The sequence below is a fragment of the Cyprinus carpio genome, unplaced genomic scaffold (assembly GCF_018340385.1).
Source record: "Cyprinus carpio isolate SPL01 unplaced genomic scaffold, ASM1834038v1 S000006637, whole genome shotgun sequence".
In the NCBI taxonomy this organism is placed as follows: Eukaryota; Metazoa; Chordata; class Actinopteri; order Cypriniformes; family Cyprinidae; genus Cyprinus; species Cyprinus carpio.
In genome coordinates, this window is record NW_024879266.1 from 63,563 (window position 1) to 116,991 (window position 53,429).

The 53,429-nt window shown below is 36.9% G+C and overlaps 2 protein-coding genes across 2 annotated transcripts; both read left to right on the top strand.

The window, feature by feature from the left end:
- Window positions 1-18,323: 18,323 nt before the first annotated feature.
- Window positions 18,324-36,739, top strand: LOC122144302 (transmembrane protein 132D-like). Its single transcript, XM_042755100.1, has 7 exons — window positions 18,324-18,458; window positions 21,663-21,852; window positions 24,258-24,401; window positions 30,522-30,727; window positions 32,049-32,313; window positions 32,431-32,622; window positions 36,380-36,739. The coding sequence occupies exons 1-7, from the start codon at window positions 18,325-18,327 to the stop codon at window positions 36,737-36,739; spliced, it is 1,491 nt and encodes a 496-aa protein (XP_042611034.1). The 5' UTR covers window position 18,324.
- Window positions 36,740-36,912: 173 nt separating this feature from the next.
- Window positions 36,913-37,758, top strand: LOC122144303 (transmembrane protein 132C-like). The gene has a single exon (XM_042755101.1). It carries the CDS (start codon window positions 36,913-36,915, stop codon window positions 37,756-37,758), a length of 846 nt encoding a protein of 281 aa, XP_042611035.1.
- Window positions 37,759-53,429: the final 15,671 nt, after the last annotated feature.

Here is a 53,429-nt window from a genome sequence, read left to right on the forward strand (position 1 = left end):
AAATAATGGGTTTGATTCTCAGGCTATGGATAACTCAATAAAATGTGTGCTTTAAATGGAATTCAACAAAGTTGCTTTGGAAAAAACATTGGTGTCAACAACATTGGTGTCCACGTTTCTAACTTAAATAGCATTTGAAGAGAATTACCTTATTTGTGATAAAGGGGCAGTGTAGAAAAGTTATTATGCTTCTCTGTTTTCAACTAGTTAACTTCGGCTATAACTGACTATAACTTAACTTACCAGTTGATGTTATCATTGATTCTATGGCATTCACAAGAAGAGGCTCCAAAATACACCTCTGACATTGCAGATGACATTCAAACTACAAACTTGAAAATAACAAACAAAAGAAATACTTAAAAATACTGTTTTAAATCTCCACTTCAGCAGTGTTGCCTAATGCACTTTACCTCAGTATTTCACATTAGTTCACTGTTAAGGTTAAGTAACAACTCGCCAGATTAGCTAACTCACATTAAAGGGAGGCGGAACATACAAACGTGTTTCTCGGTTTAACTAAAGTTAATTTCGACTAATATAGCTGACCTTAACTTACTCACCAGTCAATGTTATCACCATTTATGGCGGCATTCTGGCCAACAGTCAGAAAAAAGGCTCCAACTCCCGACATGAAAAATGACACAATGAATAATGTTAGTTTGCTGTTAACAAGTGAAAATCTTAAAATATCTTAAGCTTTGCATAAAATAGAAATCATATACAAACCTTTTTGTCAAGTTAACAGTACATAATTTCTCTTTTGTCTTTTTACCGCCACTTCCATCAAACAGTAAAAAAAAAAAAAAAAAATCTCATATTTTCTCATAATGCTTTGCTGTTTACAGTAAAATAGGGTAAATTGAATTACAGTAGTGACCATATATTTTCCCATAATGCTTTGCCGTTTACAGTAAAATAGGGTACACCCATTTCACAGTATCTTACTGTACATATTACAGTAAAATACTGTTCAAATTACAAAAATCGGTTACAGTGTATGAAATAAACATTTGACAGTTCTTGTCTGCCACTTATTAGTTATTGAAATATTGTGAAAGAAAATGCTCCCTTTGACAATCCTCATCATACCATCTGGTCTGGTGTTGTGTGACTTTGGCATGTTGGGAGAGCCATGATACACACATGCATTTCTAAGTGTCATAATTACTTTGCCATGATACACACATGCATTTCTAAGTGTGATAATGTCTGATCTAAGTGTTATAAAGTGTACAAATTCTTTTCGGGCCAGTTTATGTGATAAAATGGGACGAAAGTCATACAGTTGAAAGTGTTAATTTAATACTGCTATTTTTGTATTTTTTATTATTATAAATATAACCAAATGTGAAAAATCATAGACATCATAGATATCCAAAATGTCCATCCATCCATTCTCCAAACTGCTTGCAGCACCTGTTATTTAAGGCAGCCTCCCATCCAAGTACTTACCAGGCCAAACCTTGCTTAGCTTCCTGCCGCGTTTCCACCGAAATTACCCGGAACATTTGTACCAGAAACTTTTTTCCCCAGGAACTACCACCCCCCACCCCACCCCCCCTCAGACCTGTTGCTTTCTGTGTTTCCACCGCGGTCTAAAGTACTGGGAAGATTAGGCAAATAGTCTGGTGACTCGGGAGTGTGATCGTTTCTCAATACAAAGTACGCTGATTTTGGACTTGTATCCTCGGTAGTTCGGACTTTGCGCATTCGACTCGGGAGTGTGATGACCGCGACGACACAAATCCGGTAATTCTGCAAACAGCAGTGTACTTGATAACATCAGTCAGCTCGCCTTAGCTACTGCAATTTTCATCACTGTATATTTACAATAAAATGAAATAGGATATAAAATACCACTGGCTCCTTTCGTTTTCATTTGAATATAATAATAGCCGCAAAAATGTGCTTAGTTCAGGGAAATGTGTATATAGGCTATACAGCCTTTACAATGAAATGGAATATTATATCAATTTGCCTTTTTTATTTTCATTTTAACATATGGATAAGTTGAATACAGACCATAGATTACCTGTTAGATTTACTCAAAACGAATTATATTTTATGCATAACCACTAAAGAGACATCAGAGCCAGCGGCACATATCAGAAGGACTAGCCGAGGTGAGACTTCTCTCAGCGGATACATGAGCACCGAGCTCCCGCTGATCGCGTGGAACCTACTGTTTCCCATCTTGTGACACACAATGTTTAAATAGGCGCCTGTCCTTTTTTAAAGAAACCGCAACAGATTTGAGTTTTAAAACCCCGATAGTTTCCCCGGAAATACTTTTTAAAATGACATTTAAACTGACACAATACAGTAATATTTTGAATTATCAGAATAAATGGATGTTGAATCACAGTGCCTCTTGGCGTGAACTCAACCAATCATCATGTTTAGCGCCCAAGTCCCCCCCTCCCCCGCAAGTTTCCGGCATTGAAAAAGTAATAACCTCGCCCAGCAGGACTTTCGGAGGGGCTTTTGTTTTCACCCCGCGGAACTTTCTTGGTTCCTGCCCTGTTGAACACACAGTAGTACCAGCGCCAAAGTCCCTAGTTCCTGGGTAAAGTTCCTGCAGTGGAAACGCGACTTTACAGCACCTGTTATTTAAGGCAGCCTCCCATCCAAGTACTTACCAGGCCAAACCTTGCTTAGCTTCCGAGATTGGGGGTTCCTTTATTGCTGTGGAAATAAACAGAGAGACATTTGTGGTGGTTCACAGTACTGTAGAGACCCAGTGCATGCCATGAAAAACAAGATTACACCTAATTCACCTCTTTTTTCATTTTGTAGTTTTGTGTTCTCCTGCAGAGATGGACAGTCAGGATATCTCTGATGCCACCCAAATCACTCAATCACATATCCCGTTGTTTCTCCTGTAACTTACAGGTATGGGATGCTATGCTGAACTACTCTATTAAAGAGGCTGGACAGGAAATCATGCGAAATTCCAGCATGCAGAGCCACACACCCTAGCCATTGTCGTCTCATAGCAGACGTCTCCTGTTATCAATGCCAGTTATGGCCCACTCTCTAACAAACGGGATCACCTTAGACTTAGTGCAGTCTGTGCAGTTATTCCGGGCCTCACAACCGGTTTTCACCATCAGTTGGAAAGTCCAGTCCTTTGTTATGACCCGAGGGTATACTCGGTTCTCCCAAAGTCGCGAGTCTGTTTTACGTTGCTGTCTGGAGAGACTGGGACAGAGGAGAGGCCCCTAAAGCTCCTGTGCCATCAGAAATATGAGAGATGAGCTGCCTTGTGTGACTGTGTACGCCTTCTGGCAGACTCAGGAGGTCCGGGGCTCCTGTGTCATCAGAAATGAGCATGGGACCTGCATGGCAGAGGTTGACCCTCCTGCGGGATGGTTCAGCCCAGTTGAGGGCAGTTCCAGTCGGGAAAGACAAGGGCCGACCCAGGGGAATCCTGTGGAGCTGTATTAATCAGGCCCAACAGCAAATAGGCCCCATGCACCCACCAGCGGGGAGGAGGGCAAGAGGTGGAAAATATGGGTGCTGGAAATGCCTGGGCAAGCCTCAGCTGAGTACATGCTGTGACCCCCATCAGGGATGGGAATGTGTTGACCTTTCTTTTTTTTCCCTTGCCAGCAGGTCAAACAGGGGGACATGCCCAGTGTCTGTCTCGACTGAGGAGAAGGGCCACCTGTGTCATCCAGCTCCTCAAAACCACTTCTTCTTAAGAAGACTGATATGCCTCCTTTTATGTCGATGTGCAGGAGCTCAGCAAACCTGATACTTTCCCTCAGTAAAAGTCTCTGCAGAGGATTTTTGCCTAGCATCCCAGACAGGGTTTTTTTCCTTCCTTTTCAGCCTTCCACTCTCTCGTCTCAGCTTTACATCGCTAAGCAGAAACCACAACTTTAGTGCTCTAAGAGACTAGAGAAAACATAAACAATAAACTGGAAAACATGCATTTTTTCCTGATAAAATATCCAAGTAAATGTTATTTCATCCTGTCTCCTGGAAGCAGGTCCTGCATCGACCTTATCTTGTGTGAGGAGTGGAGGGACAGGGTTAAACTACTGTCATGATACATAGCATTACAAGGATATTTCTGAGCTGTTAGTCTGACCTGGCAGACACTGGTGGGGGGGGGGGGGGTCATCTTATGTCTGGGTAATCAGAGGTCTGTATAAGTGGCTCATGGTTCAGATTTTAGGCAATCTCGCCTTATATGGTCCTGAAAAAAAAAAAAGACATGTCACGTTTTAATCCCTTAGTATTATATGCAAAACTAGATTTTTCTTCTTCTTAATTTTGGCTTCTCTCCACTCTTCTTAGGCTCACATGGCTCTCTCCGGCTGCGCCACTCTCCCCTCATATTCGTCCATTGGTCTGAAGAGTATCACCGACTCCATAAAATTTATATCACCACTCATTACCCCATCACGCTGGGTTTTAATCCTGAGTTATTGCTTAGTTTTATGACTCAGAACCATACTGATAAAATTAAAAATGTAGCCAAAATCGGGTTTTGGGACAGTGTGTGCTAAATTAAGTCATACTAACAGAATTTGCAGTTATATGTTTTGGTATCCAAGTTACATTTGAATAACATGCAAGTTTGTGTCTGATTGACCACTTTTCTTTTCAAATATATCCTCTGGGTGTGTAAATTAACTATGATTTACGATTAAGGTCGTTGGCATGTTGTGACTGGTTACTACTAACCGTGTGTGTTCTTTCAACGACCATGCAATGATGTTATAATGAAATAGAAGCTGCTCAAGATTTTGGACAACCTGAACTATACCTTGGCCCTCTAGTCAAAATTATCTGATATTTTCTAGAAAATCTCTGCTGATCTGATTACCCTAATTTCATGCTTTGGGTGAGAAATATTTTTCAAACATATTAAGAATGTAGAATGAGCCTTTGTAATGAGCCTTTTATTTTAAAAATTGTTTCTTTTTTTTTATTATCTAAGCCGGATTTTAACATAATGATATTCTGACCTTATGTCCCTCATTAAGTTTTCATTTTAATTCAGAAATTCAAAAATGTGTCATATCATCTAACAATAAAATGAATGTCACTCATTAATGGCTAAACATTAACTCCTCTTTTTAAAGAAATTCATTTGAGATGTTTACGAGCTTGTGATGCAGTGGATTTCAGCACTGAGAAATGTGGGAAATCTCCGAAAATTAAATTAAGAAGATTAAGAAGACTGAGGAGATTTAAGATGCCAGTGTAGATTTTAATAGTATTGTTTTCAAAAAATCAAGGTCCACCTGTAATGCTGCTTTATTTCTGTGATTTATTGATCATATATGTGCACTCTTCCCATGTGTGTGACCATTTTATATTCACATGTCAGGGTTGTATCTGTGTGTTTTAAGGTCCTAGAGGACAGCTGGACCTGTTGTTCTTGCCTACACCTCCCCCTAATCTCCTTCATTCTTAACATCCATCTCTGTTGAGTCAGGCTTCCCTGGTGAAGATCAGTCCTCTCTGAAGCACATTTCTTTATCTACCCCTGCATGAGAGTGTTTTTTTTTTTTTTTTTTTGCACTGATATACCATCTCTCTCTTTCTTTAAGCCTTGTTGCTCTTGCCACTCTAATCACTGTCGCCTTTAAATCTCAGTCTGTCCATGGCCAGCTCTCTTCTTTACAGCTCACATCAGTCACTGCAAAGCTCACTGAGGGACAACTGTCCCACTTCTAGACCGATGCCTTCTCTTCTCTCTCTTCTCTTCCCCTCCCCTCCCTTCCCCTCCCTTCTCTTCTCTTCTCTTCTTAACTCTCCTCTCCTCTTCTCGATTGATTTCTTCTGCAATCCCAAAATATCTAAAATGCACACAAACATGATTACATTTCTCCCTGTTATCCATTAATTAATTTTAAAATGGACGTTCCATTGGGTCCAGATGGTCAATAGATACTTTTCATTAACTGACGCTATTATGAAATAATGAACAATTGACTTAGTTGCCTTTGGACGCACTGAGATATTAACAGATGTGAGCTTAGGTGAGCGTTTGACATATTATATTGTGATATAACACTGGTGGGTTTAATGGTGATGAAAATGTAGTAGAAATGAACAATATACCTCATTAGTATTGGGGCCTAAAGGATTTGTTTTAATGTTGTTGTTGTTGTTGCATATCATAGCCTCCCCTAAGGATCTCAGTCTCATGGCGTGTGAATCTAAAGTCACAGCCTGATCACTTAAAAAATGACAGTGCACTCCAGTTCAGTGGTGCAATAGTGTCTACATTCTGTCCTCTTTCTATCCCATGTGACCCCATGTCCCCCATGGTTTGTTAGTAATTACACCTGTCTGCTCCATAGTTAGCCTGTCTCTTTAAAACCCATGTCCTTTCAGTCTGCGTTTAGTGGTCTTCATTATGAGTCCAGTACGTGTGTCTTCCTCATGTTCCATGTTGGATTTACCTAATGCTGGATTAATAAAGACTCTCTCGTTATTCTTGTACTATTCTTGAATTGCCACAATAAGACAAATACCTCGTTAAACTCAGAGATTAAACAAACTCAGAGATACAAACTTAGAGATACACGCTTAAACTTTCCCTTTTCCAGTCATACGGTAGGTTTTTCTTAACATGGCATTTATAGTGTTCTCTTACTGTTGGTTAACATTATTGACAGATAGGTATTTCATTTTGGACTACTGTGTATCTCGATTAGCGGAGAGCATGCATGAAATACTGACTCTCGATACTATTACCATGCACAGACTACTGTATGTGTGTGTGTGTGTGTGAGAGACATAGCTAAGACATTAATACTGTTCGGATTTAACCTCCGTTGTTCCCAATGTCGCTGTATTAATTGATAATAGCATGCACCGATACCTGCTGCTAAACAGAGAGATCTAAAATCCTTTTTCAGGAAGTATTAACATTCAAAAGCTCAGAAACTAGTTGTCAAGCACAATCACGTGAGTTTGATGTCGATACTGAATTGCTACATTATCTTTCTCAACTACCACAACTGTATAATCGCTGTCTTAAGTAACTAAACTCCAGCTGTATTGTTTTGTAGAGTTAGAGAGACCAGACGCACAGACAGGGATTTAATTGGAATACTCTCCTCTTAAGAAGGAAGCATGCCATGAAATACTGACTCTCTCCAGGATAAGACCATACTGAACTCTACTCCATGTGAGGATCTGTGGGAAGGAGACATAGCCTCATGCATTACAACGTGTTTCAGCTTACTTCACACCGGATAATTAAAGCGTGTCTATATGAATGATGTGTAGCAAGAGCACACACACACACCACGTACAAACAAGATCTGAGATCGTGTGCAAAAGTTGACATCAATAGCTCAAAACTGGTTGTTCAGCGCTGTCACGTGAACTTTTATTAATCGATACTGAATTGCACTTACTATGTTAAACTGGTAAGCAACGAGGGGGGGGGTAAAAAGCGCTGTCTTAAGTCAACAGTAAACCTCAGCTGTGGTACTTGTTTGTTAGATTGCGAGAGACCGACGCAACAATTTATAACATCATCTCCTCTCGACACGCTCTTCTCTCTCTCTCTCTCTCTCAGAATGCCATGTGTCACAGGAAAATTTTGCAGCTACTGGATATGCTGTCATAGTCGATTTATGAACATTCTATCGTATAAAAGTATGTTAAAAGCGACTAACTATAAAATATATGATTTGCAACTCATTCTTACCTCGCTCTCTGAAACGTCAAACAACTGAACGCTTCGATCTCTGCTTCTAGTCAACAGTAAGCCCTGCCCCTACTTTGATTTGATTGGCCATCTCATATCATTTTACAGCACCCCAGCTGGCTGTTGGGCCGCTGGCGCTGAGGCTTTGAATTGAGAAGCCTAGTATGTGCAGCGGTCACAACGTGCATCCGTGGAGCTAAGCGCCATGTTAATTCTCACACTTTAATAGTATCTTATAGCTCTAACGGGCTGTGTGACTGATAAATTACTTTACCTTAAAATGTAGTCATATGTAGTTTTTCCAATTGCTCAGGTGCCGTAGCTTATCCCTCTGCGTGCCACTGTTGGCACAGGTGCAGTGGGTTGCTGACCCCTGCTCTACGATAAACATTTGGACTGCTGTATGTGTATTTGAGCGCTGAGACCTGATCGCGCACTGTATATGAGACCTGAGGAAGTGGAGCTTGCGCACGCCAAGAGAGAACACTTCTATCAGCATGATTCCACCTATCCTGCCTTCACTAACTTTAAGTACTTTAAGGGACTTTAAGGGACTCCGGGAAAAACAGGACGTCTGGTTACCTTATCCCTACCCCTTCGGGTGCTGAGGCCATTGTTTCAGATCGCTAGTTCATGTTTTATTAGCCTATCCATCCACTGCGGCTGCTATACTGACTAGATATGCAAACGCCCCTTATCCGATCCTGAGAAATCCAATGACAGGGACGCACATTTTGAAGGACAATAGCCTATAGGATGCATTTTGAATGGCCGGTAGTCCTCAAATAACATTATAGTCCAGACTTCGTCTAGTTAACAACGAAGACGTGGCATAAATTTTAGCTCGTCAATGTCTCATATGTCTCATTGCGTCTCATCTTAGTTACTGGCTCTTGACTCTCGTCTCTGCATCGGGCTCCTCCTCCACCTGCTCCGCCACCGTGGGTCGGCCCCCTGGAGTCGGCGGCCATTCCTCCTCCATGGCTCCTCCCACCGTCGGCTCCACCTTGGGCTGTTATGGCTGTGGCCTGGGTCCTGCTGGGCTTCTCCTGCTCCAGGTCCCTCCTGTCTCCTTCCTCCGTGGTCTCTGTCTGCTGGTCCCCTCCCGGGAGTCCGTCCTCCACCTGAACCTCCTCCCAAGTCCCCACCCACGCCTTCCTCTGTTGGTTCTACGGTGCGAGGTCGCACCTTCCGGGAGGGGGGAGTAATGTCACACCCCTGGAATTATTATGTGTGTTTTTGCCCCGTGACCCAGTTTCTGTCCCCGTGGTTTGTTAATTTAATTCCAGGTGTTTCCTTCTAGTTTCTTTCCTATGTGTTCCATGTCCCCATTAATTTAGTAATTCCATGCACCTGTCTGCTCCTCGTTAACCTGTCTTTAAAACCCATGTCCTTTCAGTCTGTGTTTGTCGGGTCTACAAGTCAGTACGTGTGTCTTCCTCCTGTGTTCCATGTTGGATTAACCCCTGTGTTGGATTAAAAAAGACTCTCTCGATTATTCTTGACTCCGTGTTCCTTCCAGCGGTGTAGCATGAGAAATAGCAGTAGAGCACTGTTATTATAGGGAACTCTTATTGTGAACACACAAAACAAACATCGTCTGCAATTCGATTGTACAATCGTCTCGTATGTGTGGGGGCTATGGTGATGTATTTATTTGCACTTTGTTCTGTGCTTCGTTGATATCTTCTCAATGATGCACATAATGTTTGCTGACAGAGGAAAGAGGTGACACAAAAGGTGCTTACTAGTGGTGTAAACATAAGTCTGCTTAATGTATGAATGTGTACAAGTACCTTTGTAGGTATTTAAGGACTTACAGTAATTTTTAAAAATGGTTTAAGTACAGAATTGTTAGAAATATAATGTTAATGAAATAAAAATCACTTAAGTGTACCTAAAGGATAGTTCACCCAAAAGAATAGTCATATACCCCAAAATAATCATTTATCACCTCAATTCATTCCAATCTGCATGTTTCTTTCTTCTTGTTGAACAGCAAAGAAGATATTTGAAAGATTGTGGGTAACCAAACAGTTTTGCTCTTAGAAACTGACCGTCCCACTAATATCCATAATCATTCCCATAACAATACTATGAAACACTAAGTCAATGGCTACCAGCAACTGTTTGCTCTAACCAACAATTTCCATTTTGGAGTGAACTTATCCCTTTAAACTTCTCCCTTTCAAACGAGAGTTCACTTTTATGATCTATTGTTTATGAGTACACTTAGTACACTTTTTTTAAATGCACTGTGTGATAATGTCAAATTAAATGTTTACATATTAATTGCATTATGGAGTGCGGGCACAGTGGGTGCGTTGTGGCATAGTGGTCTAGTGGTTAGAGAGTTTGACAGTTTGATTCCTAACACTAAGGTGTGGAGTTCGAGTATCAGGCCAGCAATACACACGGATCTGAGGTGCCCTTGAGCAAGGCACCAAACCCCAACCTGCTCCCGGGTTGCCACAGCATAAAGGCTGCCACTTTGCTCAGAGTGTTTGTTCACGGTGTGTTTCGTTCACGTGCTGTGTGTGTGCACGTTGGAGGCGTTAAATGGCTTAAATGGCATAGCACGAATTGAGTATGCGAGTGCTCCATACTTGCTGTATATGTCACATCACTTTTTTTCACTTTAGATTTATCTATAATTGTTGGTCAAGATTTTCAAATGATACACTTTACAGAAGTACACTAAAATGGTCACACTGTAATTTTTTAAAGTATTGACTACATAATAAATAAAGTATTGATATAATTTTAACCCAGTGTTATTCAGTATCATATTTAAAATTAATATATGTGTACATTGTATAATGTTAAATAATCAGTGTCTTAATTGTATAATAATGTTAACATTTTCAACAGAAATAACATTCAAGTGTTATCTTAGTTGTCAAGTACTGTGTCAGTACATTAGGGCAGTTACATTTTAAAACCATATTTCAAGAACAATAAAAATTTTGTAAATTCTGAAATTACATATAAAGTTAAGTCCTTCTCAAAGTGGGTCAACAAAAGTAACTCTAAAGTTCAACTATTGGCATTTTATATCAGTTAACTATAGACCTTTTTACCCTGTTTTACCCCTCCCACCCCGTACATTTTCATTTCAATTGGACTTACATGCACAATTAAGTGTCATCTTTTTAGTGTGGAACAACAGGTATATTCAGTTACATTAAGTATATTAGTTATATTCAGTTCACATTTAAGTATATTGTTATTAAAAATATTATTTCCATATTAAAGACTAAACTAAGGGTACATCGTCACAAGGATATGCTCTATATTTAGATATAGTAAAAAAAAAAAATGGGTGGGGGGGGGTGGTGTAAAATGATGTGTACAGCCATCAATTTATTATTTCCCATGAATGATGTGTTGATATGTTACGGCTTTCTCAGCTCTGTATTTTTTGGGTTCTAAATCACACAGGGATCAATCATTGCAAACTCTTCACCCAATCAAGCCTTTGAAAAAATAGCTTCTCCTTCTCATCGGAAATTTCGTCACATAAAAATCTGTCAAGAGGCCCATTAGGAAGCACCCTGATAACAATTTCATCTGTAGTCATGCTCATATTTTTCACGCAGGAAGTGACACGTGTCACAGCTCATTACAGCTGGTCATAAATTAGCGAGGCTGTGAGGCAGGAAAGATAAACTGCTGCTCAGTGATGTGTTTTAATTAAATAGTTGAATATTCATAATTCGTCATAATAGTCTTTTTCAATAATTCAAATGCTGTGAGAATAATAGAAATGTTTGATGGTCATTTGACAGATGAGAAACCCCATTTAGGGGTTTTTCATCTGTCTGTCTGCTAACGCTGTGGTAAGGCTTTTTGAAGTATTCAGGAAGGGTTTGTACATAGAAAAATCCAGGGGAAAAAATAAAGAATAAATTTGGGGCTTTAATATTGATTCCCTATGAAATGACAGCTTTGGACAATGTCCACAGTAAATCAGGAATAATTTCCATGCATAAATACATTTATTTTTTTATTTTTTGTATTTTTTTGTCACAAAACCTGCTCTTTCTTTAATAGACCTTCCCACAAGTCAGTAATCAATAGTCAATATTCCAACCCCAAAGTATAATTCACACTGTCATAGAAAGCCACTCCATCAAATATAATGCCAGAAAGATCAAACCATTATTTTCAAATACGGAACGGTAAGAATAAAAAAAAGTTGAACAGAAAATTCAACATTTTCTCAGAAATGCAAATGTAAATGGGACCACAAATGGCACCATTTTACTCAGTATAAGCCAATGGCATTTCTTTATCCCATTGTTCCTTACATTTGGCACTTGGTGATTGTTAATTCTAGAACACACGTGTTTTCACCACTACTTGGTCATTTAATATTCTCCAGTATGGTTCTCTGGCATTATCTGTACGTGTTTGAGTATGTGCATGACATTTCAAAGCCACATACATTCATTATGTGAAATGGTCAGGGTTGTTTGATGGATAATTTGAAAAAGGACTCACAAATAGACGTGTAATATCAGATGTCGAGCTCACTACTGATATACCCTCTACCAAAATACTGTGAGATTCTCAACAGTGACAGGAGATGATGTGGGATGGATGTTTCACAAGTTCTTTGGTCTCCATAGGTCAAACATGGATTGATTTGGTTTTTTTGGAGTGTTAAAATGTCGGTCGTCTTGAACAGATGTTTCAGGGGAATTGTCAGAGAGGGATAAGTGTGGACTTAATGTAATTTACGAAATGTACATACATTTTTTGAGGGACAAGAGTGGCAGCCCCAAAGTAGATGGCCCCAAAAAAGTTCATATTAACTGTATATAATGATTTGTTTAATGTTATTTACTGGTGGTCAAAAGTTTGGAATAATTAAGGTTTTAAAATGTTTTTGAAAGAAGACTCATCAAGACTGCATTTATTGATTCAAAAATAAAGATGAAATATAGTGAAATATTATTAAAATAACCCTGTTTTCTATCTGAAAATATTTCAAATGTAATTTATTAATTTATTCCAATGATTCCAGAACACTAAATTTTTCAGCATCATTACTCCAGTCTTCAGAGTCACATGATCCCTCCAAAAATAATTTTAAATATGCTGATTTGCTGCTTAATTTTTATTAATGGTTCTTATTATTAGTCAATGTTAAAAACAGTTTTTTTTTTGTCCGGAAACATTTTTTTTTCAGGATTCTTTAATGAACAGAATTTATTTGAAATATTTTTTGTAACCTTATTATACAGTAATTGTCTCTACTGCCAATGTTACCTGTTTACACATTTTTGGTGAGTTTGAATCCACAGACTGGCAGAGGTTTCAAGATGCACAGAAGACAACATCCAGAATACACAGATTCTTGATATGCACATTAACAAATGCACAGAGGATGTTGTTCAATCCATTATATGTTAAAATCATTTCCAAACAGAAACCATGGGTCAACGGTGAGGTGCGTACCAAATTAAGAGCACGAACTGCTGCCTTCAACTCTGGGGATATAACTGCTTACAAGAAGTCCAGTATGACCTTCAGAGAAACCATCAATCAGCCAAAAGAGACACTTAGGGACAGAGTGAGTCAAGAATACCATGGCTCTGACCCCAAACGCATGTGGAGCCAGTTTGTGCTATATCACTGACTACAAAGGAAGGCAAAAGCAGTGGTGTGTCTTTGTCTGCCTCCTTACCGGATGAGCTCAATACATTCTATGTTCACTTTGAGACAGGCAATACATTCCCTGCTGTGAAAATACCTGCTGACCTTGACACCTGCCCTTTGCTTCTAACCACATTCAAAGTGAGTAAGGCCTTCAAGAGAGTCAACGGCCGGGAAAGCTCCAGGTCCAGATGGCATACATGGACGTGTCGGGAGGGCCTGCGCTGTCCAGTTAGAAGATGTCTTCAGCAACATCTTCAACCTCTCCTTGAGGACTAACAGTGATCCCCACATGCTTCAAGCAAAAGGCCCACCATCATCCCTGTTCCCAAAAAACAACAACAGTCTCCTGCCTGAATGACTACCGTCCTGTTAGCACTGACATCAGTCATCATGAAGTGCTTCGAACGGCTAGTCAAATCCCACATCTGCTCCTCTTTTCCCTGACACCGTGGACCCATTACAATTTGCTTAACGCTCAAATAGATCCACTGATGATGCCATTGGCAATGGCCATACACGTCTGCCCTGAGAAACACTTGGAAGGATGAGACACCTATGTGCGGATGCTGTTCGTTGATTACAGCTCTGCATTTAACACCACCATCCCTACCAAACTTATAGCCAAACTGAAAGATCTGGGTCTTAACAGTCACTTATGTAACCTGAGGTCTGCTGGTTTCCTGACCGGCAGGACCCCAGGTGGTTAGAATTGCCAATCACACATCCTCCTCACTTACACTCAGCACTGCGCCCCACAGGGATGTGTAGGCTCGGGGCAGCCCTGCTTGTGGACTCGCTGTTCACTTATGACTGCTCTGCTAAGCACAGCTCCAAAATCATCCTCAAATGTTGCTGACGATACAACTATCCTAGGACTCATCACTAATGGTGATGAGACATCTACAGAGATTAGGTTAATGCACTCACAGCATGGTGTGCTGATAACAATCTCTTCTTCTAAACGTCAGCAAGACCAAGGAGATGATCGTGGACTACAGGAAGTACACAGAGAGAGGGTCATGTTCCCATTCACATCAGTGGAAAGATAGTTGAGACAGTTAAGAGCTACAAGTTCCTTGGCATTCACATCTCTGAGGATCTTTCCTGGAGCCTACACTCAGAGACATATGTGAGAACAGCCCGTCAGAGTCTCTACTTTCCTGTGGAGACTAAAGATGGTTGGGCATCTCCTCTAACATCATGTCAAAATTTCTACCGCTGTACTATTAGAGAGCATTCTGACCGGCTGCATCACTGTATTGTACGGCAACTGCTCTTCTTTGGACCGCAAAAGCTCTTCAGTGAGTGGTGAGAACCAGCAGAGCCGATCATCATTGGACATAAACTCCCAGCCTTACAGGGGACATCTATCAGACTCGCTGGCTTGAGAAAGGCTCCCAGCATCATCAAGGACCGCACTCATCCCCGCTCATCACCTGTTTTTGCCACACACTGCCATCAGACAGACACTTACGATCCATCCGACCGATCACGGACAACCAGACTGAAAGAACAGCTTCTATCTTCAAGCCATCAGCACGGCTTAAACAACCAGCTATCATTCATCTAAAACCGGAATACATGCTGCTCTTATGTTTAATTTTATTTGTACTTGCACTGCCACTTTTTAATATTCCTCATGTAGCTCTGTGAGACACTCTTACAATGACATTTTTGGACATCGCTCTACTCAGGAATACAATCGGCATCTGCACTGCCACTTTAATTTTCCTTCATGTAGCCATGCGTCACTCTACAATGACATTTTAGACACCGCTCTAACCCAAAATATCATATTAGTACCTCAGGACTACTTATGAATACTTATAACTCTTAACACTGTCTACCTTTATTGTATCTGTTACTACCCACTTATTTGTATTGTATATAATGCTCTGTCTATGTCTTTTATGTCTTGTTTATTGTCACTGTATTCTGAGCCTCATCACAAGCATTTCAATGTCCAGTTTTCCCCAGTGTTAACTATGCAAATGACAAATAAATGCCTCTTGACTCTTGATGTTTATTTTGCACAAACATAAATATAAAGCAAGCATCTAGTATTTAAAAATAGGAATTAGATGTTAGTTTATAACAACACAATTCTAATCAAAAGTTAATATTAAAACATAAAATATGTTGCATTAAAAATTTTCTTGGCTCACTTGATGCATCTTGTAGGAGTTAAAATGAGAATCAGATACTTGCAGGAGAAGAGAAGAAGAGAAGAAGAGAAGAGAAGGCAGTGACTGATGTGAGCTGTAAAGAGGAAAGCTGGTGGCCATGGACAGACTGAGATTTAAGGCAAACGGTGATCAAGTGGCAAGAGCAACAGGGCTTAAATAAAGAGAAGATGGTACAGTCTATCAGCAGCCGCAGCAAAAAAACAAAACAAACAAACAAAAAAACACTCATGCAGGGGTAAGATGAAGAAATGTCCTTCAGAGAGGAGTGAATGAACTTTACCAGGGAAGCCTGAATCAGATACTTGCAGGGGAAAGATGACAAAAAGAAAATAGATATTGTGAGAGATTAAACATTTTTGTTTGAAGAAAGGGAGGGTCAAATCTGGTTTTACATCTGAATAGTCCTAGAATCTTCTCTATCAATGCCAAGATTAGTGCTTCCATGAGCTCTTTACTCGAGACAGTGATTACATCTTAAAAGAACAGATTACAGATGGTGGGACACACACACACACAAACAATTTTGAACACAAAAAGATCATATTTTTTAAACAACCCACACATAACCTTAGCCCTGTATTACATGCAAAAATACACAAAATCTGGCTGTTTTCATTAATAAAATCAACATAATGTAATCTTCCCTGTGCTTATATGTTTGCAAACATGATTATGTGTATATGTTCGAATGCCCTTTAGCAAATCTGGCCCGATTACCAAGCAGTCAAACAGGCAGGTAGCTAGGGTCTTTCAGTACAGCCCCTGTCAGAGTAACATCTTGCCTATGGAATTTTATAACCCCAGTATTTAAGACAGGCACTCATGGAGGAAAAAAGACTCTTCAGCAACAGATGAAAACACAAATATGGATCTGACATATGAGCAGTCATGTTTTGTAACACACTTTTTATCATTATGCTTATATTGATATTCTCTATGCCACTCTGTGTGGCTATATTGGTTCTCGGGAAGCTTTTAGAATCTATTCCAGGGAGCTCTAATGGTCCCTTGAGCTAAACAGGATTTTGACAGTATTGAGCTGACAAACTTCCTGTTCCCGTGGGTACATAATTTTGCAGTTGTATGATCAATTATATTGATACATTATTCTGATTATAGTGTGATATGGGTCAGTGTAACACTTTGTAAAGGTTTGGGAGAAAACAGGAACTCTAGCTGTTGTCATTTGCCTCAGACAACCTCAAAGGGACTTCTGTGAGCTGCTATGTTTGACCAGAGGAACAACTGGATTATACAATATGTGGCCAAAGTGTCTCATTTCAGTTGTTTGTTTCTTTGTGTGATCTAATGAATAATGAAATGAAGCTTTTGGGGGGAGAGTTTGTTTATTCATGTGTGTAGGTCTGGGTTGTTGTGACTGTCCAGGCTTGGTTAAGTGGGTCTGATGTGGATGTCATTGATTTCCTGTCCTCTGTAAGGGAACGGAGACTAGCATCCTTTTCTTTGCCCCTGTATTGGAAACCACACTGTCAGCCTCAGCTTTACACTCCTTGAACAGAACATCCTTAGGCTCGTCCCCCCCCTGCCATACACATACACCCACACACGCAAACCTGGTATGTATAGAAACACAAGCATTGCTCTCCAATGAGGATGGAACCCAAGGCCCTCACAGGGGAGTGGCCTGGTGGCTAGAGCCCCTCTTAAACCTCCCAGCACTCCCCCACCCCTCACTGAACATGATTGGTCCCCCCCGGTGCCCTCCCTAACACCACTGGGCTAGAGTACTGTCAGTCTGAAATGCTTAATGCCATTGGATCAGAGCATTGCCAATCACTGCCTGATTCGCTGCCCATTGTTGCCTGTAAATTGGATAATGCTCAACACCACTGGATTAGAGCACTATCATTGCTTTGGCAATGTACAGTCTTTTTACCATGCCAATAAAGCTACTGGAATCTGAATCTGTCAATCACTGACAGCGATGTGGGGTTTTTCAAATGACTTGACCACAGACCACATTTCTGTGGTATGTAAACACTCAGTAATATATTTTTTTTGGAATATCCCCCTGGTTGCCCTGAGTCAATAATTATTCTGATTCCTTCCATGTGACTGATCAAGTTATTATATGTAGCTAGTATACGTTCCCTGTGTCCAGTTTAACCAGAATAATAATGCAAAAACTGACACGTCAAATCAACTCTTGAATGTCAACTTTTACAAAAAGTAGTCTTTAATTGTCTAAATACTGTATATAAAGAAATACATAATCTAATACAAGTAATTACGTTTGAAAACAATGTTCCCAGCAACTGGGAATACAAAGCCCTGTTTTTACATTTAAATATACTGTAGGGCTATACAATCATGTAGTGGTTACAACCATGGTGTTTCCTGTAGCTCAAACAGCAGAGCATGTTGCTAGCTATGGCAAGACAAGGATTTGATTTCCAGAATATGCAAAAACTGATAAACATATGTTACATACTTGAAGGAGATGTTACACTAATTAATTACACCAGTGGAAACCTATAAAGGTTAAAAGGGCACATAATTAAGCCCTGGGGTACACCACATTATCACAGTATAACGAGTATATTATTTCGATTTTCCAACTCAAATTCTTTTTCATAACAATGTGTGAGATAGTGTGAAAGACCTGTTGGGTTATTAGTTTAACCCAGTAACTAACTTGTTTGTTTGTTTTAGCATTAAACACTCTGAAATCTATTCATAACTCCACAAACTTGTTGAAGTGATACTAGATACTAAATATAATTAGGATATTCCTTCAGTTTGTGTTTTTTTATTCTCAACAGAGCCATGGTAAAAAAGGGAGTGCGCTTCCGTACAGCCACACCTAGCAACACACTACTATGGGACATCACCCTTGACACAGGCCCAGATGGAAGTGCTGGAGTAATCTGTCAGAGAAAGTCATCTATGAACGTGAAAAGGTGAGTGTGTCTATTAAGGAAAATTTAATTAATTACTTTTAATTAGATGATTAGTTAATGATTAACCAACTTACTGTCATTGGGGACTCTAATTAAACACTGCCAGACAGGAAATATTGTCCATGGAAACAGTGATTTTACATTCTAAAGCAGATTGGACAAATTATTCCGGTAATTTGTTTATTAGTCCTTATCTGTTTAATAAAAGCACTTTCTTTGGATTTTTGCTTTCAATTGAATTAACCACAAAACCACCAGAGAATGGCTAACTGACCTCACTACACATGTGCACATATATGTTTGCCACTGAGCTCTGCACGTATGTGCATGGTTTACTATGCATGCATTAGATAGGAGCACAAAGGTCAGGGTTGTACAGCAGTGTGTGTGTGTGTCTGTGTGTGTCAGAATCCTATTAGTGAAAGCCTAACCTTAATTCTCCTCACTATTTATGGTTGTAGTCCGAAATGATTCTAGGATTTCAGCCTTTGATTTGAGCATGAGATGATGTAGCATTTCTTGCCTTGAGAACAGAGTCACTAAATCATGAGTTAGAATCTTGTTTGACTGACAGCATTAAAAAATAAAAATAAAAAATAAAAATAAAAAAGCCATATCTTTGCTATCTATTTGGTTGCATTTTATTTTCTGATTTCACTAGAAATCATAATATATAAAGGAGGAACACATGCATCTAAGAGCTTTATGCTGAATCATCGCTCAATGTCGCATATGACAGGGTCCACCATGGACTAGATGGAACCTTATAACTTAATGTACTGTAAGTTATAACCTTTACACTTTTTTAACAACTAGTGAAGGATTCAGAGTGACCTCAGACATCTCACTACAGCTGCTGTTATCAGAAAACATGACATAATAATGTCATAATGACATAATTTTAATTTTGGGGGGAACTATCCTTTTAAGTTAAGAAAATTCATTTTCTCAGAATTAACTACACCTTTCTATGCTATATATGCAATAACGTTTAACCATCTGGTGTCAAGCTTTATTTGTTCTTTTTAAGCATAAACCTATAGAACAATTTGGTGTTTGCAAACAGTGCTGGAGTTATTTTGTGGGAGGAGCCTATCTGGTGGTAGAAAATGTCATTTTAAAGTAGCAGTCTATGGAAGCCATGGAATAAAATAATAAAAAAGGTAACTTTGAGTTTGAATTTTAAAATTCTGACTTTTTTTTTTGCAATTATGAGATTATATCTCACAATTCTGATAAGAAAAATCAAGTCATCATTCTCTCTTTTCCCCTCAAAAATCATGAGTTTATAATCCAACACTTCGGGCTTTTTTTCCTCAAAATCCTTTGACAAATTTGCAATTGTTGAGTTAAATTGAGTTTTAAAGTCTGAACTAAAGTAGGAGATTTAAACTTGCATTTGCTAGAAAAAAAAAAAAAGTAGAATTGTGAGATAAAATAGGTAAATGTTAAATAGTTGGCTATTTCATGCTGTAACTGTAGGGCTAATACAATATTGTCCCCTATAAAACTGCATATGTGAATATTATGTAGAGTAGAGTAATCATAGCAGGTTTCATCCATAGTCTGTCCATTTAAACTTTGCGTTCACCTTCAAGTCTACATTTAGCTTCAAATGGCATCTTTGATGACAATATTCTATATAAATTATTTGCCTTCCGTTTTCTGACATCCAAAGGCAAAAAAATAAATATATATATATATATATATATATATATATATATTATATATATATATATATATATATATTATAAATATATATATATATTTTTTTTTTTTTTTCTCTCTTATTCCATGGATTTTACCCGTTTCCCTCCACATGTTCCCAGTGGTTTTTCTGCCAGCTGCATGTGATGTAAACTGTGATGTCTACTCCAAATTGGTCTATAAAATGTTCTTCACATTTGCTTCAGAAGAAACTTCAACTTGTTTTAAAAATGTTTAAATATTTTTAAGTAATTGGAGTGTTATTATATTAGATTAGATTAGATTCAACTTTATTGTCATTGCACATGTAAGGTACAAGGCAACGAAATGCAGTTTCTCTCTATGGTCTGTAACATGCTTAAGTATCTATGTCTTTTTGAGAGAATGTCGCATTGTCCTTGTTTTGCATTTCCCTCCCTCGTTGACAAGGATTAGGATGGTTTGTTTTGTTAAATATGTTCAGAAATGAAATTTGTGGTGTCTAATTCACATTTTAAAGCATTTGTATTCCAGTAAGCATTTAAGACTTTAAAGGAGGTGAAAGTGATTTCTGAATAAAGGATAGCCTGCTATCCTTGCTGCTGAGGCAAAGACGTGTATCCGTCAGTAATTTGCTTTATATTTTTGAAAAGTGCTTGATGCGTAAAAAAAAAAAAAAAAACAGAAAAAAAAATGAACTATGGTAGACATCCGTATTCAAGCAGTAATGTAGGATTAATGTTACAATATTCTGTGATTTAAACATTTCAACTTTAATCAGTTTTAAGAATAGTAATAGATAATTCTGTTTGTATGACAAAGACACACACACACACACACACACACACACACACACACATATATATATATATTTGGATATTGTTGGATATCATTCATTCATTAAGTTTTGTTTCATATGTGGTAAATCATGGTCCTATGGAACACAGGATAACTAGCTTATTTTATCAAGGCCTTTTTTTCAAAAGTCATTTCTATGTCAATCACAGTTTATGAAATAATTGCCTTCTTGTCTGTACAATCATATCCATGCATGCATTTATACAAAAATGCTGTCTACTCAAAATAGCCATCAGAACTCTTAAGTTCATCCCCAGAGCATGAAAGCTGTGCATTTTAAAACTAAGATTTGAGACCGATGCATCAGATTATGGTGATCCCATGAAAGGTTGATACCACAAGCTTTGCATCTTTTAAAGTCAACATGAAATCAAAATTGGCCCTATTTACTTTTTACCATATAATCAATTTCTGATGAACAAAATCACATCCTGCCCTACTTATTTTCACTCTGAAATATGACAAAAATAGTATGGATTGTGAATGGCAACAACAGTATGATCAATATATAATTATTGACTTAAAGTCAATAGTTGCACTCGATGATTTGGAATGTAACAGAGCAACCTGCAAATGCAGCAGTTTGACAATTTGATCACAGAAGATTAAAAGGTTTTACAGTATATGGTGTGAGGTGTTTAATGGCACTTTCTTTTTCAGATTAAACAAACTTCAAGCAGTTCTTCAGGTGGATTTTGAAGTGGAGGATGTCAGTAGTCAATCAGAGATTCAGGTGATTAAGTGGGAGTTGACACTTCCAGACGAAGTCAAAATGATGGGGGCATCTGAAGGCACCATGAGGATCTACACCACTCAGAGGGACTTTGTGGGCCTGGCTCCTCTAGTTATGGTAGGCTATGGTAATTCATTAAAGATGGCAAAACAACAACAACAAAAATCTCTTTATAAAAAAAGGGTAATAAGTCTCTATCTGAAGTTTCTATCTGGGACAGTAAAGCATCTTCATTACGTATTCATAAGCATTTTGAAAGACAGAATTGATCCAGCAGGGTACCAAGGGCTCTACACTGTGACAGAGCTTGTAAATGTCATCTGCAAGACCAATCATGTTGACCTTTGGATTGTGTCCAAACATGAGCAGATTTAGGCATAATCAATCAGATTTTCTATACAGCTGGACACTGTCCCAGAAATCTGAAAACAGCACAGGACAGAAAATGGCCAAAAAAAAAAAAAAAAACCTAATATGTTTTCCAGAACTTCTTTAGGAGTGTATACTTTCAGTCTACTTTTAATGGACTTATACAAAATTAAACTTAAGTATAATAAATGTTGGTCACACTTTAGTTTGAGGAACAAATTCTCCCCATTAATTAACTATTAACTATTACTTCTCTGTAAACTCATAATTTGCTGCTAATTAATAGCTAGTAAGGTAGTTGTTAAGTTTAGGTATGGGTTCAGATTGAGGGATCTAAAGTATGGTCATGCAGAATAATGCATTGATATGTGCTTTATAAGTACTAATAAACAGCCAATATGCTAGTAATATGCAAACCAATAAGCAACTAGTTAATTAAGAATTGGCCCCTAAAGTGTTACTGGGTACTGCTAGTCGCTTTTTAGGCGGTTTTACAGGGCAAGGGATTTTCTCATTTCAGAGATCATTATATTGGATAAGAAATAATTTAACTCTTTTTATTCATGAACAAAACAGTGCTGCTTGATAAGCCTAATGGTAATGGCAAATTCCTTTTTTTTTTTTATTTTTTAGTAAAACATATTGATATAGCTTATGCTTATTTTTAATGTATTACATAAAGTTAAATTAAGTGACCTTTGTTTCATGAAAGCCTGTTTCATTTATGTGAGCTGGCATTTTGCATCTGTCAGGATCTTTAAAGTTCAGAGGTTTAACCCACTAAGCTGGTGATTCCCAGTCACTGTAGACAATTGGGAAATGGGGTTTTGTCCCGTAAAACAATCAGTTTTTTGCTTTTCACTTGTTCTCATCAAAATGACTTTGATTACATACAGTTGTATCAGTCCAGGTAGTACATCTCTTGCCCAGATTATCTAAATAGATTTGACACAGTTCATTTCAACCTAAAATCCGCTTTTGTGTCTCAGGGGTGCCCCCAAGGGGCTGTATAAACTCTGGCCACCCCTGTGGCCACCCCTAGGATGATTTGCAGTGGCTACTATTAATTTATATCTATTTTAAATCTATTAATTTTAGATCTATATATATTTATATATCATTTAATATAGTTACTATCACACGAAGAGTTTTTCTCCAGAAGTCTGCATAATTGCAAATGTGACATTGATTTTATACAACAGTTCAATAAACAAGAAGTTAATATCAAGAGTTTTACGTTTTTTAGACAACATATTCAGATTTTTGCGCTCTATTTCTAAAAACAAAAATCATTCCAAAACACAGCCACTGTTTTGCGTCTCTGAGCAACCTGATAGTGTTTCGTTCCCTGAATGAATCAACCGTTTAAATGATTCGGTTCAATCGCAATGACTCACTTATTAACAGTGACTCGCTGCCACCTACTGGCTGTTTTAATTTCACATTTAAGGTACCATTTCATTTTTTAAACAATTTCAAACATCAGTTTTCAATGTTTTATGGTTTAAAAAATCAAAACATTATTTATTAATTTGTAACTCCAGGTTAAAGTATTCCATGTCCCTCAGAGCTCCATTAAACAGTGTGTAAAAACATCTAAAGGGCACTTCAGATTCATTTTCTGTTTTCTACTGCATTGCAAAGATCAATTTTGTTGATACTGATTGCATTTGCTTGGTAACAGGCCCAAATGCAAGTGTCTGACTTAAAAGATGGTGCAGACTTTTAGAAAAAAATGGAATAAAGGTTAAAAAAAAAAAGCCTCAGCTGTCAGCACACTTAGAAATAAGATATCAGCACAATAACACACAGCAAAATATTGTCTAATTTTCGTTAGCGATAAAATCCCAGAAATCACAGAGATATAATTTTTTATTAAATTAATAATGCGGTTTGTGTAGGGTGGCCATGTGCGCCGTTCAAACGGTACAATTTACGAACATAATAATAATATTGTCCCTGAACATACTATGTTTACCTATGAAATGGTGTAAAAAAGTGCACTGATATTGATATTAATTTCATCACTAGATTGCATAGTGTTATCATAACATGGTAAAATCTCTGACCTCTATTTGTAGGAGTGCTAAAAGTTTGAGCTTCGCTCAGTATTTAGATCCAAAATTTAACATTGATCCCTGACCCCTGTGTAGGACACAGAGCTGTTGAACACTGCTGTGCTGACTGGTAAGAGGGTTACGGTGGGAGTACGAACCATTGCTGTGGAACAAGATGGTTCTGTAACAGATGTCTCTGAGTTTGCTGACTGCAGCTCCACAGATGAAGATGTTCTTAAGGTACAGTCACCTCTCCTATGATGCGCAAGTCTTTAATTTAATTTCTTTTAAAGGCATTAAGTCAAAAATTATACATTCTGATATCATAAGGAAGATATCAACAGCCTTATTAAAATATTTATTGAAAAGAAAACGATATTAAAGGGTTTGCATACATTTTATTATTATTTTATAGATTCATTAATTATTTTAACAAAAAAAAAATTACTGCTTATTAACATTTAAGAAAACTTTTGTCCACAAATCAATGTTTGGAAATGAAATTTCATAACAGAAAAATGATATCATATAGAGAAAGCCCTGCAGATCTTCATGACTATGTGTCAATCTTAAAATTTTGACTTTTTATGACAAGATTAACTCAGATCATGTTGTGTGACTCAGTAGAAACATGGTGTTTTTGAATTAATAATTCATGATATTTAACCCTCTGGAGTCTAAGGGTATTTTTGGGGGGCCTGGAGAAGTTTTGTCATGCCCTGACCTTTGTGCTTTTTTCAGTTTCTTATAAATCGCTAAAATGTCTAAAGTCTAATCTCACTGTAATCAGCACAAACTGGGCTATAATAATATTGTGAGCAGCATGTATGTACATGATTGTGTTTTTGAGAAAAAAAATGTTATACGTGGTTAGTGAAAAACTAAAAATGTTAAATCACTTGAATAAGGCAATAAAACACATACAGAAAATTGGTGTCCGGGACTTTTGAGAACTCGAGCTTGTAACCTAGATTTTTTTTTTTTCTAAATGATGTGAAAAATCATCTTGTTTACTCACTTACAGAAAACAATATATTGATTTAAATTTTCTAAGACACTTTTTTGTTGGTAAAAGTCATATGCTAGTAGGCGTCAAACTATCATGAATTCACACCTGAGAAGACAAAGGCCTGCATAATGAGCTGCATAATGAGCCATTCAGTCACCTGTGTCACTGAGAGGGATGAGTTACAAGAAAAGAATGTGAGGACAAATAAATGTAATCTATATAATTTTATTGTTGTATATTTAGAATATATTTAATTATCCCACAACATAATTAAATATTCACTTGTGAGTGCAGTTAAAACAGTTTATTAGGAACAATCAAAGCTGACTTTCAAACTGAATTTTTTTGCATCATTACTCCAGTACACACAATCCTTCAGAAATCCTTTTAACAATCTTATGTTTCTACAAAAAAAACATTTAGTGTTATTATTATCATTATTATTATTATTATTATTAATGCTGAAAGAGCTGAGAATATTTTTTTCAGGTTTTTTTTTTAGGGGGGATAAATTGAAAGAACAGAATTGTTTGTTACATTTGTGACAGTTACATTTATTGGTACATTTATATTATTTACATCAAGCTTTTGAATGGTATAGTATTGTATATTGTTATTGAAACTTCATAATATTTCACTTGATTATACATTTAGTGCAGGAATTATAGTTTTGAAAAAAGTCTTTGGAAAAAGTCTAACTAGTAAAATGTTTACACGTTATGTGAAAACTAGTACAAGAATATAAATAAATAAAAAGAGACTTACTCCTGTTTATGATCTCTGCTGGATAAAGTGCTTCATTCTTTTTTTCTGAGGAAATCCAAATCTCAAATCCTCAACCACATCACATCTTTTTGGGGTGAATTATTTTCTTATTCCTCTCATCGTGAACCAAACAGTAAAATAAAAAAACTTGAAGAACAGTCTCGCTGCGTTGTCTTCTGTTGTGTGGGCGTATTTAAAAGCCGCGCGCGCTTCAGTGAATCATTTGAATCTCAAAAGCCCGCTCGGGCGCGGGGGCGTTGTCGCATTATAAGATAATGAAGGGAGACGTGAAAAACGGACATCACGTTGTTTTCATATGGATTACTTTATCACAGAAATATTTGTTTCGGCAGCACTTGTTTAGTTTAAAAGTAGACATGTCAGGCTTTCTATAGATATCTCTTCTCATGTCTCTGTGTTGAGTATTCACTGAGTTACAGTTCTTTTTAATGACGCGTTTGTAACTGAAGATCATCGCAGACAAAGGCTGCAGACAGCACTCCTAGTTTGTTATCTTTATTTTATAAGTGCACAAAGTTTTTGTTGTTATTATGTCTGTATACAAAAAAAGTAGGCCCTTTACAGATTCGATTGATGTATTGCTCTTATCTGTACGATCAAAACTGAAAGTGTAATTTAAGTTCTTTTCGGGGTTATCAGGAGAAAATACCCCAAAACGCGTATACGCGTTAATCGTTGCTCCTAACATTAAAAAACAAAAAGGTTTTACCTTGAAAAGCATATTTTAATAATGTTTTGTAAATAATTACTATAATCTGTACACATCACATGACATTTTTAGCATTTTTATATATATATATATATTGTTTTATTTTTTTCAGAACCACATGACACTAACATTACATTTCTAAGAATTTGGCACCTTTTTTCATATTTGTCATGAACCCAAAGACGAAAGATTGATAGATGTGCAAGATTGAGTGTCTGTGTTTTTGCACATCATTGTCAGACAGACAGAGGCAAAAGGTCTCAAAAGAACATCAATAAATCTTCTCTTGTATATGCCACTCTTAGAGACTGTGTTCTCGGGACAGTCCTCTGAAATTCATTAAAAGGGTTAGTTCACCCAAAAATGAAAATTTTGTCAGTTACTCACCCTCATGTCGTTCCAAACCCATGAGACCTTCGTTCATCTTTGGAACACAAATTAAGATATTTTTTGATGAAATCTGAGAGCTTTCTGACCCTTCATAGACAGCAAGGCAACTTTAAAATTTTACAGCTCAGAAAGGTTGTTGTTAAAATAGTCCATGTGATATCAGTGGTTCAACCGTAATGATTTCTACTCTTTCTTCTCAGTCTCCGTCGCCATTCACGAGAGTACCATGACGCATACGTGTGGTGCTGCTGATGCAGGAGCCGGCGTTCTGACGTAGAACCCGGATGTGCCATGCCTTGTTTAAAAGCAGAGGAAGAAATTGTTGAATACACAAATAATTACACATAACATAACAAAAAAATAACACAGAAGAGAGGAAATTGTTGAATAAAGTTGTTATTTTTGTTTTCTTTGCACACAAAAAGTATTCTCTTAGCATCGTAACATTACAATTGAACCATTGATGTCACATGGACTATTTTAACAATGTTATTACTACTTTTCCAGGGCCATAAAACTTTTCAGTTGTGTTACTGTCTATGCAGGGTCAGAAACCTCTTGGATTTCATCAAAAATATCTTAATTTGTGTTCTGTAGATGAACGAAGGGTCTTACGGGTTTGGAACGACGTGAGGGGCGAGTAATTAATGACAGAATTTTCATTTTTGGGTGAACTATCCCTTTAAGCCATGTTGTGACCTCCTCACTCAGGAGGCCTGTATCCTCCTTGTTGAGAAGTTAATCTGAAAGGACAGCTCTCAGCACCATACTGTGACTACAGCCAAGATCAGAGTCTTAAAAAAAACTTCAGCCCTGTCTCATTCAAGGACAAAATCACGTTCTGGCCTCATTTCTTAGAATTACACAGAAATGCATTTATTTTTATGTTCAGTAAAAAAATATCCAGACTTTAACAAGATGAATAGATTATGCATGAGCAAGAAACATAACGAGACTCATTTTTGGAATAGTTTCTCAAAAGATTTACATTTTTGCCATGATATACTCAAGTTGTTCCAAACCAGTGTGCTGTTATCAGAAGAACACAACCTAAAAGCTGTCGCATGGCTTCAGAAGACTTTATCACACAGATTGTATGGGTAACTTTTATTTTATTTTTTTCTTTTGGAGCTTGACATAGCATTGACGGTATGAATTGTTGTATGTACTGTGTGCAGATTCTTCTGATTAATGGTGGTTTTTGTACAGTATACTTCTACTCTTGGTAGTTTCCATGTAAAAAAATAACAGTACATGGTTTGGAACAGCATTTAATATTGCTTTTATATTTTTTAAATAATTAATATCAAGACTATATTAATATTTCTTATCCACCAATGAAAATAGTTCCAGAAAAAAGCAAAACATCAAGCCCTGCATGTTTTCCAACCAGCACACAGACCAAAAGCCAGTCAGGAAGAGCCTATACAAGTGGAGCAGAGTGACCTCTCTCATTCAAAGTGTTCTATAGTCACTCTGCTCCAGATCCACTCCAAGTTTTTACCTCACTGGTGAAAGAAATCTGCTGTGGGATGATTATTTTGGTCAAGAGTATGATCTATTTAAGTCATATGTCATACTAAGAAGACACTATGCTTCTTGTTCCACGAGTTGAAAGATGGAGTTCCAAGTAGACTATTTTGCTATGCTGTTGAAACTATGGTTTTGGGAAACACTGAATCATTGAACTATGTTTGTAACAACGGAACAACCCATAGGTAGCTAACTATGCTTTTGGGAAATGCACCAATTATAGAGTGAGAGAAAACACCAATGATCAGACTTTTAAAAATTCCACTCCTTTGCAAAAGAACACATTTTTAAGAAAAAACCCATGAATGACCAATCAGAATCAAGTATTTCAGAAGGGGGATGTAATAAATAATGGTTGATTACAAATAGTTTCCTATTCTATTCTAATCTGTCAATGCATCTATCCATCTCTCTCTTCGATTTATGCAACTTTATCAGAAAAACTATGGATTTTTTTTTTTTTACCTGGGTAGATGTAAAGTTCTGCAAACTACTTCCTCCCCCTGCTACTGTTTCTTGCTGCTGCCTGTCAGTTTGGAACACAGTACGTATAGAGCCTCAGAGGTGATGTCAATGCATTAGGCATAAAAGGCTTCACTCGCTGTCTAGCACACACTCATATTCCAAACAGCACCCAAATGTAAATTTTTATAAAACAAAACACTTTCAGGAAAACATGATGCATACACATACAATAATTATATAACATTCAGTATTTATATTACATTAAACAGAAATATATGTAGATTCCATCTGGGCCTATATATATATATATATATATATATATATATATATATATATATATATATATATATATATATATATATATATATATATATATATATATATATATATATATATATATAGGCCCAGATGGAATCTACATATCATATTTATATAGGACTATAATGGATATTATATTCAATGGAAATCCACAGCACTGGGTCCATGTGTGTCGACTAATAGGATAAAAACCATAAATACTGTATTATAGATTCTGACATCTTATGCATCCATAATTTGCTATCCATGTAAACCCTGTATATGTAAATAATCCTAGTGTTTATAGCTGAGCATGTCTAAAACTGCCAATCAACACAAGCCATAGTGACACATACAGTAAACACATTAAAGGGATAGTTCACCCAAAAATGAAAATTACCCCATGATTTACTCACCCTCAAGCCATCCTAGGTGTATATGACTGATTTCTTTTGGACAAATACAATCAGAGGTATATAAAAAAATATCCTGGCTCTTCCATGCCTTATAATGGCAGTGAATGGTGGTTGATACTATGAATCCCAAAAAAGTGCATCCATCCATCATAAAAAGTAATTTTCATTTTTGGGTGAGCTATCCCCTTTAACCTATAAGTACATATTCTCTTAACTGTTGAAGCAAACTTGCTCTTCCACACCAGGATGTCAGACAAAGTCACCCCTGAATGCTTTCCTCAATCTTGTTAAAGTTTAATTGCATCATAAATTAAACAGTTGATTTAATAATGTGGCAGCTTGCATTTGGTAAGCCCATGCTGAATTGTTAAGTGACTTTTTTTTCAAAACTGACAGTAAACATCTAAAGTTTACACTGAAAATGCAGTATAAGAGCTATAGAGTAAGCAAGGATCAACTGCTTCTCCATTTTGTAGATTTCTACTTTTTGAAAGTAGAACTTTCAAATTGTGTTCATTAATAAAGGAAATAACTACTAGAGCAATTCAGTCTCAAGCAGTTGAAACAATTGTAAATGTTGATCTGAATCTAAATTATGCTTGGTCTCAAAAGTCATGTTTTTACTGGGACTAAGCACCAACAAATCCTCTTACACAAGTCCATTCCAATCCAGTAGAACATGAAAACTACAATGTTAACAGCCTGTTCATTCAGAGTTATAAATAACATAAAACAACATATTTGGATGCCCTCAGGTGTCCGACAGATGCGACTTTGTTTATGTGAATGGAAAAAAAACCCAGGGGCGACTGCGGATGCTGGTGAACTTCACCTACAGTTACCTGAGCACTCAGCTGGAGATGAAGGTGTGGTTCCCTCGTCTGCCGCTGGATATAGAGGTGTCTGATACAGAGCTTAGTCAGATCAAAAGCTGGAGGATCCCCATCCTGTCCACCAAAAGGTACAAAAAACATACCTGACTACATACAAATGCACATTTTCTATGTAACATCTATATTGTAAGTAGCATTTATTCTGAAAACGAATAAAGGAATGTTAATGTAATCAGCTTACAATGCATTTAAGTATCCTGTCTACCTGGACATTGTTTTTTGTTCTTTTGTAAATCTCTCTGCACTTTTTTTATTTACTTACCTATTGCTTTCTTTTTACTTTCTTTTCTTTTGTGACATTGTGGCAATGCTTAGAACAGTTGTTATCAAAATAGGGGCCTCATTAAACTTCTAAATGGGCCACAGGAAGAAAAAAAGAAAGAAAAAAAAAGATGTAACCATTTATGATAATAAAAATAATATTTTAAAACTGTCATAATTAAAGCAGTTATATCAGATGAAATATCCTAGCCAATATTGGGGACCTTTGAGTCAAAAAATTTAACTACTAGCTTGGAGTGTCTTTAATACCCTAATTAACATACATTATCTGTAATAGACATGGGTTACAAAAACAGGAAATAATCTGAAATTTTCAAGACATGTAAAAGACAATAGTTATGTAATAACTATTTATGTAATAAAAATTATTCCATTGATTGTAAAGATCTCTGAAAAGAGAAAAATAGCATTAACACAATCCAGTTGTGAGCGTTAGAACATTGTAGCTAGAAAATGCTTTTAAATTTTAAATCCTCATTCGGACAGGGTAAAGTATGAATTGTGGAAAAATTGTGAATAAGATTGTGTAAGATTATGTGTAGTTTAAAATACTGTTGCATAATAGATTACATGGGGCAGAAACACCCTCTCATTAATTCAGTTTTATTCAACGTGTGCTCATTACTGTTTTGAACTCCTGTTTTGACTTCTCTGAAGGCAATGTGGACATTATTTTAAAGTATACAAATATGTGTGTGTGGTTTAATTTCCAAATGAGGCCTTACCTAAGCTGTTATGAAGACCATGAAAGGTGACAGATGGAATTACACTAAGTCGGGAAGTCGTGGGCTAGTGGTTAGAGAGTTTGCCTCCTAACCCTAAGGTTGTGGGTTCGAGTCTCGGGCCGGCAATACCACGACTGATGTGCCCTTGAGCAAGGCACCGAACCCCCAACTGCTCTCCGGGCAAATGGCTGCCCACTGCTCCGGGGGTGTGTTCATGCTGTGTGTGTGTGTTCACTGCTGTGTGTGTGCACTTTGAATGGCTTAAATGCAGAGCATGAATTCTGAGTATGGGTCACCATACTTGGCTGTATGTCACGTCACTTTCAATTTATTTTTTTTTTTTTAAAGTGGGTTGTCGGTAACATCTGTATGTCCCTGACAGCAAACCAGGCTGGAGCAGTGAGGAAGAGCGTAAGGGCCGGGGTTGTATGCTGCAGTTCCAGCATGCTCTGGTACGAGTCCTCACACACTTTGTGGCAGAGCAGTCAGACCCTCGGGAACCACAGGCCTTCTTCCTGGGCTCAGATTGGCAGGTGGATGTGACCAGGCTGGTGCGGTACTTCCTGAAGGTGGAGGACACTAATATTGCCCGTCTGCAGGCAGGAAGGGTTCTGTCAGGACAAGATGTGGGCACCACGTCTGTAAAGGTAAAATGGGATCTATTGAGTTTGGCCTTAATACGACAAGAGTATTGGAGCAGGCCATACATAAATCAGTATTGATCTCATGCAGGCCTTAATAACCAGGTGTCTCCCATTGTTCAGGTCCTTTCCCCGCTGTCAGATTCTATCCTGGCTGAGAAAACGGTGAGGGTTGTGGATGATCGAGTGACCATCACTGAACTGGGCCTGCAGTTGGTCAGTGGTCTCACACTCAACCTGCAGCTCAGCACAGGAAGTAACAGAGTCATCAGTGCCACAGCAACCACACAGGAAGTGCTCAGCAATCCTAAACAGGTAATTTAATAGGGCTGGGTTTTGACACAAATTTCACAATTCGATTAGATTCTCATTCACAAGCTTGCAATTTGATTCGATTCCAATTTCGATTCGATTCAATATAGATTATTTTGGATGTATATCTGGTACACATGCAAAATTTTCTGAAGGAAAAAAAATCTCACAACTAATGCTGTAAAATATACATGAGAGTCAGTTAGTACTACTATAATATTGAAGGTTAAAACTGGCTGATTTTTTAGGCTATACAACTGCTTAAATTACACTTTTATAAACAAATATTTTTACTTCAATTTGTTTTTTTATATATTTTAAACTTTAAATGGTGGCTTTCATAAAAATATATAAATTAAACATTGAAGAACAGTAAAAATTGTAATGAATATATTATATGTTGCATATATTTAGCAAAATGCCCCTCTCTACATTTATTTTTCTAGCTGACTAATGAGATTATGGTCACCGAATATGTTTCTTTTTGAGGTAAATGTGACGTTACATGACATTGTTTAAAAGCCGTTATATTGATATCTTTGCACGGCTGAAACACTGACGATTACAAAAAATGAGATATGGGTTGTAAAGTTGTGCTCTTTCTTTTAACTTACCTTCGGATCTTTAGTCATGTTTATTTTGTGCTGAAACTGGTATTAATGTGGAGGAGATGATCAGTTCACATGCACCTTGCGCTGCCGCTATTATTGAATTGAGGCACATCGCGCTACAGCGATCACTCCACATTAAACAGTGACAAAGCAGCATTTATTGTTTGAATACTGCAATACAATGAACATAATTTGAAATCTGAGACTTTGTTTCATATTAAAAGTACCAAAGCACAATGCTTATTGCGATTTATTGGATGGGAGGTGCCCTTCAATGTTCCATCCATTAACTGATAACAGGCTAGACTAATGGATTCTTGGGATTTAAGAATTTATATTGTTTTGTAAAAATGGGAATTGATCATAATCGAGATACAATATTTTTTACTCAGCACTAAAATTTAACAGCACTTTCTTTATCGTTAACCAAAATTTGGGGCATCTATAAATGTCTAAAACACTGATTTGTGTGATTTTACAACTTTTAAACAATAAATATTTAATAAAATTATATTTAATAATCAACTTTCCTTTATTTGGAAGGGTTGCAGTGAGGAACTTGCAGCTGCTGTGTGTGTGATATGACGGTAGTTTTGTCAAATTAAACGGTAAGATGCTAATGAAAAGACTCTCAGTGCAGCTGGGGATGAAATTCGTGTATTCATATCATCATAGTGAGATGACAGAGGCTGAAAACACCACGAGCGTCGTCCGCTCTTGTGTAAACAAAACAGTGCGTTGCACCATCTGCCATTCATTCATTCATTCATTCATTTCGGAAATTATGGCGCCTTTAAGCGTGTTATCAAATGCTTTGTTCTTGTCAACAGTATCTCTGCCACGATAAGCACTGAATGAGTGACAGCCTTTCTGTTCTAAAATTGCACAAGGTAAATAAGAGGTTGACATCTAGTGGAGAAGCCTAATGAAAATCTTCACATAAATCAGATCTTTTAAATGTTTGCTGAAATAAATACCGGAAAAGATCGATTTGTGGCTTTTGAGAATCAATATCGAATTGACATCATTTAAAAAAAAAAACGATTAATCGAATTTTTTTTTTTTTTTTTTTGCCCGTCCTAATTAGGATATTAAGTAAAGATAATGTTCTATGAAGATATTTTGTAAATTTCCTACTGTAAATATATCAAAACTTAATTTCTTATTAGTAACATGCATTTTTAATAATTCATTTGGACAATGTTTAAGGTGATTTTCTCAGTATTTTGATGTTTTTGCACCCTCAGATTCCAGATTTTCAAAAAGTTGTATCTCGGCCAAATATTGTCTGATCCTAACAAACCATACATCAATGGAAAGCTTATTTCAGATGATGTATAAATCTCAATTTCTAAAAATTGAAAACTAATACTCTGGTGAACAGACTAAAATTTGCACACATATACATATACACACACACACACTACAACAGACACACACATATACATTATATATATATATATATATATATATATATATATACACTGCTCAAAAAATTTAAGGAACACTTTTTAATCAGAGTATAGCATCAAGTAAATTAAACTTCTAGGATATTGATCTGGTCAGTTACGTAGCAGAGGGGATTGTTAATTCATTTCAGCTGCTTTGGTGTTAATAAAATTAACAACAGGTGCACTAGATGGGCAACCATTAGAACATCTTTAAAACAGGAATGGTTTTACAGGTGGAGACCACTGACATTTTTTTTCCCTACTCATCTTTTCTGATTGTTTTTCACTAGTTTTGCATTTGGCTATGGGCAGTGTCACTACAGGTAGCATGAGGCGATACCTGGACACTATAAAGGTTGCACAGGCAGTCCAACTCCTCCAGGATGGTGCATCAATATGTGCCATTGCCAGAAGGTTTGCTGTGTCTCCCAGCACAGTCCTCAAGAGCATGTAGGAGATTCCAGGAGACAGGCAGTTACTCTAGGAGAGTTGGACAGGGCAGTAGAAGGTCCTTAACCCATCAGCAGGACCGGTTTCAGCCCCTTCGTGTGCAAGGAGGAACAGGATGAGCACTGCCAGAGCCCTACAAAATGACCGCCAGCAGGCCACTGGTGTGAATGCCTCTGAGTAAACAATCAGAAACAGACTTCATGAGGGTAGCCTGACGTCCTCTAGTGGGCTCTGTGCTCACTGCCTGGCACCGTGTAGCTTGATTGGCATTTGCCATTGAACACCAGAATTGGCAGATCCGCCTCTGGCGCTCTGTGCTTTTCACAGATGAGAGTAGGTTCACCCTGAGCACGTGTGACTGATGTAAAAGGGTCTGGAAATGCGGTGGAGAATGTTATGCTGCCTGTAACTCCAAGGCATATCCATGGAGGGACACAGAGACCGCTACAGGCTAGACAATGGCACACTTACTGCCATTAGGTATCGAGATGGAATCCTTGGACCCGTTGTCAGACCCTACGCTGGTGCATTGGGTCCTTGTTCCTCCTGGTGCACGACAATGCCCGGCCTCATATGGCGAAAGTATGCAGTCAGTTCCTGGAGGATCAAGGAAATGATACCATTGAATGCCCCCCACGCTTGCCTGACCTAAATCCAATAGAACACCTCTTGGACATTATGTTTCAGTCCATCTGATGTCACCAGGTTGCACCTCAGACTGTCCAGGAGCTCAGTGATGCCCTGGTCCAGATCTGGGAGGGAATACCCCAGAACACCATCCTTCGTCTCATAAGGAGCGTGCCCTGATGTTGTCAGGCATGCGTACAAGCACGTGGGGGCCATACAAACTACTGAGTACCATTTTGGAGTTGCTGCAATGAAATTTCAGCTTAATGGACTAGCCTGGTGCATCCTTTTTTCACTTTAACTTTGAGTGTCTTTGAATTCAGCCCTCTGTAGGTTGATAATTTTCATTTCCATTAAACAACGTGGCATCTTCATTCATTCCTAATGAATTACCCAGTCCATATCAGTATAGATATCCTGCATGATATTTTTCCCCATTGAGATCTGATGTGTTTTCAAAGTGTTCCTTTATTTTTTTTTTGAGCAGTATATATATATATATATATATATATATATATATATATATATATATATATATATATTTGCTTCTTTTCCATTTTGCATTTAGTTGTACTTTTACTTTCAAGGACACAGCAAAATTCTATTTTATTCTCATTGCAGAAGGCAATGTTGAGCTCCTGGCTACAATTTAGCGATGGCTCCCTCACCCCACTGGACATTTATGATCCTACTCACTACCGCCTGGCTGTGACATCACTGGATGAGGGTGTGATCTCTGTGCAGGACTCATCTATGACTGTTGTGGCAGAAGGTGAAGGCCAAGGAACGCTGGTGAGAGCCGAGATGACCATTTGTGAGGTCTGTCAGAAATCCAAGCGCAAAAGCACTTTAGCTGTAGGCACTGGGAGCTTAACGGTAAAGTTCCAGACAAACAGCAAACGTCCTGAAAACAGCAGCATCAACAATAATGACACGGGAAACAGCACAGGACTATTTGCTGGTGTCACTGGGGAAAAATAACAGGAGTGAGCGTGGTGATGAAGGAGAGGAGGCAGACTCTGAAAAGAAGCTGCAGCAGCAAGAACAAGTTTCAAGCAGAAATTCAGAGTCTGAGCAAGAGGAAAGGGCCTCGATGAAGATTACCCCCACAGCCAGGTCGACAGCACGAGACTCAACTGTTGGCAGCATTGCAAATGATTTGGGAATGGGACGGGCTAAACGATGCCTCTGCTGGAGTTAGTAAACCTGGGAATATTTTAAATAGTGGAAATTTCTTTAGTACAGGAAAAGCTGGCAACGATGGTCAAACAGGAATTTCCAGGAGTAGGAATGAGGTTCCTGAGGGTTCAATGTTAAGCACTGGGAAGGCTTCTGGAAACTTAATGAACTACAATAACTACCCTCCCCAAGTGGAAATCCCCAATCAGGAGCCAGAAAATGTCTATAGAGATGATGATGACATTAAGGGACCACTATCAAACCATCCACTTACGGACCTGGAGATCGGGATGTATGCATTACTGGGAGTCTTTTGCTTGGCTATCATAGTATTTATGGTAAACTGTGTGTCATACTTGGTTAAATTTAGGCACAAGCAGACACCTGGTCAAGTTTCTGAGCAGACTGGTCACCGGCATGACTGGGTATGGCTGGGAACAGATGCTGAGCTGGTTATGAATGTCACTGGAAGCCCATTACAGCAGGATGCTCATAATACGTCTGTGATCGACATAGGACCCAATATGGAGCCTTGTGGCACTCTCACTCGAAGGACCTCTTGTCAGGTGTCTTCTGCATCAAATGACTCTAATGTTTCATGTGTAGGATCCCCTAAAGCAAAACCAGTCCGAAGTGAATCCCTACATTCACCTACTAGTAAGAGGAAAAGGGTCCAGTTCACCACCTTCACATCCTTGGATCTGCAAACTCCTCCCAAAACTTTACCACAAGAGAATGGACATGGAATTAACTGGGTGGGAAAGGAAGACAGTTGTATGACACCTGAGGTGCCAGCTGCTGAGTCTTTGCAACAGTTATGATTGTTGGCTCACATGCAGCCTGATTTATGCATCCATAATGTATATCTCTATACCAGGGCTAGGGACTCTGGTTACCTGTCCTGGAGAGTTAAGCTCCAACCTATGGTCACCTGAATGCCTTCTTTCTTTGGAAAAGTCATTCTGTAGGTCTGTGCTACACAGGATTATGGACAAGATAATCAGTACAACTTCATGGCTTTCATAAGGACATCTTTGAGAGTAGACTTTGTAAAAGATTGATTCTGCCTTGATTATTACTGATCACGATAAAAGGGAGAGAACATAATCTTGCTATTTTTGAGGATTATTAAAATTACCCCACCACCCCGCCAAAAAACAAAAAAACAAAAAACATCTTGGGGTTATTAGCTAAGCTCATTTTTTTTTTTTTGTCTTTCTCATTGAGTTTCATTGGGGAATTTAAAGATTTGAAGGGATAATCAACCCAAAAATGAAAATTTTGTCATTAATAACTTACCCCTATGTCGTTCCAAACCCATCAAAGCTCTGTTCATCTTCGAGAACACAATTTAAAGATATTTTGGATGAAAAACCTGGAGGCTTGAGACTGTCCCATAGACTGCCAAGTAAACAGCAGTGTCAAGGTCCATAAAAGTCATCTTCAGAATACTCCATCTGCCATCAGACATGCAATCTGGGTTAAATGAAGCAGCGGGAACACTTTTTGTAAGCAAAGAAAACAAAAATAATGACTTTAATCAATAATTCCTTTGTCAACGGTCTCCTCTGAGTCTCTCCATATCACCGTATGCTGTGTATGCTCTTCTGTGGCTCATCCGCGCCACAAGGATGCACTGTTTTATTTCAAGTCAAAGCTAAATACATGTAGAAACAGCACATCCTTGTGGCGCGGATGATACAGAAGAGCATACACCACATACGGTGATATGGAGAGACAAAGGAGACCGTTGACAAAGGAATTATTGAATAAAGTCGTTATTTTTGTTTTCTTTGCTTACAAAAAGTGTTCCCCTTGCTTCATATAATCCAGATCGCACGTCTGATGGCAGATGGAGTATTCTGAAGACGACTTTTATACGTTTTACGGACCTTGACACTGCTATTTACTTGGCAGTCTATGGTACAGTCTCAAGCCTCCAGGTTTTTCATCCAAAATATCTTAAATTGTGTTCCGAAGACAAACAGAGCTTTTACGGGTTTGGAACGACATGGGGGTAAGTGATTAATGACAAAATTTTAATTTTTGGGTGGAGTATCCCTTTAAGAAAGTAAATTGTCATTCTTTCTATAGAGCCAAACTGAGATGACACTTCATTACACTGATATCTTCTGTTTGACTGTTACTCTGCATCCTTCCATTTTTTTATAGAAACGCGCATGTGATTATTGTACAGATAAAAGTTCACTGTGTTTGAAGATATTTTACCACTCTGCATTTGTATGTACAGTCAAGTGTTTCGTTTTCCATTAAGAAGCCACATGATAAGGCCACATTCAGTGCTTTGTGCTATGGTAAGAAATAGAAACCATTTCGTTATAAATTAATGGTGGTTTTTATCTTTTGTAATCTGTTATCTTTCAATACTGAAAAATAAAACACTGTTGGTGTGTTCCAGGTGTTCATTTTGGTAAAACATTTGTTGTAACTCCATGTGTGGAGGTAAATGAAAATAGTATAGTAATAAAAACATATTTTACATTTTCTGATGAAAATGAGTGGCACTTAACCATACAAAGCTCCACATCACCGCAAAGTTGGAGTTGGTAAATATTGCACAATATAGCAATATTATGGTGCAAACATATGGCTGAGAACACACACAGGCCAAAAATGTCCATGAGTTCAGAGCACCACTAATGTATATATTTTACCTCTATAGTTGAACAGAAATTTAACAAAAAGTTTATATACAAGTGTTTACAGTATATTTTATTGTGCCATGAAATTGAAAGAAATGTAGATACAATAAAAAAAAAAAATAAATAAAAAATCAGTGTTTAAGATTTGAGACATAGTCTTAGTTACAAACAGAATAACCAAACACAAACCTTAATCCCTGAACAAAGTAACTTTCATGAATAAATTAAAAATCCTCCGAAGAGTAAAATGTGTCCATAAAAAAAATCTTGTTTCATTTATTCTACAGAGAGCATCTCTGTTCTTCATCTGGGCTTTAGAGAAAAACCAGTTTGGCAGCTGAATCAGCTTAAGACTAACAGATAACTGTTTTTGGAGTTTATTAAGCCTGTAAATCTCGGCCTTGACACAGTTTAAAAATTTTAAAGCTCTAATTTTTACTACAGTAAAAACAGGGCATAATTTGTACCAAACAAGCTAAATGTAGTACCTCTGAAACTGGATTACATTTCTTTAGAACAATGAAGTATAGTACATTTTAGCCATTTTTAGTTTTCATGTCTTGCCTGTCATGTCATATCCCATATAGTATGTACACATGAATACAAGCTGTCGGTTCAGTTCAAGCTGAGATCCTCCAAAGAGTAGGAATCTTTCTTGCTAGCAAAAGTAATGTCAACATAATCTTAACCCAGAAAACTCACAACCACTGTGGTAACACTGACACATTTATACCCAGTCATCACTAAAAACAAACACCACAACACAACAAAAGTAGAACGCAAACACTTGCAAACATGCAGCTGTCTGTGCACACAGCAAGAGCTCGGCGGTTTGCAGTGTCAGGCACACGCTTCTAGATAAATTACTTCCCCTCATAAAAGAAAAAGTAGCAGATCTGTCACCCATCGTTGTTCCAAAACCTGATAAATTATAATTTAAGCACTGAGTAAATGTATAGTAAAATGTGTGTTCCTTTCATACCTGGTGAAACATAAGAAGTCAACCATTGGGTTGTGGCAAGCTGTAATGTAATTCTTTCCATTTCTCGCCAGTCTTTCCTGGAGCCTACGGTCATCCAGCAGCTTTCTGGACAAGCTTACAAATTCCTGTAGAAACAAGAATATTGAAAATATTGTTGAGGCTTTTTTTTTTTTTTTTTTTTTTGTCTGTTATCCATGACATTATCTATTTTTAAAAAGTCTATTTGATGTTTATATACACAAACACACAACCTTTCAAAACTTTTGGGTCAGTAAGATTTTTACAAGGAAATGCATTTTTTTTTTTTTTAAGTAATGAATACTATTAGTAAGCAAATATGCATTAAATTGAAATGACGGTAAAAACTTTTGAACTTTTTATTTAACAAAGAATCCTGAAAAAACATATTTGTTTCCACAAACTAATATTAATAATAAGATAATATAAATTAATGTTTGATAATAATAAGAAATGTTTCTTTAGAATCATTTTTGAAGTATGATGTGATACTGAAGACTGGAGTAATGACTGCTGAACATTTAGTTGTAATAATTTATATTTTTTTTTTTGCTAAAGTCAAAACCCAGCATTTGTGAGCATAAGAAAGCATTTACAAAAGTCTTACTGATGCCAAATTTTTGAACGGTAGTATAAAACAATTACAAATACATCATTTAAAATTTATGGACAAAATGGCTATGTGTCTAATTAATGAAAATATACAAGCCTTATTCTCTGAGGACAGTGAAATTACTCATCATGTCAACTGCCCATGTTGCAACTTTGTTTGACTTAAAACACCTTCAGCTTCCAATGCCCCCCTGCTACCGTATATTTACTCGCATCCATGGGAGTAAATATACTTGAGGCCTCTGTCTTTCTCACAATACCATGATGAAACCAAAGTGTGTTTGACAGAAATGTGTCACAGATTAAATTACACAAATGTGTAATATGCAGGTAAACTTAGTCAGCTGATCAATGTCAACAAATAAACCACTTTAGGGTGATATACACTACTGTTCAAAAGTCTAGGGTCAGTTAGATTTTTATTGTTTTGAAATAATAGTTTTATTCATTTAATTTATTCCTGTGATGCAAAGCTACATTTTTAAGCATAATTACTACAGTCATCAGTCACATGATCCTTTAGAATTATTATTATCAGTCTTTAAAAAAGTTGTGCTATATTTTTGTGAATATATATATATATATATATAGTGTGTGTGTGTGTGTGTGTGTGTGTGTGTGTGGTGTGTGTGTGTGTGTGTGTATGATATATATATATATATATAGATATTATATATATTATATTTGAAATCTTTTGTTACATTCTATGTCTTTACTGTCACTTTTGATTAATGTAATGCATCTAGAGAACTAGACCTGACTTTTTTCATGTAGTGAAGCACATAACTAATCATCAGAGACCTTGTAAGCCTTAGCGAGGTTCTTTGTTCCTCAAAATAAAGTCCATGCTTAAACCTCTCATTTTAGGCTACTTAAAAGGCAGAGATCAAGGCTTAGTGCAGCACACAGATGTGACTCATGCTAGACAAGTTTAAACAAATATTTGGCACTAAGAAATCAGAAGAAAAATGCTTCTAGGTTAATTAAATGACAAAAGAAAGTGACAGTTTTGGGGTGTTTGTGACTGATTTTTTTCTTAAATCTGACTTTTCAAACTGGAAGCTATATGTGGCCAGATCTGATATTTATTTTATTTTTTCTGTGCAGACATCAGTTGTTTTTTTCTAGTGCGTCCACACTGGTTATCATAATAACAATACATTCGCACAGGTTCACTGTGCATGAGGCTGTAGCATTGATTCACCATTATATTTTTCATTAGGTCAGTATAGGACAGCATGAAAAACAGGAAAAGCTGGCATATGCAGTGTTTAATGCATTTTATTTATTTAGTTATTTTTTTGCTGCAATACCTGACATAACACAAAAAAATGCTAAATAAATAAATAACCAATTAAATCAGATCTGATCATTCAGGCTGACAGATTATTGAAAATCTTATTTCAACTGCAGTTTTTTTTTTTTTGGAAAGAAATTGATGTAATATAAACGTATCACAGCTTCCCCAAAAATATAAGGCAGCACAACTGAACTAGAAATGTTTCTTGAGCAACAAATCAGCATATTAGAATGATTTCTGAAGGATCATGTGACACTGAAGACTGGAGTAATGATGCTGAAAATTCAGCTTTACCATCACAGGAATAATATAATAATATAATATATATAAAAATAGAAAACGGTTAATATCTCACAATATTACATTTTTTTAGAGACGTCTTTCAAAAACCTTAAAATAAAAAAATCTAATGGTAGTGTATGTTGCCATTTCATCTGTATTTGATATCTGTGAAATTATCACCAGATTCTATCACTGTGCCATTTAATGGCACAATAGTAAGTGTGTTTACCACTACAGTAATGCTTTTTAATCCTCCAAATGGCATCATGCAAACTGCATCGCAGGTGATTTGAACTGTAGCACCTACTGACCTACTGATCAAGACTGAAAAGAGAGGCTTGTACAGCTCTTTGAATTAGGGGTCAAACCTTAGCATAGATCACAGGTGTATTAGAGGGACTCATGGCACATCCAAATGGTCACAATTGCCCTGACTTGCAAACAAACATCAACGTTTTCATATACACTTTTCTGTGCTTCTCTAGAGACATCAGATTTTCAGATCTGCTATTGCTTTTAATACATTTGAGCTAAGCATGATAAATAGAATGTTTTGGAAATTGTCTCAGAGGAGCAGATTGGTTTAGGGATAGAAGTTTTGCCCTTTTGACCTTTTAAGCTGCCTTGGGCTCCTCTCAGCCGTTTAGCATTGCAGTACAATGATCGCTAAGTCTTGTCTGTTCCCCCTAAAGAGCCAAAACAAGATAAAGCTTAGTCACACACAGAGATGGTGCTAAGAAGAGGAAGTCAACATTGCTCTCCCTTTTTACAGCACCGTTTCTAATCACAAAAAAAAAAAAAAAAAAAGCAAGAACAGGCCACAAAAAAAAAAAAAAAAAAAAAAAAAAATTGAGAAGAAAATATGTAAAATTGCAAGTTTAAAGTATTAATGTTTCATAAAAGTCAAAATGATGTAATATGTTTAAATTAAAACATTTACTCAACCTCTATCATTCTACACTTCTACACTTATATTCTACACTCTTTTTTTCTCTTTTTTTCAAGTGCTCTGCACTTATATCTTTTTGTGATGAACAGACTGTTTTTTTTTTAACCGATAATCTTATTATAATTCAGTCAGCTGAAATCTCATTCATGAATGCAGTTCATGAAAATGTGTCACTTCAGGTTTGACATCAATGATGGCAAACATCATAAAGCACGACAGTCAGCTTCCGAAAGTAAAGATATTTTCTCCATAGGGAAATGGATTTTTAACAATAACTGATAAACCTTTAAAGACAGACCAGTTCTGAGCTCTGAGGTTGTTATATGCTTGTGTTGAACCCATCTATTTGCAGTAGTTCAACTTATTGTTTATAAAAGAATTTGGTGGGGTGAAAAACTACATTACCCATGATGCTGTACATAAAATTCCACCAATCACAAGTATGTCTCCCTACACTCTCAAAATATATAAATATTTGTGTATATACTATATAATTTTTTTCCCATTGTTTTTAATTCGATTAATGCCATTCATGTGTGCAAAGAAAACAAAAATAACGACTTTATTCAACTATTTATTCCCTTCCATGTCAGTCTCCGCAGCCATTCCTGAGAGTACCATGATGCATGCGTGTAGTGCTGCTGATGCAGGAAGCCGGTGTTCTGATGTACAAACCCAATTCCAAAAAAGTTGGGACACTGTATAAATTGTGAATAAAAACAGAATGCAACTGAGAAAATGTATAATTTTAAGGGAAAAATAAGTTGATTTTAAATTTCATGGCATCAACAATTGTTTAAACTGAGAAAATGTATAATTTTAAGGGAAAAATAAGTTGATTTTAAATTTCATGGCATCAACACATCTCAAAAAAGTTGGGACAAGGCCATGTTTACTACTTTGTGGCATCCCCTCTTCTTTTTATAACAGTCTGCAAATGTCTGGGGACTGAGGAGACAAGTTGCTCAAGTTTAGGAATAGGAATGTTGTCCGATTCTGTCTAATAACAAGTTTCTAGTTATTCCAACTGTCTTAGGTCTTCTTTGTCGCATCTTCCCTCTTTATGATCCGCCAAATGTTTTCTAGTGGTGTGAAAGATCTGGACGCAGGCTGGCCATTTCAGTACCCAGATCCTTCTTCTACGCAGCCATGATGTTGTAATTGATGCAGTATGTGGTCCTGGAATTGTCATGTTGGAAAATGCAATGTCTTCCCTGAAAGAGACGACGTCTGGATGGGAGCATATGTGTGTTCCAGAACTTGGATATACCTTTCAGCATTGATGGTGCTTTCCAGATGTGTAAGCTGCCCATACCACACGCACTCATGCAACCCATACCATCAGAGATGCAGGCTTCTGAACTGAGCGCTGATAACAACTTGGATTGTCCTTGTCCTCTTTAGGTACCGGATGACCATGATGTCCCAGTTTTCCAAAAAGAACTTCAAATTTTGAGTCGTCTGACCACAGAACAGTTTTCCACTTTGCCACAGTCCACTTTAATTGAGCCTTGTCCCTGATGAAAACGCCTGCGCTTCTGGATCATGTTTAGATATGGCTTCTTTTTTAACCTACAGAGTTTTAGTGGGCGGCAACGGCGAATGGCACGGTGGATTGTGTTCACCGACAATGTTTTCTGGAAGTATTTCCTGAGCCCATGTTGTGTGATTTCATTACAGTAGCATTCCTGTATGTTGATGCAAGTGCCGTCTAAGGGCCCGAAGATCACGGGCATCCAGTATGGTTTCCGGCCTTGACCCTTACACACAGAGATTGTTCCAGATTCTCTGAATCTTTGGATGATATTATGCACTGTAGATGATGATAACTTCAAACTCTTTGCAATTTTTCTCTGAGAAACTCCTTTCTGATATTGCTCTCACTATTTTGCTGCAGCATTGGGGGGAATTTGTGATCCTCTGCCCATCTTGACTTCTGAGAGACACTGGCACTCTGAGAGGCTCTTTTTATAACAATCATGTTGCCAATTGACCTAATACGTTGCAAATTTGTCCTCAGCTGATCCTTATATGTACATTTAACTTTTTATTGCAGCCCAACTTATAAATGCTACTCTGTCCCAACTTTTTTGGAATGTGTATCTCTCATGAAATCCAAAATGAACCAATATTTGGCATGACATTTCAAAATGTCTCACTTTCAAAATTGATTCGATATGAGCATTATCTATATTCCTATTGTGAATAAAATATAAGTTTATGAGATTTGTAAATTATTCCATTCCTTTTTTACTACACAATTTGTACAGTTTGTCCCAACTTTTTTGGAATGGGTTTGTAGCAGAACCCAGATGTGCTGCGCGCCTTGTTTTACAAGCGTCATGATACTGTCCATGAACACACGCGTCAGAATACTGACACTGCCAGAAGAGAATAAATTGTTGAATAATTTAAAAATAATAAAATAATAGTTTTTATTTTCTTTGTGACAAAAAGTATTCTTGTAGTTTCATAAAATTTACGATTGAACCACTAAACATGTGCACCAACCCTCAGCATTTCCAGTAACATCCCCTCGCTAAAACAGGCAAACCTAAATCCATAGCGCCTAGAACGCACACAGAATGCAATACATTAACTCTGTTTTGCCTTTGTGCACAATGGACTTTACATTTTTAAATTCCATAGCCAGGTGCTTTTATCTGAAAAAATTAGCATGACATGTCGAGGGTATTTTATCAGTATATGAGTTTCCTAAAATTTAACCAATTTAAATCTTGGTTTGTTCACATATGTGAGATAATGAAAAAATGTGGAACTATTGAGGAAAATATGATAATAGCTACATGGCACATTGATGCCACTGTGGGTTAAACTAATCTGGTCAGTTTGAACTCAGATTGATCCCCATGATGATATTGTGCTCATAATATCCTATCTAATAACAGGCAAAACAAACACATATTTCAAAGCTCATGTACTGTAAGTGATACTGGCCCTACTAGTGAGACCAAATAGCCAAAATAATGATTGTATCAGAAAAACTTGCTTTTGGACAAAACAAATTCTAAGACATCTGAAATTTATAGTAATGTGTAATATTAACGTTTTACTCATTGTTATAAACTGTCTCATAATTTGTAATAAAACAAATTCTGTTAAATTATTGCTCTCTAAACAACCTTTAAGAGAGCAGCAGACACTCCCTCTGAGAGAGACGAGTTGACCAGGGCAAATGATTTATGCGAGATAAAGATAGAAAAGATCAAGGAAGGAAGATGAATTTAAGTCTTTTCAGAATGATATTTACCTGTTTACAACTGTCAACCATCTATTGTTTGATGCTTTATTCAGTGATACACTATCTAGTAAGCTTTTGTTTTTATTTTTAATTTAATATTTGACCTAGTAGCAGGATATTGCTGTTAATTTCATATTGCTGTTTTTTTCAATATTGTTTTTTGTAATGTAGCGGTTTTCTAAATTTACTTAATTCTAAGTAAATATGCTTTAAAATCATATAAGATGAGATTTTGTTTTATTCAGTGTTACTAGCAAGCACTAACAGCAAAGGTACATTAGTGTTAGTATTTCCTTTAAGTATTAACCTTCCATACATTGCACTTGAAAAAAGAAAGCTATTGTATGGCTCTTTGTTGGTGAATTAAATATATTTTTTGGAATATATATATATATATATATATATTTTTTATCTGTCAAAATAGCAAAGATTATGCTAATTTCATTATATGTGATATCAAATAAGGGTTAGCACAAATGTAATCTAAATGCTAATCCAAAGTAATCAGGTTGATGTTACTAAAAATGTAATCTAAGAGATTATATTACTGACTACAAATTTTTGTCAAGTGTACTCAACTCTGTATATATATATATATATATATATATATATATATAAACTCTGTATATATATATATATATATATATATATATATATATATATATATATATATATATATATATATATATATAATATATATATATAAATAAATCAAAAAAGGTCTCCAAGCAATATTAAATGTTTACATTTATTAAATATTAGGTTTTGGGTTTGAATAAAAAAATAGACTACAAATAATTAGTTTTAGAAACAATCACGCCAAAGATTTCAGTAAGATTACAGAAAACCTACTTTGTTAATTAAATATCATTCAACTGTAAATAAAAATTAAAATTCAAAACAAAAATACAAATCAAAAAAGTCTATAAGCAACATTAATGTTACTATTTAAGAAATATTAGGTTTTGAACCGAAAATAGACCCACCATTTGGAAACCAACATTTACCATCAACAATCAATTTTTATTATTCATTATTAGTATTATTATTATTATTACTACCATGCATATTATATTTTTACTATTACTATTGGTCATAAAAACAAAACAATCTCTATTATTGAACACCTTGTATATTTTTCTTCATTTATGAAAATACTAAATGCAGTAATGAGTGTAACTGGCCAAAACTGTAGTAACAACAGGCACACAGTCCTAAAACTGCAGCAACATTGCAAATAAGTTTAAATTCACATTTTTCCCACACGAGACTCAGAGGCCATGTGCTGTAAAAGAAAGAAACATGAAAAGTAACTTAAGGTCACGTTGTGAAGAGATGAGAATATGTCTTTTCGTTATTATGCAGAAGTTCTTATGGCTTATCTTTGCTTATAAGCAATAAAAAGCACAAATCCCATGTTGCTGTTTTTTTTTTTTTTTCTTTTCCTCTTGCTGTATTTTCCCTGCCTGAAAATACTGTCAGTAATACCAAATCATGGTCTCTGGACAGGACAAAGTTTCACTGATCATAATTTCCTACATGGCCAGTTGTCCTGAGGGAAAAAATGCATTTGAAAATCCCATAGATTTCCAGAGATTAGGGTCAGGGCGGGGTTTTTGCTCAATCTGATACATTACGATGAGGGCTTTGCGTGTATTAGCTAGCAGAGCCGGCTGCAGCAACCGCAGCACATGCAATTTGGGTCAAAAGATGATATGGAGTGTGTGGAGCGTGGCAGAGCCTCTCTCATCAAATCCTGTTTGTTTTGATTCCACTGTCTGACTATTATTCAATTTTTTCTAAGTGAAATATGATATTTGATGCACATTTGAATCCAAATGATAGCAAAATTAGAGATTATTGCTTAAACTAAAGCTGCTGGCTAAAAACACACCATGTGATCAGTCCCTTCCCACAGGACATGCTGAAATCCATGATCCTTAAAGGGATAGTTCACCCAAAAATGTAAATTTGAAGTTTATCTGCTTACCCCCAGGTGCATCCAAGATGTAGGTGACTTTGTTTCTTCAGTAGAACACACAAACAAAGATTTTTTAACTCAAACCGTTGCAGTCTGTCAGTCATAAAATGTAAGTGGATGGGAATCACGGCTTTGAGAGTCAAAAAAAACATAAAACATAATCCAAATTAAACCTTGCAGCTCATGAGACGATACACTTCGATGTGTAAAGACACAAAACGATCGTCGCTGTGCAAGAAACTGAACAGTATTTATATAGTGTTTTACCTGGATTTTCACAGCAATGTCTGAACTGTCCTGAGCGCATTCGCGTATTCTTCTTCAGCTTGCTCTATCTCTCAAATTGACCATTAACACTCTATCTACAATCTCAATTAGGAGTGTCACTGGTCCACTTGAGAGATAGGTTAAGCGGTAATGCACTTATAAGTCTACGAGCTGATGTAAAGCAAGAAGAAGAATAAGATGCAAATGCGCTCAGGACAGTTCAGACATTGCAGTGAAAATACTTTCTGCCTTTCAGAGGTAAAAAAGCAACAAGATGTATAAATACTTTGAAAAATTAGTTTCTTGCACTTGCAGAGACCGATCGTTTTATGTCTTTTACACATCAATGTATCGTCAATGACGACTCAAATAAAAGATGTGATGTGAAGATGTTTTGCACAAAAAGTTAGCAAACCTTTGTCCTCTCCTAATCAGTTTTAAAAGAACACAAATCTTTAAGTCAGGAAACTTAAAAAAAAATTGCATTCAAATTGCAAATGAAAAATGCTTGGAAATTACAAATTAAAAAATGTTAGGAGTGGTTCAAATGCATAAAGGAAGGATGGAAGCCATAGGTGTGGGAAACTGGTTCACATTTTGGTGCTCATATTGCACAAAAAGCTTGTCTGCTTAGAGAATTTCAGAAAATATTGTTATGTGTTGTGTTTCCACTCAATGGGAGGAGGGGAAAAGAGATGGCAGTATGAGAAATAATGTAATTGAAAAATATATAAAAAAAAAAAAAAAAAATATATATATATATATATATATATATATACTAATGACCTGACTCATAAAAAGCTTGTATAGATATGTATAACATTTACTCAACTGCAGTGTTGGGGAGTAACGGAATATACTGTATGTAACGGAGTTACGTAATCAGAATACAAAAAATGCCAACTGTAATTCATTATAGTTCTGTCCAAAAACAAGGTAATCAGATTATAGTTACATTTTGTAAATAAATAAAAATAAATAAATAGGAATACTATCAGGATTATAAAGGTTTCATTTAAGTGAGGAATAACTGAGGACAGGCCACTGAATTATTAGAAAATAATGAGGGGAGGTGGTGATGCGGGCCCATGATGTGAAGTGTCATACTAATGCAGTTATGAGAGAGAGAGAGAGAGAGAGAGAGAGAGAGAGAGAGAGAGAGAGAGAGAGAGAGAGAGAGAGATTAAGCATGTTTGAATTACACAAGTCTTTCTTTACATTCCTAAAACGTAATTGAAAATTGAAACTTGAAAAATAATTTGTCTTTTTAATCCTATTGTTTTTAGTTGCTTGTCATGTTCGTTGCGGGGTTTGGGTGATTTTTCCTGTTGTATAAGGACATTTGAAATAAATGAAATCATTTAGTGAAGTGAGATGGAAATGTACTAAAACCATATCGAAGCAGAATGTCCAGTGACCACATGGAGAAAGTCCTTTGACAGTGCATCTGTTCTTATTATATTGCTTGAGATTTGTATTCTTGTATTTTTCTATTGCAGAAACATTTCTGTTGTGTTCTGGTTTCATAGTTACAACTACGTACATGCCATTTTTCTTTAAATATTTTATAAGTGCATCAATAGTTTATATTTTGCATCATTCCCTCATAAAGTATAAATTATTTTCGTGTGATATCTGCTTTTACTTTGACCTTATTTACATAGGTACTTGAAGGAATCAAAAGTAATCAGATTACATTGTGTACTACATTTCATTAAGTAATCTTAAACAGTAAGCCAATACATTTTTAAGTTACCCTCCAAAGCCTGCTCACTGAAAAATAGCATAATAAAAAATAGTCATATTATTCATAATGATATTATGTTTTCAGTGATGTTCTTGCATAAAAATTGCAAAAGTTAGAACATTAGAAATTAAAAATGTAAAAAAGCTTAATATTATTTTGAAATCAAACCAAAAGGAGGCAGAAAAGAAACACAAGACATCTGGGATTCATCAGATGTCATCAACATGAGCTCGCCCCTCCCCAACGAAACAATGTAGTCCTTACCACTCTCCAGATATTCTTATCATCCAAACCACACAGCACTCTACAAGAACATGTAAGCAACTGCCAGTGGTCATCGTTTGCCTGGAGCCAACCACACTCAACACCGAAAGCCTTTGAGGCATCACTGGAGACGCAAACAGACAAGAGAAAGGAAAATGTGTTTCCACCTGATGTGTGAATCTCAAAGAAACATAACAAAAATTAGTTTTGTGGGCAGAAGGAAGCATTGTGTCCGTTGTGGTGAAATCAACTGGGGCTTGAGGAGAGGTGCCTGCTCGGAAATTAGGACAAGACATTGAAACGCTCACAATGGTACCGAAGTTCAGGAGGAATGGGAAGGAACAGTTGAAGCCACCACGAGTTTAGTCAACAGGAATCTGTTGTCATGTGCTGGGTCTGATTGGGTGGGAAATGGTGTTAAAAAGGATGGAAGCAAATGGTGTGGGGAATTGGTTCATATTTTTTGGTGCGCATGTTTTGAAAAAATGGTTTGGCTGGTTTTGAAGAATTTCAGGTCAGTCAAGAATTGTACATGTTGTTGTTTTCATTCAGTGGAAGGAGAAAATATTTTAATGGAACAAAGAGAAGGGAAGAAAAAAAGTTATCTAAAACAAACATTTGTTATAGAAAAATATAGAGTTGGCTTTAAATAATAACTACCACTCAATAACTGAAAAAAAAAAAAAAAAAAAAATAAAAATATACTTCAACGCTACCCGTTCAGAAATTTTTACTATCCAAAATTGTAAGAGATGCATCTAAAATCCCAAACTGCCTGAGTATGTACTACAACTGAAGAGGAACAAACTTTGCAACCAAAAAAAAGTACATTCTACTGTATATAGTATGAATGTCTGTAATATAAATGTGTCATGATCCAGTCCACTGAACTTCTGTTTATTCAACACCAGAGGTCATCATCCACAACACAGACTCTCACACTACACAGTACAACCCTGGACTACATTTTCCATGCTCCATTGCACCGAGCACATTCACCTGATAACATCACACACCATGCACCTGAGACCAATCACACACACACACAGCACAATCATCAGACACGCTTTATAAGCATTGGACTTTCCCTCACACACTGCCGAGTATTGTTCCTGCATATATCCCTCTCCTTGTGATAGCTGCGATACCAAGCCATTCTGTGTTTGGTTTTGTTTGTTTTCATAGTCTCGTTTTTCATAGTCTTGTTTCAGTTTATAGTTTTCATAGTCGTGTTTCAGTTTGTTGTTTTCATAGTCTAGTCTTTTCCTTGCCCTGCCCTACTTCTCATGTTTTGAAACCGTTTGCTCTGGTTACTGGATTACCCCTCTTGTCTACCCCTCTGGATATTGTGCGCTCATCGGAAGACCACGCTTGCCCTAGGATTATTCTTGTGTCTTGCCCTCTAAATACCTGTTTGCCATTGTTTGACCCATGCCTGTTATATGCCCACGTCTTGTTCTAAAAAAAAGCCTCGCACATGGATCTGCATGTCTCACGAATCGTCAGCCCCGTTATAAAATGTTAGGGATACCTAACGGGTTTAGTTTCCAAGAAACTCAAGTATTTCCAAGATTTAAAACCCATAGATATGTATAGGTAGATTACTGATTTGAACACCCTTCTGACCCATCATAATTACAACTTCCTAACTTGTAAATACTAACTTCCCAGGAGGACTTAAACACACCCATTAGACCCAGAATAATCAGTGTGCCAAATTTCACAACTTTTCACCATATGGTTTCATGTGCTGCCACAGACACACAGCCAGAAAAAGCTAAAAAATATGATGAAACAAAAACACCCACTGGCGCTTGATCCCAAATGAAGCAGAACATGTGCAGTTAGGACTTCTGCAGTAAAACTTCCATGGTTGAGAAAGGAAGTTATATGGGCTTGAGGTCTTGTGTTGACTCATTCATGTTTTGTCAAGCTTTATAAAAATCTCTTATATAATATTTGACCATGTCTGTGACTAGATTCTGCCCAGAGGAGGAGGGTTGACCTCTCTACAGGGTTGGCAGAATGGCAGCACCTAGTCTTGGCACATAATCTGGAGTGGCAGATGGCCTGCCACGGGCTAGCCATTAGCTCGTAGCAGCTAACAAGCCTCCCCTAGCATCATGTAGCACTGCGGTCTATGAACAGTCCAACTTATGCTAGTC

What these genes read in the sequence shown, in the direction of transcription:
- LOC122144302 (XM_042755100.1), top strand. Translation starts at nt 18,325, where the DNA reads ATGGTAAAAAAGGGAGTGCGCTTCCGTACAGCCACACCTAGCAACACA. An exon ending in CAGATGAAGATGTTCTTAAG is followed by an intron (nt 24,402 to 30,521) that starts GTACAGTCACCT and finishes GGATGCCCTCAG; the next exon opens with GTGTCCGACAGATGCGACTT. An exon ending in TGCTCAGCAATCCTAAACAG is followed by an intron (nt 32,623 to 36,379) that starts GTAATTTAATAG and finishes TTCTCATTGCAG; the next exon opens with AAGGCAATGTTGAGCTCCTG.
- LOC122144303 (XM_042755101.1), top strand. Translation starts at nt 36,913, where the DNA reads ATGATTTGGGAATGGGACGGGCTAAACGATGCCTCTGCTGGAGTTAGT.